Raw genomic sequence first — 72,089 nt, forward strand, 5'->3', positions numbered from 1 at the left:
CCCAAATTAATATGTAAATCGGTCGCAAGGCCCAATAAACATGTCATGGAAGATATTGGGCTCAATATACACTTGAATGGGCCCTTAAGGCCCATTGGCCACGTAAGATGAATATTAGGCCCAATAAAAATTGTTAACAGTGTATTCCGACCATTCGTACTGTTTCGTTGTTTATTTTAGCTCGTGATCTACCAAATTTATTGTAAAAAGTCACCTTTTTCGTAAGACAACATGTTTGGTTAAGTCTCAAATTTTCATTTAAGGCCAAAGTTTTGTAAAAATGACACTTTAGTCCATAATTTGTAAAAATTTGCAATTTTGTCCCAAATGTCTAGAAATTCATGGTTTTAGTCAAAAAATATACATTTTGACATTTAAGTCCTAGTTTTACATAAAATTGAATTTTTAGCCCTTTGTTTGTAAAATCTTACACTTTCAGCCCAATTTTGGTAAAAGTTACATTTTTAGTCCAAATTAGAAATAAATGTTATTTTCACTCCAAAATTTGGTTTATTTACATTTATGACTCAAATTTTGCTTAAATAACATTTTTTAATCCCCAAAAATTCATTTTTTCGCAAATTTTGGTCCAAAACCATGAGGCCGAAAAGTTTGGCCCATTAAGCTCAAATTTGTATTTTTTTTGCCCTTTTTAAAGTATGTTTAACATAAAAATCCCTTTTATACTTGTAGGACCTGTTTGGTCCCCATAAAAACATAAATGTCACTTTTTGCCCTTATCTTTTGTTTTCATGAAAATTTTGACCCTTAACAAAGTTTTTGCCTTAAACTTTTGTATCTTAAACATCTAACACTTTTAACTTGATAGTTTGATGTCTCATTCCATGGATCTTAACTCAATGTTTCTTAAGAAGTTGTGATTTGCCAAGATCTAGCATATTTTTACAACATAAACTAATAACTCACACAAGACATGCATATAACACATAGATCTACACATTTTACTTGTATTCTCCCCCAAAAATCATGTAAAAATCAAAAACAAGGGGTTATGAACTCACATTTGCTTGATGTTTCGGTTTTTGAAGAAAGAATGGAAAGAGATGAAGTGATTTTCGGCCCTAGCAAACTCCCTTGAGTGGATCTTGAACTTAAGAAGATCTCTAGGAGTATGAGCACCAAAAACTTGCTTAAAGGAGTGATCTAACATGAGAATGGAGTAATATAACTTGGATGTGTAAATACTTACCAAGAAATGATGATTATCTTGGGAAACCCCTCTTGAAACACAAGCAAATTTCGAGATTCTTGATGGAAAGAGGAGAATGATTCTTGAGAGTGTTTGAGAGAATTTGATGTAGTGTGTGTATATGTGTGTGGATTGTTGGGTCATTTTGAAAAGAAAGTTATAAACCAAGGGGGAGATTATTGGGTCAAAAATATGACTTATACTTTACTTTTCTATGAAAATGTATTTTTGTGTCTTGGACCGTAAACACCTTGGTGTTTACGGTCGTATACGTGTTTACGATTGTGTTTACGGTTGTGTTTACGGCCGTAAACCCATTCATGGCCCATGTTCACCAAGCCCATATTCCCCAACTATATATAAGTGTTAGGTGGTTGAGGAGGGAGTGATGAACAGAAGAGAATAGAGGAGCTTAAGTGTGTGCATTTGAAGGTGTTCTAGAGAGAAAAGAGAGTGTGTGTTAGTGTGTGTGAATCTTGTATCCGAATCTTCATTCATATCAAGACATACAATATTCATCATCTTCTTCTTCTCTTTCTCTTCTATTTGATCTGACATCATCCGTTTGATTGGGATTCCGCACCATCAAACGGATTTGATTGCTACACAAGTAGATTTGGGGACTTACAGTTATCTTCGGTCGTGAGTAGAAGAAGTGAGGGGAGAGAAGGATGAGGTGACTTTCATGGAAATATGAGATATCTTGCCTTTTTATATGGTGAGTAATATGGAGGTGGCACCTCCAAAGTCAACTCCCCCCCCCCCCTTCTATTTCATTTTTCATTTTTTTAATGGTGTTGGGCCGAGGGTTTTTGGGCTAGGAGAAAGGGTGGAGTAGTTTGGGCCTTGACTTACCTTTACTCAAAATCATGAGGCCTAATGATTACTTTTCGGCCCAATAGGCTCATTAGATAGCTCACGACCCATTTTGAAGGAAAAAAGAAAAAAGGAGTTTACGGCCCATTAGGGCAAATTAATTCGTTAATGGCCCAATAAGGCCCATTAGGGTAAACTAATCTATTTTGGACCCAAAATGGCCCAAAATCTGAGTTTTATGGAAGTGGGTCCAATTAGAATCCAAATAGGGTTCCCAAACCCAAAATAGTTGAATTGAATGCTTATTGGTCCATTAGGCCCAATAAGAAATCCTAGTCCAATATGGACTTAACCCGGGATTCTTAGAGTTTTCAGACTCTTTGTTGAACATGAAAGATGAATCTGAATGAACATTGAGTGAGATTTACTTAGAGTATATGCTTAACAATAGTTGAATGGTTACAGAGGAATAGAATTTCCTAGCTAAAATGCTAGTTGTGACAGCAACCATTCGTGCCTTATATGTGTGTACTTTCTTATCCATGTCGGTCTTCTTCTTGAAGATCCATTTGCACCCGATTGTCTTTCCACCCGGTACATTGTCAACCAAGTTCCATACTTGATTGTCATACATGGACTGAATCTCGTTGTCCATGGCCTCTTTCCATTTCGTAGATTCGGGGCCTACCATGGCTTCCTTGTAGTTGTTACGTTCATCCAGATTTATCAATGTACTATCACTGATAAATGTCTCATCCTCAGATGTTATATGAAAACAATATAACACAGGTGGAACACTAACTCTACTAGAACGTCTCAGAGGTACGGATTGGTCAATCGGTTCAACAGGAGTTTCATCCTCGGGTTGATCGCTAGTGTTTGAGGTTCCTTCATCACTTAGCTCTTGAAGCTCTTCAAGCTCAATTTGCCTCCCACTGTCCTCTTGGCATATGAGTTCTCTCTCTAGAAAGAACCTTTTCCTCGCAATGAAGACAACATTGTCACTCGGTCTATAGAAGAGCTATCAAAAGGATTTATGTGGGTAGCCGATGAAAATACATCGCTCACTACGAGGTTCGAGCTTGTTGTGAGTCTCACGTCTCATGAAAGCCTCGCAACCCCAAACCTTGATGTGATCCAACGAGGGAACCTTCCCTATCAACATCTCGTGAGGTGTTTTAGCAACCTTCTTAGTAGGTACTAGATTAAGGATATGGTGGGCAGTCCTTATGGCATACCCCCAGAATGAGATAAGTAACAAAGCTCGACTCATCATGGAATGAATCATGTCCATCAAGGTTCGATTGTGCCTCTCAGCCACACCATTCAAATGAGGTGTGCTAGGCGGCGTCAACTGTGAAACAATTCCACATTCCTTAAGATATTCTAGGAACTCGATACTAAGATACTCTCCTCTTCGATCGGATCGCAATATCTTTATCTTCCTGCCCAATTGATTCTCCACTTCTTGCTTAAACTCTTCGAACTTTTCAAAGGTTTCTGACTTATGCTTGATTAAGTAGATATAGCTATATCTGCTGTAATCATCAGTAAAAGTCACATAGAAGTGGTTAGCATCCCTTGTGGCGGTTCTGAAGGGTCCACACACATCAGTGTGTATGAGATCCAACAAACCCTCACCCCTAGCATAAGTACCAATGAAGGGTGACTTGTTCATCTTTCCAAGCAAACAAGATTCGCAAGTGTCATCCGACTTCAAGTCGAATGACTCCAAAACTCAAGCCTTTTGGAGTTGTGTGACAACCCGATATTTCGAGACAATATGATGGATCACAAGTCAAATTTAGGTCAAAATTTAACTTTTCTAAAATCTTATTTAGGTTAAATAAAGTAGTAGGAATCCTATCAAGGTTTTCGTACAAATAAAGAACCCTAGAATCTGAGTTATAACGAAGAAGTTATGACCAACTGAAGATTCCCGGCAAAACCAGCAACACTGATAGTCGTGAAACGCGAAGTTTCAATACAATAATTTTTAGCTTTAGGTATCTAAATGAAAGTTTTAGATATCATTAAACTATAAACATACATGAAAAGAATGCCCAAATCTGACCTCATATATGGAAGTTATGATTTTTCGAAGTTTCAGACATAGCAGTAGACAACTAAAAACTCGAAATCCAGATTCGAACGGCTTTTTGCCAACATAACCTAAATGAGAATCGAAGATCTCATCAATGGTATTACAACGGTAAAAAGTCTGGCGAAACCAGACTTCGGATGAAGGAGTTATGGAATTTTAGCGGACTTTTCCTGCCCCGGCCTATTAAAAATATAACATTAAAAATAAATTCAAAATCAGCTGACGGAGTCTAAACGGAAGTTATAGATCGTAGTCTCACCTACGCGTGGATATAAAGAACGTCGAAAACGGAGTTCGTATGAGGAAGATATTACTTTTTGAAGTTTACTAAATAATTAAAATATAAATTTAATTCAAAATCCGGTATTATCCGAAGGAGGAGTCATCGGACCAAACCAAGTTACGCCCAGCGTACTCGGATGCTAGGCTACGGCTCATCCACGTCGCTCCTATGCTTCGACCGAGGATGCGGCCATGCATGACGCATGAGTACGCCCAGCGTACTGAGGCGGTTCCCAACCCCTATAAAAGGGATGCGAGGGTTCCGGGGAAAATGCTCATTTCCTCTCATCTTTCTTGGGTTTTTGCCTCGTTTTCCGTGCAAGTGATATCTCGATGTCCCAGTTTTCATATCCAAGTTGGGAAGGAAGTTTTACGCTCCCGAGATTCCCGAGAATCCCGAGAAATCCGCTTGCTTGAGTAGAAGTTCTGCTCGGTTTTCGTCTCGCTTTCTTCAATCTATCAAGTGAGTTCATACCCCTATAATCCACACTTTTAAATGTTTTATAAATGCTTTTATATGCTTTTAAAGGGGGGGGGGGGATACAAGTAAAACACACGATTATTATCGTGTGTTATATAAATTTTCATTATACACTTTTTATCAATGGAATCATATGTGATTTATAACTATTATAGGGAAACTTTCATATGGAAAATATATCACGATAACATCATATCTTTTGAAATGAAAAATATTGTTATATATGTATAAATCAAACACTCTGCTTATATTGTATGTATATGTGTCCATCTTAGGCACTACAAAAATTATACTTTTCATAACAAGTGAGCATTTCACTAGGGATTACTATACAAACGAGACACACTTTTAGAAAACTATAATAGGTATAGTTTTACGAGAACATCACGAACTTTTACATACTAGAAATACTATTTCAAGGAGATACATTCATATAAAAGAAAAAACGAACATTTTCATATGTACTTCAAATAGTTTTCACATGTTAAAACACTTTTAGAAACTGTCTTACAAACTGTAGGTTTCCTTTTTGAATCTGTTATAGTTGTGCTTCAAACAAAGGTTTTCTCACACTTAAACTGTCTTGTCAAACGGTTTTCGAATCGATTTATAAACTGACATCAAGTCATAAATTCTTATTTATTAAACTTTTCAAAGGTTTTACAAAACTTCTTTTATACTTTTATATTGTTAAATGCTTGCCTATATTTGTATAGTTAAATAAGAAAGGTTTAAAAGACTTAGAACAGTTAGCTCGCCTTATTTCTTTTTCTATTCTCATTGGGATGTGGCCTTAGGGTATCAGTTATTCGTCCGAATGTCGTCTAAATATTAGTTATATATATCATGTATACCTATATAGACATAAATGTTCCATCAGTTAATTCAGTTCCGACGCTCTTGGGTAGCAAGGGTGTATAAACCTACTTGGACACTCATCAATTACATTCTAATAAACTATTATAGGAATAGTTTAGGGGATATAAAACATTATCCCTATTACAAGAAATTACACCAGAGTCAGTTCATTCATGAGTCTAAACTACATGCTATATGAAGGGATACTCTTACAGAGATTCCTCTTATGTGGATACACTTATATGGATACTCTTACAGAGATTCCTCTTACATGGATACACTTATAGGGATACTTTTACATAGATACTATATGATAAGATACTATAAGGGACTAACCATTCCTACACCCGGCTGTTAGCAACAGAGGTAAATGCACATCTACGGATGTCTGTGGTTGATACCATTACAGGTATACTTACGGGACTAACTATTCCTACACCCGGCTGTTAGCAACAGAGGTAAATGCACATCTACGGATGTCTACGGTTGATCCATTTACGGTGAGTTTCCACGCCGTGTGTATCTTAGTACCAAAGGATACAACATAAGTTATTATATTATTACTTTTATAGTTTTATAATAATAGTTAAACAGGGAAAAACCGTCACATTTTCAAGTGATGCGTACTTTCAAAACAGTCAGGTCTTGGTTAAAGACTACTTTCAAAACATTCGGGTCTTGGTAGAAGCCTACTTTTTATACTAGTAGGAAATATGGGATTTTCTAGGGTTTTCATACTTATACTAAATGTTTCAGAAAACATTCACCAGTCTTTCATAACAACTTTTCAAAGCAATAACATCAAAATACTTATGAATTCACCAGCTTTATTGCTGATACTTGCTTTCAAAATAGCTTGTATTCTCAGGTTACAAATAGACAAGTACCGATGCAAGGTTTAGAGAAGACGGAGCAGTCAAGACTTGTCTTTTAATTTGGGTATTCATTATGTTGTTTTATACTATGAAAGAACACACTTGTAAGCATAATTATTCTATTAATGAAATGGATGATGTTGTTGCTTGTTTACTACTTTACATTGTTGTGATACATACATGACGTCCTCCACCCAAGAACGTTTCCACCATTCTCGGTTTTGGGGTGTGACAAGTTGGCATATGCGCTTCTTCTTGACATGTCCGAGGCAACAATGCCACAAGCATGCCTTGTCCAAAACATTGGACGAATCAATATTCAACACATTATTTCCTAGATTATCTACAACCATCACAGTTTCATATATACCATTACAAGGCAATGCTTCAAAATAAAAGGTACCATTATAATAAGTATTAATACTACCAACTTCATTATTAAACAAAAAGGTAAAACCTTGTTTATAGAAACTATGAAAGGAAATAATATTTCTTGCCATTTCTGATGAGTAACAACATTTATTCAATTCTAAATTTAACCCACTACTAAGCAATAATGAATAAACTCCAATCTTGGTGACATGTGACATTTTCTTATTTCCCATGATTAAGTTTATCTTCCCGTGCTCCACATCCCTACTTCTTTTTAGTCCCTGCACATCAGAACAAATCTGAAATCCACAACATGAGGACCCAAGAATTAGCATGTGATGAGTTATTAGAAAGAATAGTGTAAATACCTGCAAAGGAGAGCTTCATCTTCCCATCCTTAATATCCTGTAAGTATTTGGGGAAACTTCTTTTCCAGTGCCCTTTTTCATGACAATAGAAGCACTTTGCATCCTTTGGATTGGTAAAGGCATTAGCAGAACCATCTTTGGCCCCACTGGAAGAGGATCCATCAAGAGACTTTCCCTTGCAGCTCTTAGAAGGAGCCTTCATCTTCTTCCCATTCCCACGTCCAATTTCCAGAACAGGGGCAGGAGTAGTAGTAGGAGTAGGTACAACCGACTTACCATTCAAGTTGCTTTCTGCAGTTCTTAGAAGGCCTTGAAGCTTGCTAATTGTGACCTCCTCGTTGTTCATATGATAGGTCATATGGAACTGATCATAACAAGAAGGTAATGAATGTAGGATGATGTCAATGGCCAACTCTTCATCGAAGTTCACATTTAACCTCAGCAAGCGGTCCACATATCTCTACATCTTTTGCAAGTGGGCGGTGATGGACTCTATATCCTTCATTTTGGTTGTGATCATGGAGGCAATGATCTCATACCTCTCATACCGAGCACTTTGATGGTAGCTTTCCATCAAATATTGGTGTATTTCGAAGGGCCAGAAGTCCTCATAGGACTTTTGAAGCTCATCAGTCGTGGTAGCAATCATAATACACAACACCTTTGTTGCTTCCCTCTCACGAACCCTATATTCCTCGATTTGTTCGGGAGTAGCAGTTTGTTCATCAATCTCCTTCAGCTCTTTATCCATGACATATTATATGTCCTCGTAGCGAAGGGCTATACAAATGTTTCTTATCAAATTGTTAAAGTTTGACCCATAGAAGATAGTTTTCCGAACCAAATTCATGAGGGAGAATGAGCTAGAAAGGTTGGAGCCTGAAGCATTATTTGGGATAGACATCTAAAAATAAAGAAGAACAAAGTTTAGATTAGATGAGAATCCTTAATATAACACCCAGATGAAATATTAAGGCTAGGACCCAACACAATATTTTACAATTTGGAAGAGGGATTCCGTATTCCAATTGCAAAATATTTGAAGGTAGGTAAATGACGATTTATCAATTTCCACCATGAAAAATGAAATTAATTATTAAGTTTTAATTGGATTGAAATTCCTATATTCTTTGAGATTCATTGAACTTTCAATGGCATGTTTAAATCTCGATTATGCCCTTCAAGTTTGTGACTGGGATGTCGAGGATCACAAACAAGGTGTGAATAACCATGCAAATTAATGTGCTTGGTACTCTTAATGTTACAAATCACCTAACCAATGTGTCGGTTAACCACACACGCTCTATTGACCTTTGACTAACATCAAGCTACCCTTTTCCACCCTTGTTAGTCCCAGATTAGTGAGACTTTACAAATTCCAAAACATGAGGGAAAGTTTTGTAACTTTCAAAACATTTGGTTTCCATAACGTATGAAAACTTATGAGTTTTTAATGTTCATGAATGAGACTCTTCATATAACTTGAGGACACATTACAAAACTCACTTCAAAAACAACTTAGATCAATTTTGACTAACAACATTATCATATAATTTCACGATTGATCTAATCTAACTCATAGCAAGGCAATTCATATCAAATAATACAAATAATACCTTATTATCTTAAAATTTGACAATTGTCCTTTAATTGGATGAGGATCATCATTACCAAATCAGAAAATACATTTTTAGTGATACAAAACATTTTGTGGCAATGATCCTAAACCAATTCTGGCCAAAAACTCGAAATTTTGCAACCAGAAGCATCTACTCAAGAAGCTCATGAACTGGACTCGTCGAGTTTCCCTTTTACTAAGTGGACTCGTCGATTCTGGCATTGGACTCGTCGAGTTCATCAGTCAGAGGCCAAAAGATCGATTTGTTCAGCTTTGAAAATTAACAAGCATCAAATATAACAGAAAACAAACCTAGGCTCTAATACCACTGTTGGGTTTTAAGCACTATAACATTCCTTTGGTGCACATGCAACCCTAGATGATTTGTATCTATGTTTTCTCAAATTATACATGCATTAGCATACATCGTAACTAGCATACAATAGAGGATATACAATACAAAACTCATAGTCTGATGAATACCTCTTATGTAGTTTGAAGTTCTTAGCCTTTGAAAACATTAGCACCTCAAGTGTGATGCCTCTAATGTGTCAGAAACACCAAATGCAAGAGGAGACTTGAGAGAATAGGCTAGTTAGCACAAAATCGATTATCACTCTCTTAGAATGAATGGGCAACAAATTTTGGCTCTAGGGGTGTGCTTTTGTAGTGTTACAAAGTCGATGGTTTAATCCATGCAAACCCTAATGCACCATGACCCTTCATATTACTTAGGCTCCATGGGTTAAACCTCCATGGACTATCCATGGACTATTATATTGGTTTAGCCCATCCTAATTAACCATGGATTATTGGCCCACACTATAAGAATCATTTATGTACTTAATTAGTCCCCATATATTTAATCAGTCTCCTTTGATCACTAAATTAATTCCAAATTAATTCTTGATCAATACTAATTAAATAATATGATTTCTCAATTAATATATTATGCTTATAATTATTAATAAATCATAAATAACCTTATTCTCAAAAATCCATCCTATCAAATTGCACTGGTGAAGGTAACCCAAAAGGACCATGCTACTATCGGGTCAAATACATCCCAGTTATAGTTATGGGCTTAGACACCTAATCAAACAAATTTGATTTCTTCTTTATCCTTATCATTTAACATTTCTTTCAGCATATTTTTTTTGTTCTTTGGACTGAATGTATTCCTCAATTTTCTCAAGTTCAATCCTGTATGAATTAGAAACTTCTTCTGAGGAAACAATCGATTTGCATTTATAGCAATCCGTATCGATTTCATCCTATTTCAATTCAAGGAAGGGCAAAATCATTTTATGCAAACCTTTCCCTATTTCACAATCCAAATGCAACTAAGTAATATTGAAATATAAGCGTTTAACAATCAAACAAAAAATATTCCTCTATTTTAAAAGTGCAATACTATCTCTTCTAAGATAAATAATGTCATCTCGTGATCTAGCGATCCCTACTTCCAATGCCTCTATTTTTAGTCTTCTCTCTTCACTTTTAAATGTTACTTTGTTGATTTGATCATTCATATTAGAATTACTAAGGCGAGTCATTTTTAAACTATGATTAAAATTAGAACTAGTATATCTTATATCGTCTAATTCAGAATCATAATGGGTAATAGGAATGTTTAGAGATTTCAGAATAGAATGTACCTTATCACACTCTTTCACATGCTCTGAGACTATCTTCGTAGCAAAGCATCTCTCCGAAGCCTTTCCACCATCAACTGTGTACCCAATCACTTGCCTTCATATCTTTGTTTCTCTGAATTCACCACAAAGCACCCGCCCTGGGTGGGTTTCCTAACTTCGTCATCCTCTGAGTCTGTAGACCACAACTCAACTCACCCATCATCACTTTCTTCCTGCACAATCAATGCTAGTTTCGCATTTGATATGTTCTTCTTTCTGAGTTCCTCTATCTTCTGAACATAATATGCTACGTCTTTTTCTTTTTCTTTCTTCACATTCTACCTCCTCAACAAGCATTCCTTCGCAAAGTGATTCTTGCCATGACAATAATTACAGTCATAACCCGAATCACCTAGTAGCTTCTTTTCCTTTTTCTCTTCGTCATTCATAGTGTTCTTGAAACTTTCCTCTTTTCATTTTTCCGAACTAGAATTACCTTAACTGTATTTGTTCTTCAATCGAGTGAAATTCTTCTTAAAAATCTTCTTAGGATTAGATACCATAAGAGCCTTGTCTTCTTTTGAAAGTTCATTATCTGAAAAATCAGATTCATAATCACTTTCTAGTGACTTCTTTCCCTTCGTAACCAATGCTAAGGATCACATACTGGAAACAAGTTTCACTTCCTTTGTAACTTCCTCTTTGTGAGATCTCAGAATGCCCACAAGTTTGGCCAACGTATAGCTTTTGAATTGTTCATGTGCCTTCACAGTGGACACAATAGCCTTCCATTCGGATCTGAGTCCATTCATGAACGTGAATTTTGGTTTAATTACGCATTGCTTAAGATTATATTTGAGCATTCTGCTTAACATGTGGTTGAAGCGATTGAACATCTGATCTAACATCTCATCAGGTTTTTATACAAAAGAACCAAACTCAGATAAGAGAGTCGTTCACAAATAGTGTTCTAGATCAGCATCTCCTGATTACATCTCCTTCAACCTATCCCAAATACGTTTTGCAGTATCACATGCACTAACAAGACGAAAAGTGTTTGGAAGAAGAGAAAACCGTATAATTCTCATTTCTTTTATACTGCTCATAAGCTTATTCTTCTTATCCTATGGGATGTCGGTATGTTCAACAATAAGTGCATTGTAATCCACCTGCGTCTTGATCTCTTTTTTGGTAGTCGTATGCATGTACATATCTTGCATCATTGCATGCCATATCGTGGAACCATGTTCTTCAATACCAAGAACAAAATCTTCAAAGTGCAGTGCCCATACTTCATAATCTTCTGGAAAGAGGATTGGAATCCTTGTTGTGGATCCGATACTGCTTGAGAGATTAAATGAAAGAAAGTGAGGATCTTCATTCTGCATATTATCAAGAATTCACTAAAACAAATATAGAACCAAATGTGTAAAACGTGAATTGAGTCCAAGAGAAAAACTAGAGATCTAGAGATTTCCGCAGAAGATTAACAACATTCTATGCGATCTTACTGGTGGGTAATGCGCCAAACAAGTATTAACCTGTAATACTATAACTTATTAATCTCCATAAGGTTCTGGTAATGAAAGTTAGATCTTTCACTAAACCTAATGGATACCGAGAGTTTTATCAAATAAGGATCAGCTAGGCCGAACAGTTGGGAGGAAGAACAATTCCGATGTTAGCCTTTCTAAAATCCAACAACCAAGACAACATGACCATTCTAGACACTTCTCCCATAGTAGATCAATCGGTATCATAACATGGAATTACTAATGAATCTAGCATTTATAGGTTCCTAATAATGATTATATTAGTGAAAAATAAGTTATCCTAAAAGTTTAGTAAGCGTAGCTACACCTACAAAGGCTTCTTTCGAACACCTAAAATTTTGCAAGCAGGACTTCTACCTGAGAGCTTCTATTTCCCGATCCCTCTAGTGCTATAAAGGTTTAATTGAGTAAAAACCTCCAAAACTCATGAAAAGTACCCAAAAGTTAGAGTAGAGAGCGAGGGAGAGGGGGAGAGAGAGAGAGAGAGAGAGAGAGAAGTTGTGCAGACAAATGAAAGGTAGAGCATCTATTTATAGTAGCCAGGAACATCACACCTTGCCTACCTACCAGTCCTCCGTGGGTTGGAAGGACCATGGTCTGCCAAGTGTTCCCTCTTAGATGGTGATGTATCACTCCTTAACTGGTAAAATCGCAGATCTTGGAAAAATCGTATCTCCCTCGTAAGAGATCCGTTTTCGACATCTTTATATCCACGTATATCTATTGAGGATTACAACTTTAATTTAGACTTCAACGACTCATTCTAAGCCAATCTTCAATTTAACAATCTATGAAGATTATACTCTTAACAACCGAGTAAAATTCGTAACTACTTCATACGTACTCCGTTCTCAATTGTCTTTTTATCAACGGATTCCTATAAATGAGATGTTCAATTCTCTCTTAGAATGTTTCTAATAAAGAAATGATTTGAATATCGATTTTCGTGCCCGCAATGTTGTGCTAAAACATTGAAAAATCATAGGTTCCTCATATGAAGTCAGATTTGGAGGTTCTCTATATGTACACTCTCGACTTTTTTATTACTTCAACTTTGTTTAGATCATAAAGCCTAATAAGTAATCTATCTCTTATTCGTATTTTACTACGCGTATAGTTGTGTCGGTTAAATTGTGAAACTTGGAAGAAGCATAACTTATTCATACGAAGTCGGATTTAAGGGTTCTATATATCTATAGAAATTGTATTGATGTTTCCTATACAATTATGAGGGTTACTTTGTCTAAGAAGTAATATATCTTTACTATGAATTTTATAAATGATGGTTTATATTGAATTCTATTGGAATGCAAAAAATTGGGTGTTACAATATTTATTATACCTTATAAAGTATATTTGGTCAAATGTTGAATTTTAAGTCGTACAAATCTTATTGCGATATGTACAATGAATTTATGCATTAGAATCTTATTTGATAAAATCAAAAAGTAAAAACTTTTCTGATGCATGTTTTTCACCAAGCTTCTTAAATATCTTATATTAAGTTGTAGAATTATGATCTGTAAATTGAATTGGCCAACCAGGTATTCCCGATTCCATATGTCGTCTAGCAACCTCCTACTATATCGTCGTTTCTTCCATCTTATAATGTTATACCTATGTTAATATTTTTTCCATTCTTATAACCCATCACATCAAATGTCACACCCCCTTTGACAGCCACAAAAAAACCATGAAAATTCATCATACACCTTTCCTTATCGGCCAACTCCTTTGCTCTGCTATTCCAGCCGCCGATCACTTCCCACCTGCCCGGCACCTCTATCGCCACCTTCCACCGAACGCTTCCTATTTTATGATTATGTTCTTCCTATGATAAAATATGTCCTCGTTAGGTTTGTTTAAATGAAAATGGCGTAAAGCAAAATACACTCGGTAATGGTTGAAGCCTCACCCCAACACACTCTATATCTCTCATTGGATTATGAGTCGAATATCTTCTTTGCATGTTTCTAGGATTCTAACAAAAGACTTCAGGATATAACTTTTCATCCTTAAAGATAATATTTTGAAAGACCCATGTTTGATCCTGGCAAATTGGCGGTGATAACTACTTTCTTTTCATCTTTATTATTTTTATTTGTTTTATGGTGATCATACATGTAACTATCAATCTATCTTCCACTTTGAATATTGATACCCTTATGTAATTGTGCCAATATGGAAACCGAATATAATGTTTTTGTGAAAACGCTTGAGAGATAAAAAAACAAGAAATGAGTATGAACACTTTTTTTACCGACCATCGAACATCGTTTTATTCTTGCAGGTTTGTAAAAAAATATAAGAAAGGGCTATCTACATATAAATATATTTCAGATTTGCAAGTGTATATGTTTTGGTCTTATTTTTTGTTTTTTATACTCTTTAAACAATTTAGACTGATACTGCTTTTTTTCCAAGTTGAGTGGTTTAAGAGTAGTTTGTAGGAAATGTGATCTATGAAATCCCAAGTTATGGTAATGTGTTTTCTGTAGTTTATTCTCGATTTTTCCTTTTTATTGCTTCAATTTAGTGTTTCTTTCCCTTGATTTATCATCATTTTCCTCCCCTTTTGATGATTCTACTTTTCTATTATACATTTGTAGTTTTCTATTTGGGAATCAGTCTATTTAGATTATCAACAATCAATCCATATGAAGAAGGTAAGCGTACATTCTAATTTATTTATTTTTATCTAAGGTTTTTATTTATTCTTGTGTTTTTAAGATTCCAACTTGAGGAAATGTTGAGTGAATCTCTATTTGGATTTTTGTAGTCTCTAAACAAGCTCAAGGGTCACAACATGCATGTATGAGCTCCTAAACAAACTATTTTCAAAAGTTTTTTTTTCCTTCCTTTGCATTATAGAGTCCATGAATTTTAATTTAATGTGCTTTTTAGTATAACATACTCTTACAACAATTAACCACCTGATGAAAGACTATTTGATATAAATTTAGCATATTCAAGCAGTAAATTTGATGGATTGAGTGAGTGACTTGACAAGTTGTGTGCCCGACTCGTCGAATAGGGTTGGTTTGGTCGCGTGGGTTTAATGACCAACTCAACGAGTCAAAGAGCCGACTTGCCGAGTTGGCGTTGTGTGAGGAAACCCTAAATTCGCAGGTTTGTGTCCAATTTAAAGGGCCTTAAGCCCTCATTTCCACCTCACCAACCACCCTACACCCTTGAGAGAAACCCTAATTGTCCACTTGAGCTAGAGAGTGAGAGAGAAGCTAATCTTGTGATTATTAGTGCACTTTTGAAGGAGATGTGGAGAGCATCAATGCTTGGATCAAGAGGAGGCTTTGGATCTTGAGGTTCATCAGGGTTTTGCTTTAGTTGGAGGTAAAAAGATGCTAACTTGATCATTTCCTTATGAGATCTTGGTTAAGGGAGTTTCTAGGGTTTTCTCCTATCCTTTTTGTGTCATTGAGTCCCTTGAGCATGATTTGAGGTTGAAACCTCATATCAGGATTGTAGGAGGTCTTATGAGTCCAAAGACCCAAACATTATTGAGCTAGAGACAAGATCTTGTGCATTTAACCCGTGTTGGAGCTTGTATTGGCACTATGGAGCAATTATGCCATGCATGGACGTAAAGATCGAAGCTTTACGTGGCATTCGAGCCTTAGGAGACTAGATCTAGAGTTTAGAGTGGTGGATCGACCTTAAAACGTCTGAATGAGAATACAGACTGAATGGAATCGCCGAGTCAATGAGTGGACTCGACGAGTCCGCTAGGGTTTCCTCCGATGAGTCTAGACAAGGGTTACTCGGCGAGTTGATGCGACAACTTGAAGAGTTAAGTTGGGTTTTCACGGTGTTCTGAGGAACAATTGGGACTCGGCGAGTCACATAGGTGCACTCAGCGAGTCAGGTCAACATGAACAGTTGACTCGAGTGCTGACTTTTGTTGACTTTAGGGTTTGGTCAAGGCAGGGATTATGAGGACCATGAAGGGGTAAAATGGTGTTTTACCCATCATAGGAGTTAAATACGTACTATCATGAGTTTATTTAAAGTTGTGATCTTTAAGTGTTAATTATAGATGTCATTACATGTAGGCGGGGGTTAGACTGTTCGAGCAGTATTTAGTTTCCTCGCTTGCTTACAAGGTGAGTCTTCTCACTATACTTACCTAGAGTGGTAACCTTTGTGCGACCGAAGGTTCTTATGTTCTTACTTGAGTAGTTTTTTATCTTGCATTATATCTTTGTGATTTATGTTGAGTATTATTTTGAGCTTATTGAGTTAGGACCGTAAGGTCCACCCAAGTTGTGGGACTAGAGGGTCTCCACTGAGACACATTGACCAGAGGGTCTTATTGAGTTATAGCCTCAGGTGGATATTGTGATATGTGTGGTATTTTGGGCAACTCACTAAGCTTTGTGCTTACCATGTTATGTGTTATGTGTTTCAGGTACTTCTCAGGATCACGGGAAGGCGCCAGCTTGATTATACACATCGATTCGAGACTATGTGGATGATTATGGGACAGTGGTATTTTATGTGGATTGTGTTGATACTTGAGACAATTTTGTTTTTGAGAAAGATACTATGTGTTTTAAAAATGAAAATTTGGTTTGAAAATTTATGTGGTTACAACTAACTGGTTCGAAACATATAAATCATTTAAAAGATCATGATGTGTGATTGACATTTCATAAGAAATCATTGATACAATGTTAATCAATAGGATTCATGTTTATTTTTCATCATTTGTTGAGCTGCAACAAATGGTAGTGATAAGGTGGTGAGCTGTAACCAAAGGTAGTGAGAAAAGGCATTCCTCTAAGCAAGCACCTACAAAAGCCATTAGATGCTCATGGCCTTGAGTCCGCCTCATGTGCCACCTCGACAACTTTGTAGATAACATGCATAAACTTTGAGTGACATTAATTTGAAATCTCATCAGATTGAAATGAAGAATTTTTAAGTTCCTTTAATTATCTTAAAATTTGTAAATGAAAGTAAAACAAGGATTTAATGATTTTTTTAAGCTTGCAACTGACAAGGAGTTTCATTCATCACCACTGTTTGCTCCAATCGTGGTCTTACAATCTATGCTCATATTAAAAAGTGGCATCCATAACTCTTTCTTCTCACTTCTATCCTCACTCTCTGCCTCTCACTACGACAAACCGTATATGCGACCCACCACATCTCTTATCACCAACGCCACCTTCTATTTTAATCTAATAAGCCTTTACTTAAGCTTTTTGTCACCTTATTCTCTCATATATATATATATATATATATATATATATATATATATATATATATATATATATATATATATATATATATATTGAAAGTTCAACTTTCATTTTTTTGTTAAATCTCCTGTTTGCTTCCAGTTATAGGTTAAAAGAAAAAACAATCACTTAATCTATTTTTTTTACCCTTGTAGACCAAAGGCATGCTAAAATCTTAACTAGGAAAACCAAAATAAACTCATTTTATGCCAATTAATACCATTGACTTCACATTATTAAAGTGTTCAAAAGATATCAAATTGGTGTAGTTTCTTTCCTTTCATTTAATCTTGCAGAATTCTTAATTATCATGATCATAAGCAGTTACATGAAATATTTCTTTAGTAGCTGAAAAAGTAGCCAACAAGCCTAGACATAATTTAAGTATATCTTCTCTGTATTGTTTATTTTTTCCCTACTTTTGCATCTATTCCAATCTAATGATTTAGTTTTGGTAATCAAATAATTTTCCCCAATATTGTTCATGTGTTTTTTACACTACAAGAAAAAAGGCCTTTTACGACGCTCATTGCGCGTCGTAAATGGCTCAGACGACGCGCAAATGCGTGTCAAGGAAGGCCATGTCATAAAGATAGACGACGCGCATTTGCGCGTCGTCTAGAGACGACGCGCATTTACGACGCGCATTTACGACACGCATTTACGACGCGCGGTTACGACACGCAATGCGTATCAAGGAAGGCCCTGTCATAAAGGAAGACGACACGCATTCGCGTGTCGTAACCTTACGACGCGCGTGTTAATGACACGCAATGCGTATCAAGAAAGCCCCTGTCAAGAAAGGCCATGTCATAAATGAAGATGACACACATTTTTGCGTATCGTAATTTTAAATTAAAAAAAAATTATTTATGGATTTACTTATTTTCATATTAAATTTGCATTTTATGTCACATAATGGAAAATAAAATACCATATACAAATAATACAATGCATTGCACAAAAGTTAATGTTATACAAATAATAGAAATAAATTACCATATACAAAAAATAGAATCCATTGCATAAAATTTAATGTCATACAATTCTATTTCATTACAATATATAAATTTGTATTCATCTAATCTACTATGTGTTTCATAGTAACAATTAAAATGAAGAATGCAACACTTGCATTTGCAGCATTTTATCTCTTTTAGCTTGAGCTTTCTTTTCCTCTTCTAACTCCAGAGCTATTCTCTTTCATCAATCCTGTAAAATTAATTCTTATTAAGACACTCTACTTTTAAACCTACCAAGTTCACAGGTAAGATTGCAATTCCAATTGGATTAACACTTGAATGCAACCTTGGGATCCCTTAAGTGAATGCAACATTCATTTTATTTATTTGTTTGTGTTTATTATTTAATCAGGCTGTGGTATATTCTAGAAAATGTGTTCAGGCAAAAGTTTTATCCACTTGCAATTCCACTTGGATCAACACCAAAAATACCAAACAAAACTGCAGAAATGGTACCTGTTCTACCCTTCGCCACTACACTCATTATATGTTTGAGCCTTCAAAACTTCACCACCAAAATCACCTGAAACACCATACACCTCTCAGTCCTATTGCAAATGAAAACCAAATATGATAAATTTACTTACCTGCTCCGTTACACTCTCCACGAACCCATCACAACCGAATATTTCCAGCCTCCATCAAGTCACCCTTACCTGCTCACTATCGAAACCAACATCACCAACATCATTAATTGAGCCAGAAAATAGAAAAGCAGGAGAAAAAGAAATAAGAGTGACCCAAGAGGCCAAGACCTTCCTGCTACCAATCGAAACAAGAATAAGGAGAAAAAGAAATAAGAGTTTTTTTTGTTGTTCCTGTGATTTTCGTTTGAAGCAAAATACCAAAAAAAGTTTTTTGTGTGTTTTTCTCATGAATCAAAAGAACAAAAAAAATCAAAAAACTAGAGGCCACCACATATGCTAAGGACTTATGCACAAGTATTAATCAGCTATGAAAAATGGTTTTATTATTGGACCTATTTAACACATGCATGGACTTATTAAGTTTATTCATGAAAAAGAATAAAATAGAAAAGCACCTTTAGCAAATCTACCCAGTTTTAGCAAATGTATTAAAAATACAAGAGCTGTTGTACCTCAACTGCTCTTGCTTCAAAAAAGTGATCAGGTCTGGGCGCATGACCACCATCATGCTGAAGGATTCTAAGTTTGCCTTCCTACAACCAAAAATAAATAATAAAAATAAAAATATAGACTAAAGTTTTTTTTATTAGATAAAGTACCGACCTTGGTTGCATAAACAAGACCACTTCCAGCAAGAGGATGAAAGCAAGCTACATTGACCTCATCTTCTGCACTCGGAAGCACACTCACAAGTTCCGTATTTGAAACTCTATACAAGTATTATTAAATTTTGAGGGGTAATATTGACCTTTTGGCACAGTTAAGTCTACAAAACTACAGCTTTCTGAAGGATGAGGGCAAAATGGGGATTGAATTATTGCTTGAACTGATCACCCAAACCTTGGGGCATTCCTAAGCTCTGTGCAAGATCGCCCATTCGTGCTTTCATGGCCTAAAAAGGGGTAAAACGGTCAAATTCAAAATATATTACTCCAAGGGTAAAATTGTACTTTTATATTATCATACAAACCTGGACACTCTTTTGATGGGCATCTCTATATGCTTCTGTAATCAGAAGTGACAGTTTCTGCAAAAAAAATCAATGATACAATATATCATTCTTTTACTAATTTATCTGATTTATGAAACAATGTTTTAACATTTAATTCAAAAAAAAAAAAGAGTAAGATACAAAAATATAAAATGAAATAATATAATAAAATTACTCACTTCTGAACCCTTTCCATTGCAGCCTCTGTAATTTCTGTGCGTACAGGTTGCTGATTCCCAGAGAGAGTGACCTAAAGTTGCAGCTCTCAATCCAACAACTTCATGTGCTACATCTTTGTCAACAGCGGGACCCACTATGGATTCCCATTTTATATGCTTTCTCTTACCTCCAACATTTTCCTAAAAATGTATAAATAAAGTATTTGTAAAATTATAATTATAATTACATGACATGAAAATGGAATTAGTTACCTCATCTGAAGACTCCAATTCTGATTCACCACTTGAGAGATGTGCAACACTGGAGTTTGTATCTACAGGAGAGGGTGGGGTGGGGGTGGGTGGGTAGGTAGGGGGTAGGGGTGGGGTGGGTAGTTCTGCACGAAATGGGGCTGAAAATTGTGAAACAAAGTTTTTGTGAAACAATAGTCTCTTGATGAGATGAACTAGCAGATTTGTGAAACAAAGCTTTTGAATCTTTGTTTCTCAAGTGATCATCATAGTCCCTTTTCTTTATAGAATCAGAAAGAATCTGAAAATTGGTGTGATAAAATCACAAGGGCAATGGATTTGGAGAGGGCGATGCTAAGCAGGAAACTACTGTACTCAGCAAAGGAAAGGGAAGGCCTTTTTCTACCAGACCACCTGCAGAAAGAAGCATTCCAACACATAAATAAATAAATAAATAAATAAATAAATAAATAAACTTACTTTAACTAACTCCAAATCATTAGTCATAGCAGCAGTATGTAGAGTTGTACCTCTATGTTGCGTGTCTTGAGCAGTAGCTTCAGCTCTAACAACAAGAAGAATCTGTACAAGTTCTCTACCATCTACAACATAATTAAATAATTATATATATTTAGGGTAATAAAAACATAATTATATATATATATATATATATATATATATATATATATATAGCAGCAATATGGATAATTATATATATATATATATATATACATACATACATATATATATATATATATATATATATATATATATATATATATATTGGGTAATAAACAACATAATTAAATAAATATATATAAAAAATACCTTGTCTTGGCTGAACATGTTTATATCTTCGACAATGAAGATGAGGTAAAATCTTGAAAGAATTGTAGTATGTAAGTCAATGTTATCTTGTGCAGTTTTGAGATCATCAGAACGACCTGATGGAGGGTTTGTTGCAGCTAATACAGAAGTCCTGGAATTCAGAATTGTTGTTATTCCTGCTTTGGTTATGGATATTGTTTGTTGTTCCATGGCTTCATGTATGGCAGCCCTTATATGGAAGGGTGTTGTAGAATATTTGTATAAAAAAAGTAAAAAGATAAGAAAGTTACAGTGTTGTTATCACAAATGACAGAAGCAGTAAGCCCAGCTGCAGATGAGCCTTTCCTGGAAGTGTATACAACTATAGGAGCAGTACATACCTAACCTTGTCAAAAACAAAAATGTAATTTACTCAAATCCATATTTTTTTTAACTAACATTGTCTTGTAACCATTGCATTCAAAGAGAACTAAGTTTATCATCAAAAAAGGCTACACCTAATTGACTGGTCAATAGTGGAATGTATTCTATATGTGCAACACCATTCATAATATGAAATAATAATTATAAAAAGTTTCGTGGTGTACGAAGGTGTAATTAAGCATTACATATACAAAAAGTAAAAACCAAACCTGCAGAGCAACAAGCAATACCTTGTGTTTTTTTCTTTGTTTATTTCCACTTCTTCACAAAAACACCATTCATTCAAATCAAAACTTAACCAAGAAAAACCAAAACCAAAATAAATCAAATCTCCACACTCACATCACAGTCCACTCTCGTTCGATTCCTACAATAAAAATGATCAGGATGATGATGATTGAGGACATTTACGTCTTTTTTGCACATACAAGAGAGAGAGAGAGAGAGAGAGAGAGAGAGATTACAAGGTAAATTGGAGTAGGGTGTGGGTGTTAACGAGGTAACCTCTTATGGCTGAGAATCTCCTTGAGGTGATGATGGAACCTGCTGAGGCGGGCTTGGAGGCTCACAAGATTTGTTGCTTTGCTTGACAACATACAACTTAACTGAGTCACGTAGTTGTTGATAAGGCTTCCTGGTTTATTAGCTTTTGCCAGCAGTTTCATTTCCCGATTTCCAGCAAGGCTATTATGAATTGAACCCTAACATAAAACTCTTACCAAACAAGTTCAGGATGCCAGCGACGGGAAGGAAGAAAAGGATGTTCGCAAGGAGAAAGAAGGTCTGACGCCGGCGAGGGTGGAAGAAGCAGTGGCAACGGCGGCGAGGAGAAGGAAGACCGACCGCAGCGACGGGAGGGGAGCCGGTGATGTCTTTGACTAGAGTATCTGAAGAGCTTGTATCTTCACGGCAAATAAAGCGATTGACAGGCAAAATTCCAAGAAACATGTGAAGATCGAGCAAGAACAAAATCAACAATCAAGTAAAAACAAAAGAACTCACTAATTGGGAAAGAGATAAATCTTGAAGCTCTTACCATATGAAGATATAGAAAAGATGATTGAAGAGGTTGATTGGGCAGATTTATAAGATCGCTTGTGGTAGGGAGGCAATGAATGGATGAAACAAGCCCTAACAAATCCAAGTGCAAATCCAGGCGCAAATTCAGGCGAGAGGGATGAGATGGAAATACGAGAGTGTGATAGAAAAAATTAGGGTCGGATTTAGGAACCCTAAATCATCGGCTCAAATTGATAACTGGGAGGTAAGAACCCTAAATCCTCAGCTCATTAGGGTCGAATTAAGAGTGTACGAGTTTGTTGGAACCAAGAATTAGGTTTTTGGTGGAGGTTATGGATCGAGGAATTGAGGAAGTTGTGGATGAAGATGAAGGCCCTAATTCGAAGAGGCGGGCAATTTTTGGGATGAATAGGCGGGGTTAATTTTTTGGATTTCATTTTTTCCCCCTAAAAACGCGTGTTTCCTAAAAAAATATAAAGCGACACAGTTACACGACGCACAGTTTTTGATAGGTGCCCTCCGTATTTTTTTTCTAACACAAATTTAAGGGCACGCCAAAAATGGGTGTCTTCTATCCTTCAAATTTTGGAAAACTGACATTAATTTTTAGGGCACGCACAAATGCGCGCCCTTTATCCGTGTGTGTCATTAATTGCGCGTCGTAAAAGGCTATTTTTCTAGTAGTGTTACATGATATAATAGTCGCTAATTTTATGTTCAACTTGATTTTCCAATGGTGTGGATTGAATAGAAAATTAATTCATTTTCAAGTCATGAATATCTTTGTGGTCAACCAATGAAACACATGTAAATTGCTTAGTTTTCTTGAAGTTGGCTATCTTACTGGTGTTTTTTGATCAATAGATGAAAATTTTATCTTGAGTTGTCTTTTCATACTCTATCATAACGAGTTAGTAAAGTGCACTAATTTGTGATAACATTGCCATATGATTATGATAGACAGAAATTACAAGGTTCTCAATAAAAAACATAAAGGCTACAAAGAATAAAGCGGATAATAAATATTAGCTAGACAAAACCCTATTGGGCTAAAGAATAAAGGGCCCATAAGCATGTGGGCTAATAATACATTGGCTAACATCCCCCCTCAAACTCACAATACCACAGTAATAAGCATTGAGAGTTTGTCACACAAGAACCGAAATTTAGAAGTCGATAAAGCCTTAGTAAAAATATCCGCAAGCTGCAAGGTTGATGAAACGAAGCGAAGCGATATGGTATCGAGCTGTAAGTGATGACGAGTAAAGTGACAATCAATCTCAATATGCTTCGTCCACTCATGGAAAACATAATTCTTCACAATTTGTATCACACTTCATTTATCAAAATGCAGATGGTAGCATGTTTCCAACAGATTCTGTGTCAACTAGTGGTGTAGCAGCAACAATAAACTGTGGAGGGCGAGGTGTCTATGGAGGAGTACTAGAGGAACGTGGCTGAAACTTCTGTTTACAAGACCTATTTTGTTGTCCCGACTAAGGCTGCCTAGATTTACCCTTGTTGATTAACAATGGACATTGAACTTTCCAATGATTTTTTTGTTTGTAGAATCCACACTCATCATAAGAAACCCTTGAAGTTTGTCGAGACTGATTAGAGGAAACAACAAGCACAGCAGGAGTGGAAGTAGGAATGGAGGTTTCTTTAAACCCTTTATCCACATGAGACTTGATACGAGTCTCTTCAGCAATCAACTCGTGAACAACAGAATCCACTGAGGGAAGGGGGAGCGATGAGGAATCATTCCACGTAGGCCTTCAAAATCAGAATGCAAGGCAATCAAGAACTAGACCAAACATTGTTCTTCCCTCCTAGCAATGTAAGGCTCAAAATCTTTTAACTCTTTAGATTCAGTAAGAGCCAATTAATGCCACAAATCAGACATAGCAGCATAGAAATCTTGAATATTCTATTCATTTTGTTGAAGGGCACGAATATCATATTCTTACTGACACCGTTTAGCAAAGTTGGATTGAGTATACAGTCTCTCCAAGTGATCCCACAAATCAGACATAGCTACATAGAAATCTTGAATATTCTAGTCATTTTGTTGAAGGGCACAAATATAATATTCTTACTGATACTGTTTAGCAAAATTAGATTGGGTATACAGTCTCTCCAAGTGATTCCAAACTTTCTTTATTGTGTCATATTTAGACAACTCCATACTAATAGACTGAGTAACAGAATTGTTAATTCAATTAATGAACATGGAGTTGTCAGTCTCACAAGCATCAACCAACACATCGAAATTCTCACCTTCAGGCACTGAGGGTTTTGCTTTAGTCCTAGTGACATAGCCCCACATATTCTGCCCATGAAGGAAGTTCTTCATAACATAACTCCAATACGTATAATTTTTTCCATCTAGACGGGTGTTGATTGACTGAAGGTAATCATCCTTTCTGGTCATGTTGGAAATGAATAAATAACCACTACAATAGATAAGTAATCTGAGAATAAGAGGAGTAAGAAACCAGCAGAAGCAATCAATCGATCAACAACATAGAACAGCGGAAGAAATCAATCAAACAACAAGAGATCGATCAGCAACAACGAACTAGAAAACAACAAACAAATGAATATCAGCAAAGAAGAACCATCAAACGGATTGAATGAAACTTCTACAGCAAGAGATCGATCCACAACACAGATGACTGCTCCAAAGTCTTCTAAAAACGTATCAAACCTCTGCTCTGATTCCATGATAACATTTCCATATGATTATAATAGAGAGAAATTACAAGGTTCTCAATTAAAATCATAAAGGCTACACAAAATAAAGTGGGGAATAAATACTAGCTAGACAAAACCCTAATAGGCTAAAGACTAAAGAGCCCATAAAGATGTGGGCTAATAATATATAGGCTACCAATTTGTCCAATTGTAAGCAAAAAAATCAATGCATAGGTTTTTGATGGAATATATACACAAATGCTGAATTTTACTTTAGAAAAAACATGTAGAAATACATACTTGAGGATCCCTTATTTCGTGGATGCTTAAGATAATAAGAAAAAGTAAATAAGTACTTAATGATTGTATAATAGTATTAATCTTATATATGGTTTTGTTATTTTGCTTCTACTGATTTTCCACTAAACATTAAACAAAAGATGCAATAAATTTCGTTTAATGTTTCAATTTTTACATTGTTTGCATCAGTTTTAAGTGGAAGCGTGTTGTTATAAAAAAATGAAATATATATGAGATTAATAGAGACTGTAATTTCTAGATTTCTACTTAATCAATGTGGTTTATATCTCTTTAATGTTTAGTAGTATTTAGAATAATGATCTCAACATTTGTAGTACAATCATTTCTTACATGCAACAATTTCTTTTTTTCAACCATAGGAATTTAGTATATATCTCGAATTCAATTAATTTTATCATTAAGTCAAACCTTCCTTCATAAAAATAATACCATCATAACAAATAATATAATAAAAGTTGTTTGATTTCATTAAATCTATTTACTAACTTTTTACAATTCTTAAAATAAACGAGCTAAAGTACATTTACATTTTAAAAGCTATGATTTTTCAGGACTTTAACTGATCATAAGAAAACAAATTGGTTACATACTGTGATGAATATATATGTTCGATATGATTTAATTTTGGTTTAAAACCAACCCATATTGGTATGTGAAAGTACAATATATTGAAACGGTGAATGATATTTTTAATGTATATTTTGATTTTTTGGAATAAGAAATGTTATCCTGAAATATAAATGATTTATTTTTTACATAATGGATCAAACATACAAAAACACATACTCAATATACACAAAAGTGACGAGATACTTGCCAATACATTGTGTCGTATTTTTAATATGACATGTTTTCTACATGTCTAAAGCAAACTAATATTTGAATTGAAACTAATCATTGTTCGCATGAAGATTATATGTTCTCATTCAAACTGAAGATAAAACAATTTCCAATTTGATATGTTCAGTGATGACAAATAAATAAACTTAGGGACAAACATTTAAAATGTATGTATATATCTTATAAAATCGGTTTTCTCGAAAGACAAGCTTTATGTGCCATTATCCAAATAGGTATCACGTGGAAATGCAAAAATATTATTAAATCCTAAAGAACAATTCAACAACAATAAAGTCTATACATCAAATATAGTGTATAATGAAGTATTGTTCAATTAATAATAGACAATCAATCATATGTTTACGTATATTTGTAAAGAATCTTAACTTTTTATTTTTAGTTTTTATTGATTTCGTTTCTGTTAACGTTACTCTTATTTATAATTGTTAATATATAGTAAACTATTTGTACAAAAGAACTAAAAACATGTAAAAACTGATTTCTAAAAAACTATTCGCATTCGTCGCTTAGTGGGGGTAAACGACTAATATATATATATATATATATATATATATATATATATATATATATATATATATATATATATATATATATATATATATATATATATATATATCAAGGTTGTAGAAATCGTTCGACGGTAGCTCGGCGGTGGACTGGGGTCAATGGATTAATCGGCTAGGCAGGGATTAATCGGGGACCATTAATTATTAAGAAAAATGTTCAAATATTAATAAATCTAACTTTAATCCAAATAATATAAGTAAATTCATAGCCACTGATGTAAATTCACAAGTGTTACAACATATCAACCAAACCCAAATTCACCTATGTCCTGTAATATCATTCACTATAGTATAAACAAGATAATTTAACAACTCTTTTATTGAAAAATTCTACAAATCATCCTATAGTGAACAGAAAGCATGTGATTTCCGATATGTATAAGCTTCTTTTGAGATCAAATCTTTTCTGAACAAAGGTGAGGTGAAGACAGAGTATGTAAAAGAGATTTGATGCAATGCACAGAACATGAAAATGGCTGAAGGTCCAAAAAAACCCCTGTTCTTAAGCCAAGAACAACATCGAAATCTTTGAGGATTTTCATCAAACAGCTTATGTGCGTCAATCTGAACTCTACTTGTCTTTGTGTTTGTGTTTCTGCTTTATCTTTCCCATCTTTACCCTTCTCCTTTCCCATTGTCTTATCATCAATGGATGTAGAAGATCGATCATCCTAAAGTCGAATAACAATTTTAGTAATAGCATAACAAAACAAAAACAATTTACATGGACAAAGACGAACCTGAATTCTATTACATCTGCCATTTAGATCCGATGTCAAAACAAATTTCCTGGAACTCAAGGCATTAAATCGACCCAAACACGGTGAATACGATGAATAATGGCTAACAACAAGTTACGATGGGAGAAGTCGAAGACGATGGCTAACGGCGGTTGCAGGGGAGGAGTCGGAGTCGTCTTCGCTAAAGGAGTTGGCGTCGGGCAGCGTATAAATCAGATATACGCTGAAGAATAGTTGAAGTTAGAAGAAGAGTTAGAAGTAAAAACAAACCTGGATAACTCAATTAGTGTCGACAAGAGGAGCTGAAGTCGGAAGAATAGTTGATTTTGGAACCGATAAACTTCAAGAACTGCAATCTTTAAACTTCATGAGCCCAGAAACTTCGTGACGGGAGGAGATGAAGTCGTGAACTGAAGCTTGGAAGGAGACTGCACGTCGTTGCTTGAAGGAGATGACGAAACGGGGGCCGGAGCTAAAAACGGGCATGAGACTGTCGAAGGTGAATTGAAGAAGAAGATGCGATTGATGTCCCTTGTTCGTTCTCTTTTGTGGTTCAGAGAGGTAGATAGAATGCGATTTTTTTTGACTTCATCGAATGAGAAAGCGGATGCAACCCTAGAAGCATTTCTTACATTTTGACAATTTTGCCCTCAAATTCTTTTTAAAATTTCGCTGACTTTCGTTGACCGATTTGGGCGCCCAAACCCGCCTAGACCCGTTTTTGACCGACTTTGACCATGTCCAATTATATAGCCCGATTAGCTATAAACGTCGACAGTCGAGGACTGCCAAGCGCCTAGGCGCCGATTAATCGGCCGCCTAGGCCGATATTTGCAACACTGATATATATATATATATATATATATATATATATATATATATATATATATATATATATATATATATATATATATATATATATAACGAATTAAATTGTTTCCTACTTTTTATGTCTACAAATGTTCATGTCCAATAAAATTATGATAAGTGTCACAATTCCATATTTTTTAAAATTACATATTAAGACTATATTAGAAATATATCAAATAAAATTAAATTGAATGATGAAAGGATGCCACTTGTCATAACTTTAGTGGGTAGGAATAACTGTAGGCATAAAAAGTAGGGGGTAGTTTAATATACATATATATATATACATATATATATATATATATATACATATATATATATATATATATATATATATATATATATATATGTATATTAAACTACCTCCTACTTTTTATGCCTACAGTTATTCCTACCCAAGTAAATTGCTTTCTACTTTTTATGTCTACAGATGTTCTTATCCAATAAAATTATGACAAGTGTTATCATTCCATATTTTTTAAACATACTCGTTAAGGCTATATTAGAAATATCTTACATACTTATAAAGCTTGCATTTTTCCTTGATTGTCATGCATTTGATACCATCCACATTAATTTGCAATAACCTCATGCATTTGAAACCCCCAAACCTTTTCACCTTCTTAATAATTAATCACACATAATCAATGTTAATTCATATGAGATAATAATTTGCTAAAATCTCATGCATTTGTGTGGTACTAAAACATGTTTGAGTTTTTGGGTTTTAGACTTTAGTAAATGGGTAATCCGTTTGATACGTTGGATTTGAAGCTATCTTATTCGAATTACCCAAAACAAGAGATAAATTAATAATATATGTTCATGCATGTTTTGTATAAGCCCCAATCAAAATACAATATATCATGATCATACAATTAAGTGTCTTTTATTCCATTTTTGGCTTTATAACAAAAGTTTGTTTACGTGGCGAAGAAAGAAAACTTGAAGATGAATATTTAGGTTGGATGTTTATATAAGATTTGTTTTAAATATATAATTTAGATATAAATACACAAATGTGTGTCAAATACAGTCCATAACAAATTTAATGTTATAAACTACAATATAACTCAAAGTGGTTTTCCAAATATAATGTTTATACTATAATATAATATATTAGAATAATACCATATAGTAGACGAATCGCACATGTTGTGCAGAAATTTAGTTGCATAGATAATATATTATAATTATATTTCATTTAAAATATGTTAGGTTCATTTAGTTATTACATTGTTGTATTAGGCACTATAGTCTCATATATTTTGAATGACTCATACAAAAATAATGTTTGTGATTTGAATATAACGTAATATCTTATGATGTTTATTGAATGATATTATCTTTGATTGAGCACTTTTAATTGGAATCAACTTTATTATAGTTAAAAATTTTGGTTCCGTTTTTTCTTTTCATTAGTTCTAGAATATGATTTTTTATATTAACTTAAAATACGTCACTATCTTAAAATAGATCGAGAATGAGATTTTTTATATTTACTTAAAATACAACACCATTTTCTATTCAATAGTAAAACGAACAAAAGTCGTTAAATATGTATTTTTATGAGGTTCAAAATAAATAGACGACCACATATGAGAATTCATATCTAATCAATCATCAACTAATTACATTAGATACTAATGTGTACATAAAAATTACATTTAAAATTTTAAACTAATAGTAAAAAAAAATCATTATTTATTATGATAAAAAATCTGTAAATCAAAAAATATACATACTATTTAATCGCATACAAGTTTTATGTATGTCTTATTCACAATACATTAAACCATATATAATCATATTAAACTACATAATTATCCCACTGCACAACGCACGGACATTCGCCTAGTATCAAATAAAATTAAATTGAATAATAAAAGGATGCCACTTGTCATAACTTTAGTGGGTAAGAATAATTATAGGCATACAAAGTAGGAGGTAGTTTAATATATATATATATATATATATATATATATATATATATATATATATATATATATATATATATATATATATATATATCTTTACTATCTTATAAAAGAAATCTCACTATTTCTAAAAATATATTGAATATAATAATATTATTTTTTTTAAGATGTTCAAATCATTAAGCTAATAGTACAAGTAGTCATCAATAAAATAATATTAAATTTTAACCTGTGTTTTGAATCCTTATATTTCTCAACAAATTCTATCTCCTTCCCTGAATTTCGGATAATTCAAAATTTGAAACCATCAGAAAATACATGTTTATTCAAATATCCCTCCTGCATATGGCTCTTTCTTAATAGGTTTTTACTTTAATCCTTACTTGTAATTGATTTCATCATTTTTAACTTTTTGTATTTTTATCTTATAAATATATTGGTTGAAGGCTTTATTATATCAGGTTTGTTCCTAAAAAGGTTTTTACTATGTTTCTTTAATGTGTTGGCTTTGCAGGTTCAAAGAACTCAACCAAGAGGGCCAGTTAGAGCATTGTATTATCATTAGTTTGTATATTTTTGCATCTTATATTTGCAATAAAGAACGGTTAAACACAAGATTTGACATGATTAAGGTAGTTTGTATATTTTTCATCTTGTTTAGTCTAAAAATGAAACCTTTTTCATCATTGATCATTATAATATCAAGTTTAATCACATGGACTTCCTGATTACGGTGATTATTGTCCTTATTATAAGGTTCTATATAGATTTTGTTCAATATTTTAAGGTTTCGAGAACCTAAATCAATATGAATCCTTGAATTACATACCATCGCTGAAAATGTTTTAATTTGTGACAAAACTTGGTTTAAAATCACAATGAACAAGTTGACACCTGAGTATTTTGGCCTTCTCAAAGGCCTATTTATCGACTTTTGAATCACAACACCTGATATTCTAAAGGTTTATTTTTATAAACTATTATTTATATATTTTAGCATTTTACTTAGTAGGACATTAAATTAATAAAGGAATTAAGGAAAACAAAAAAAAAAAGATGACGATAAACAGTACAAGTGGTTTGGGTATGTATAAATAGAAGTAATAACCATTAAGGGGGTGTTTGGCAAAAAAACTTATTGCTTATTAGTTTATTAGCTTATAAGTTAATAAGTAAGTGTAGAGTAACTTATGAAAAAATGACGTATTAGAGGTTCCCCACCTTAATAAGTTATTTTAATCCAAACACTTTTTTAACTTATAGTGATGTGGAACCTAATAAGTTGTTTTAAAAAAGCTTAGCCAAACACCTCCTTAATATGGTATGATAATGCTCTTGAAAATAGATGTCATTTAATATTCATTTCTCAAAGCGAACGCAAAATGGTTTTAATTCTAAAAAGATCAAATTATTCGCCGTCCGCCGCTTTGCGCGGGTAGACGGCTAGTATATATATATATATATATATATATATATATATATATATATATATATATATATATATATATATATATATATATATATATATATATATATATATATATATAAACTAATTATGATGATTTTTTCATTAAGTTAGATTCATCATAGGTTATAACTTGTGGGAACCACACTTACAAATATAAACCAATATAGATAGTTAAAATTATAATAATTAATTAATTAATTTTAAAATTTTATTATTTTACAGAGTTATGTGATTTTGATGTAACTCTCAAGATTGATTAAAATTATTTTAAACATTTTTTTAAGATACATATGATACTCTTTTTTAATAATATATAATTTTTTTAATTTGTATGTAAAAGTATTTTATTGTTCTTATTAGTTATCATTTATATTCAACGCATTGGTAGTGATTTAACTTTTTTATATTTTCATTTTCATAAACTGATGAATAAATTAAAATATAAAATATATAATTATTAATGTAAAGGGGAGCAAAATATAGACTCAAGCTACAACAAGGACAATATATAAACAACCATAATGATATAAAAAAAAAATTCAAAACCAACATTGTTTTATACGCCTTACTAATTTTTGCTAGTTTGATTAGCTCTCCTTTCCACCCATTAAAAAATTGGCTCTCTTATATACCATAAATAACATGTTATTAAATAAATAGGTAAAATGAGTTGCATTAGATACAAAAATAAAAAGCTTTAGAAGGCACTTCAACAATTAGCTCACTTATGCACCATATTCTTGTATAAACATGGGTTTAGCATAAGCTTCAGAACTCCACTATGCGCATCATTATAATCTATTAATATGCTTGCTATTAAAAAAAATGAAATCACAAGAGAAGTAAAGTCAAGTAGATACTTGCATGAGAACAAAAGAAGAAAAGAAAAATAGAATAATTGTGGAAAGGCTAACAAAATCTAAATCAAGTATAAGAAATAAATTAACTTGAAGTTACAAAAGAATTTATATAAACACCAGTAGAAATGATAATAAGAGCAAAATGAACAATGTGTAGAATAAACAACTTACCAAATTGCTTAACCTATTATCTTTGAGAACATTTATAGGCAATAAAAAAGATGTCCAGTTATTTATTTATTTATTTATTTGTTTGTTTTTTTTGCAATAAGTCTTGAATTTCATTACCATTTATTTAAAAGCTGGATAAACTCCTCAATAACAATTCTTTAATAAAAAAATCATAATAAAATGTTGTAATTTAAAGAAATAAAAGTAGGATGATATAGAATGCAAGTAAAAGAAAGTATGTTGCTAGTTCTTACAGTTAAACCAAATATTTATAATGAATCAAACATGCAGTTTGTTTAGTTAATAATCGTAATCCTCCATTGGAAAACCAGAAACTTAATTAAGTAGAATACTTACATACCCAACCATCTGCATTTAGCTCTTGTTTCATAAAAATTGGATCTGTTCTCGTTACAAGCTATAAGAACTCATCATAATTACGTCCAAACCTACAAAACACAGTACAACTTCATAATTTATATCACTTACCTTGGAATCCACATGAGCATATAATCATTCACTGATAGCAAGTTCCATCCGTTTTCTAAAATTGAAAAAACGACTTAGTTGTTCGTTTCCATTACAATAATGCTAGATATTTCATCTTTTACATCAAGAGAAGAGAAGATTAGCAGCTTTATAGAGACTATACTATAGCTTCTACAACCATACCTAAATATTATAAAGTGTAAACTAAACATATTTTAGCCAAAGTTTCATCAAAGGGTTTTAGATCTTCCAACATAATTACCATGATAAAACATATGCTACACCTTGTATTCATTTTCAATATAAAATATAAGAACCAATATTAATTTTATATGCTATAAAAGTTGTGTTTAACCACAAAAGCAAAAAAGCATTTGTAACTTCGAAACCAAATTATATAATAGAGTTATACACCTTTGGACTTTAACTTCACTTATAAGATGCATAGAGTATGCGATTGTCAACAAAGTTAAAGAAATTTTGACAAAACCATAAATAAAATCCATTGTTGAGTGAAACATAAAACTTTCAGGCACATACATTTAGAGACAACATTATTTGTACAAACATCCTGATTTTCTCTCCAATTACTCTTATAGATGATTAAATAACTAATAGGACTAGGATGCCAAAGGGCAGGGGAATGCGCAAAGAGAAGATTCGAATGCAAAGAAAATTCAGGGAAATGGATTTAGTTATCGATGGACGACTCTTAATCTTTGTTAACATGTTCATCGGTTAATATGCATCGTTTAGTCATATTAGAACATCATATAAACTATAATATTAACATTCTTAGATAAAAAAAACTGTCGGGTGTTACCTTCCCGACTTTATTATCCTTGAATCATTGTTGAGGGAATCCCAAATCTTTCAAACTTTTAAGGTATTTCCAATACACATATCGAAAATAGTATCAAAATCTTGCATTTCGTTTGCTTCTTCCTCAAAAGTCGACCAAACATATCCGCATAGGACTCTAGGTTTTCGTTTGTAAGTTCCAAAGTTTCCAGATCCGATCTTCGTTCCTCCGTTTTCAAGTCAGACGTGTCACCTTAAACGATGAGAGCGAGCGCGATAGAGATAAATCTGGAGAAAATTGTGTGGATTCAACAGATTTGTTTGGGGATAAATACGCTTTTTTTGTTATGTTTGAATTTATGGTAGACTAAGTTCATGGTTAATTTATAGGGATTGCTGAGTCAATTTCAAATTCAAAAAGCATGCAAAGAATTATATGGAGAAGAAAAGGTATAACAAGTCTAAATGAGCGACAAGTGGCAAACATTAAATATGGAGGTGTAATATAACGGCATGTGGACAAACAAAACTATTATTATATTAGTTAGAAAGTTAGAATACATTAGAGTAGAAGTAGATTTAATTACATTGACTGTCAAGATCTATTGTTTCGTCGTAAAAGCGTAAGTTTGCGTCATTAAATTCATCATGTTACGGATGTGTGCTAATGAAATAGTTCTGTTTGATTTCGTTGTTAATATTTATTCAAATTGAAATGCAAAATCTGGTGTACATCTACCATTTCTTTGAGTTGCAAATACATATATATGGTGTGGGCTTTTGTTGATTTATCATCGATGATCAGGAAGCGTTATCGTTTTATTTGAAATGATGATTTCTCCGATTATTTTAAATGTTGAATCATCGATCAGTGAAAAAAGTGTTTGTCTCTGCAGGAGCTTTCAAAGATGTCGTTTATCTTGCAGTTTGCAGAGAACTTAATCCTGAGGTCGATGGAGGACCCAGTAGAAAGAGATCGCAAATTTAGAGATCATATGTATGGCCTAAAGGAAAGTTGTGATAAAACAAAAAAAATGTGGAGCTATCCAATTCGGCCTTATGGATTTTGGACATTTGATCGCCACAATGCTCAGATCTTCTGGGACGCTCAGATTAGCCATGTCCGAGGTCGTAGGGATCCCTATGATGACATCCTTCAAGACTACTTCAAATAGATTGTGAGTTCCTATTTACAAGTTTACTATTAGGGATTTGTTTATCTGCCTTCATATTACATTATCTAAACAATATAAGAACATAAAGGTTGTGTTAACGAGGGGTTGTTACTTAATCCTATTACTATCCCATCTTCTTTAGTGCAACAGATCATGCTTCTCAATGAATATCATTACATAGCGTTTTGCCTTTTTCAGGTTCTGAAAACTGTTTGTGATGAAAGATGAATATGAATCACTCTCGAAACTGATTCATTACTGCTCGTTTTCATTTTACACAGGAAACACGCTTAATGTGTATGATATGTTGCTGATCTTCACAAATAAAGTCCTTATGAGATCTTCATCATAGTGTTCAATAGAAGTTTGGATTTTCGAACGCATGTGATTCCTTTTTTCCTACCATGAGTATTACATTTTGTAATAAAATTGAAAGTGATAATTTTGACCACTCTCTTATTGATTTAGATATGTTTTAGCCTTGATGTTAACCATATTATATATATATATATATATATATATATATATATATATATATATATATATATATATATATATATATATATATATATACACACACATACTACCCGTTTACCCACACCAAGCGAAGGGTATTAATCGTTTTTCTAGAAATTCGTTTGTAGAGGCGATTCGACAAATAGTTTTATTTCGTGGATACTTTCTTTTTTTCAATTAATTTTCTTTCAAAAGCTTAAGATCTTTCTTTCGAAACCATATTATTATGTTGTTTGAACGGTTCGATGAACACCCCTAGTTTTGCCCCTATTGTTAATTTTTTTATTAATTTCGTTTAAGGATAACATGCTCATATTTACAAATATAACATCTTAATAGATAGATTTATCAATCGAATGACCAACCATGCATAAAAGTAAAACCACAAGCACCATCCATTTCATGATATTTAAATTTTTTGTTGAAACCATTGGGACCATTTTTGATACTTACTCATGTATTAATTATTTGAAGTTATGAACACCTTAATTACATCATATTATAATATGATTCATCATACTTAAAAGGTTAAAATTACCTCGTAAGTTTGGCCGTTTGGGAGTCGATGATCAGCCTTTTAAAAATAACTAAGAGGGTGTTTGAGGAAAACTTTTTAAATGACTTTTGTCTTTTAACTTTTCTAAAAAGATATAAAGATGTTTGGATGATGCAAAAGTTCTTTTCAAAATAACTTATTGTAAAGAAGAAAATGGTGAGTTTTCAAAACTCAAGAAAGTGTGATTTTTTGTAACTTTTGGACTTTTAAAGCTAAATCACACTCAAAAGTCAAAAAAACCACCCAAACACTTTTTAAAACCCACTTTTGGCTTTTGTTTCCTCAAAAGAACTTTTATAAAAAGAACTTTTACAAAAAGATGTTTTAGGTTTAAAAAGTTTTCCCAAACACCCCCTAAGATTTACCGAGTCATTTTTTAAGTCTTGTTGGAAAAAATTGTCATTTACAAATTAACCAAGCCTCCTCGGGATTGGTCTTAATAAAAAAGAGTCAATTTAATAACTTTGACAAAATTTAACTGCAACCATCTACAAACATCCATACATACAACTCACAGTGACACACCATTTCATATACACAGACTCACTTGCACACAACAGTCAAATACAGATTCAAACACACACACACAACTATATACACAGTCACATAAACATACACAATGATACACACATCCATACACAAATAATCTAGATTGGCGGACTATTTTGTGTCAGGTGGTTTATTTCAACGGATAGTATCTATCTAGGTGTATACCCGAGCAATACGGCAGACAGATAAGTAAAAATACTTCTAAATTACAATGTTTATTCTAAAAAATAGAATTAATCAAATTTTACAAAAACATGTTATTTATTTTGTCATATATCATTCTTATACCTTGTTTAAAAAAATGTTTCCAAAAATCAAAAGCTAAATAATTTTTTTTTTCAAATATTAGATGATCACTTTCTTTTTTATACCTATATCATTTTTAAAAAAATTAATGTCAATATTTCTAATTACCATCAACCAATAACAATAAATACTAAGAACAAATAGTTTAAGCACGTAAAAGATACCAATGATTTTGAGTATTTTTTTGTTTGAAAAAGAAAATATGTTATTTATCCATTTGATAGTTTTTTTTGTTATTATTTTGATTTTAGATTATATATATAATTTTTTTTTTTTTTTTTACATTTTTAAATACTTTATCTTTTGATTATCAAGAAGATCAAGAAGAAGAAAAATTAAATTCAAGGGCTGCTAGCTATCAATGAGGAAAGAATACAAGTTGGATTTATTTAAGAAAACATAGAGCCATTTTTTTTAACTGAAAGAGAAAGTACATAGACACTACAGTTAATGTAAAATACATGTGAAAATAAAGAAACTGTAAATGACAGGGTGGGAACTAACAAATGGACTTTTTAACAGCTACCAAGGGACTAATTTAAAGTTAATCTTTCCTTTTGGAGTTTGAGTATTCACGGCTAGAAACCAACTTGACTACTTGAGTCTAAATAACAATCGATTCATGGAGATCCATATTGAGATGTCCAAACAAGGGAAGCGATGTATATTGGTATTTTGGTCAAATAGGCCCTATATGCAGCAAAATATTGATGTTATAAGTGATACCACATCATCCATTGACAAGGGTATTTTGGTCCAATTTTCCATCAACTACAAGACTCAGATTCCAAACCTCAGATTGTTTCTACTTCCAATAAGCCAACTGTGTATTTTATAAACTTGGCTAAAGATGTTAAACATGCCAAAAGTATCTGAAATATTTATTGAAATGCTTACAAGTTATTAAAGGCATTTCCCTTTTCATACATAAAGGGTCTGTTGTAAAAAAATGCCCTTGTTTAGTAAAATGCATAAATGAACTTTGTTTAAAAAATTAACTGAAATGGTCTGTGTTTAAAAAAAGGAACTCGTATAATGGCTTGTTACATAAAATAATTAAGCTTTTGAAACCATCTCTAATTTGTGAATATTTTTCTAAGAAAAAAAGGAAACTACCACAAGAGACCTAACAAGTCATTTGTCTATAAAAGTAATGAAAAAAACAAAACAACACTTTTGAATCTATCTTTAATAAAAAAAAACTTTCATGTAATAGAACTGAAATATACTCCATTAGTTACCAATAACACCAGCAGATGGATTTCGTTCATCGACACTTTTTCTTCCATGTTCTTCCATTTTTCACACCAAACTGCTCATCAAGAAAAAAAGAAGCTTTGTGGTGTTAGTATATAGAAGAACATGACAACAAAACTTAAAATGAAGATGTTATCATAGCAATCTTCATCAGATATCATCAACAACATAGTGCCCATCCAGATTGAACATTATCCATACAATGTTTTTTTAACACAGCAACACACAGTGTTTGGTGCTGTGTGGTTGTGTGTGTGTTTTCGATAACCAATTGTAAGCAATCCATGTTCATGTCACTCCTCATTCCTGAGCATGAACCTCCTACCTTCATACCGACGGATATTAAATTTTGGCCAATAAAATACCCCATCAACCAAAAAAATATGCCATGAGTTCGTAGTCTAATAAAAAAAATTCAACCATAAATCAACCACATACCCTTACTAATAACACCTTGATATTCTTCCTAAAGAATAATAGTTATTAAAGATATCAACCAAAAAGGCAACATATATTCGAGTTGAAGAACCCTATACCTGAAACTGTCGAGGAAGAAAAAATTCTGAAGAAACAAATCCCTTCTCAATCCTCTGTTAAAACTCAGACAAATAATGGAAAATTTTTGTCAATGAGAAGTATAAAAGGAAGAAAATCTATAAAACTAGACCTTTACAAACAAACTCATTGCCACCTTCTAGAAACAACTTTTTGGCCAATTAAACCTTTACTCAATCAAAAAATTACCTCAGCACTCACTAACTTTAGTTCTTGGAACATAATGAAAAGCTTCACAACTCCTGGTCTTACTATCAACACTTAATTAGGAAGTATCTGTTCAAAAAGGATCTGTCAACAATTCCTGATTTCCCACATTATCTAACAATAACAACACTCCATATGTTCTGTATATTTGAAAATCATTTTAAAACCTCCAAAAAATGAAAAAAAAAAACAAAAACAAAAGCGGAAGAGAAATATATATACAGAGTGAGAAGGGGGACCAGGAAAACCGAGTTAAGAGCTCTCCTCTGATAATCTTTTTGATTCACTAGACTTGCACAGTACAATGAAAACCAAGTTCAGAGAAAATCCGGGATTTATAACCAGAATGAGAAAGAGGAATACAATAATAACAAAGAAGTTCGGTGGTGGAGACGATGGTCGCTGATGAAGTGACGATGTCTAGGGTTTTCACAAAAGATGGTTTCTTTGTTTTTCACCTGCAAGTTTTCGTATCAAACATGACAATAATAAGGGAGATTGTTATTACATGGTTAATGATCATGAAAATGGAACCTGTAGGCGTTAGAGATACACATATTTTGATGTTCATGTGAACCAAGTACCGTTTAGGATTTCTATTAGAGAGAAAGAGGGGGACTGTTGTGATGGTGTAATTGTGAGCATAGACTTTTGTAGCAGTCACTGTCGAATGGTGTTTAAGTGATGGTGCAATTCTATTTACCTGTTATCAAGGAAGATTGCAAGCAATTCAAATGAGAAGGCCAGATGAAGAGAAACGGGTCTTGAAAATGTTTGGTAGCTGCTCCTTCGCTGGAGGTAGATTTCATTCATCTGCAACAAAAAACTCAAATTAATATTAATAAACATCAAAATTCAAAAACAATGAAATCGAGAAAAGTGGAAACGAGGGCGGGTTATATAAACGGGCGAAGAAGAGTAACAAACGTATCGGAAGAAAGGGAATCATAGTTGAAGAGGTTGTTAAATGGGATATGGAACAAGGAATGGGTCAATGAATCCCACCTTCTTATCTTGACCTTTTCAAGTTGTTGACCAATATTCACATTTTCTTCATGCATGAAGTTGTTGTACAAGATGTTTTAAAGGTAGTACCTCTTAAAATTTAGCAAAACATGGTAAATGCTTATTAAGGTATATATATATATATATATATATATATATATATATATATATATATATATATATATATATATATATAGGTTCCGTTAAGATTAGAAATAAAATAGAGATCTTGAGATTCAACTTTAGCCATGTATTTCACATCTGCCGCTCTAACGCTCCGGCGTACCGACACGGTAGGATTGGTATAATCATAAATGATTATATAGTGTTGCTCGTTCCTTTCTCCTCCGCCACCATCCCCACCAATATAACCACCACCTCTAACACCAGTCAACCCCTATGCTACCGCCACCTCTGTCACCACCACCACCTTTGCTACCAACTGTCACAATTATTTATGATTACTTAATCTGTGTCAAACATATATGTATAATTATTTATGATTAGACATATAGGTATAAATATGTATAATCCTATATGATTATACCTCTTTTCGATATAATCATTTTTTATTAGGCATACGCTGTTGCTGCCGGTACGCCGAACCATTAGAGCGACAAATGAGAAATATGTGGCTGAGGCTGAATCTCATGATCGCTACTGTTTTTAATCTCAAGTGAACCCTCCCTATACATATATATATATATATATATATATATATATATATATATATATATATATATATATGTGTGTGTGTGTGTGTGTGTGTGTGTGTGTGTGTGTACTAGGTTATAACATGTGGGATCCACAGTTACAAAATTAAACGAATTTTGATAGTTAAAAATCAAACTTATTAATCAATTATTTTCAAAAAAAAATTATTAACTAAGAGAGTTATGTGATTTTTATGTAACGAATGATTTAAATAAATATGTAAAATTATTTTTCTTAAGATACATGAAGCATTTTTTATGCTTGAATTATTAAAAAATTATGATATTATATAATGAGATAAATTGATTATAAAATAAGACAACCACAATCAAATAAATAAAAATTTGTATATGACAAATTAAAAAGTTAAGTTACATAAACATACATGAAAATATAACAAACTACTTCGAAAAATTAAGAATAAAATTTATTTAACTAATAATAATAAAAGAATTATAATATCTCTAAATATTATTAAAAGAGAACCTTTAATTCACCAATGAAGCAATTAGGACCCTTGATTGGATTTAAATCTTATGTTTTCCACCATTAGATTAGATTGCTGACATCATCTTTTTCAAATAAAACTCAAACACAATTACATTTAATTATAGAATCTTTAAATTCAATAATTACATTATCAATTACAGCATATCATTTTATTTATATACGAGATATTAGTTTCTCTAATTAATATTGTTCCTAATTTAACTTCCTTATTTATAGCTTGTGGCTTCAAAATTTAAACCCGTTTAGTTTTTATTTAATTCTATTTTTTAAAAACTCATTAAATATGCATCTCGATAATTTGGTCATTAACCTATAAAAACTAATATAATCCTATTAAATTAGCAAAATATTTAAGAGTAAAAAATAAAGTCAATATTATTTATAATTTATTTCCCGATAAATCACATATAAAATATATCAATTTGAGATAATGGTTTTGAATTTAAAACTCATTAATTAAGCAAAACAATTAATTTGAAATTTTGATTCAATATAAATGATATCATTTTTTTTCCAGATGAATAATCGAAAATCTCCAAGATAATATTTTAGGATCCCATTTTTTTGGAAGATAATGATTTCCTTATTGAAAAACAACCTATATATATATATATATATATATATATATATATATATATATATATATATATATATATATACGCTTACATTGAAGTTGTTATTCTTACGATTTTGGATTGAGTCGTATGATTTACAATGTTCTTCTTCAACGGTCTTATTCTATAATTCTTTTTTCTAGGTTCTTTCTTTACCCTGTTCTTCTTCTTCTTCTACAATTTCTGTATTATTACTTTGTTCTTATTACTTGTTATTACTGTATTCCTGTTGAGAGATGATGAAAAAATTAATCAATCTACTTTAAGTATATTAGTTTCTTTCATTTAGTTATAGAAACAAAATTATATCATTTATATTAAATTTTTTAATATGCTGACCTATTTTTGTCAAGAGAAAGTCATAAAAGTCGTTTTAACGTATGATGACAAAACTCGTGGAATGGACCAAAAGCAAGATGAAGAAGTTTTTTATTGTTACACTTCAACTTGCATGAACAAATACATATATCTTGTTCTAAGCTTTTTCAAAAATTCTTTTATACATATTATTATACTCTTTAGTTAAATTTTCTAATTTTATATTACTGTATTTGTTTATATCAATGGCTTTAGTTTCAAAATCAACATTCAAGTACAAGACTTTACCGGTGTGGTGTCACTTACGTTATTTGATCGTGACACGAAGAAACTTTTGGAAAAAACCGCACAAGAGTTGTTTCAAAAGTTTAATGAGGTATTCGATATTAACTTCATTTATATAAAACTAATTTTTTACCTTTTTTCTATCTATTTTTATAACCAGTCTTTTTTTTTTTTAATTTTTAGTAAGATAATATGAAGATTTATCCATCTACTTTCAATGTACTTTTCGATAAAAAATTTGTGTTCAAATTCAAATTTCACATTATAATTTGAAGAACAAAGTTGATGGTTATGCAATCTCAAACTTCACTGTTGATAATACAATCATTGTTGAATTGGAAAAAAAAAATTAATATCGAACAGAAAACATTCTTTTACGAAGAATACTACAAACATCTCTAAAAATTATTAAAAGAAAACCCTTAATTCACTAATGAAGCAATCAGAACCTTTGATTGCATTTCAATCCTATGTTTTCCACCATTAAATTAGATTGTTGGCATCTTTTTTTTCAAATAAAATTCAAACACAATTACATTTAATTATAGAATCTCTAAATCCAATAATTACATTATCAATTACAGCATATCATTCTATTTATATACGAGATATTAGTTTCTCTAATTAATATTGTTTCTAATTTAACTCCCTTGTTTATAGCTTCTGGCTTCAAAATTCAAACCCATTTAGTTTTTATTTAATTCTTTTTTTTAAAACTCATTAAATAAGCATATCAACAATTTGATCATTAACCTATAAAATCTAATTTAATCCTATTAAATTAGTAAAATATTTAAGAGTTAAAAATAAAGTCAATATTATTTATAATTTATCTCCTGGTATATCCCACGTAAAATAAATCAATTTGAGATAATGGTTTTGAATTTAAAACTCATAAATTAAGCAAATCAATTAATTTGAAATTTTGATTCAATATAAATGATATCATTTTTTTTCCAGATGAATAACCGAAAATCTCCAAGATAATATTTTAGGATCCCATTTTTTTGGAAGATAATGATTTCCTTATTGACAAACAACTTATATATACGATTACATTGAAGTTGTTCTTTTTACGATTTTGGATTGAGTCGTATGATTTACAGTGTTCTTCTTCAACGGTCTAATTCTATAATTCTTTTTTTAAGTTCTTTCTTTACCCTGTTCTCCTTCTTCTTCTACAATTTCTTGTATATTACCTTGTTCTTATTCTTGTTCTCCTTCTTCTTCAACCTATTAATGTAATATTTATTTAATTTATGTTCCCCGCGTTTAACGCGGGTCATAAACTAGTTTAATTATAAAAATAGAAAAAATAGTAAAATTTAACTTTCTAATAATCCTTCCACCCGATTATCACTCCACCCACCTATCCATTGATTAAGCATACAAACCACTTTCTTGCCCTAACCCTATCGGTGCTCTAATTTTCCAGCACCATCGCCGACCTTATTCGTCTACATTTTTCACTACAACACACATAAACGCCTCCATCGATCAAATATCAAAAGTAGAGATATGTACCGATTACATTTCAAATTCTTTCAATTAAACCCCTTTTGCAGACGATTGTCGTCGATTACACATCGGAAGGACTAACCTTTAAAATTTAATGTAATATTGGTTCACCGGTGTGATGAAATCAGTACGTGTTGAAAGAAGAAAATTCTTGAACCAACCGAAGTACGCCATATGACAAATGTAAGATTCAATCTGGAAGGGTTGTCAAACGGGTAAAATTTTTGGGTTTCGGGTAGAACGAGTAATTCCTTAAGAACATAATACCTGATACCCGACCTATATTGTAATTCGGGTTTGGGGTCGGGTCGGGTAATTATCGGGTATACCCAAAAATTTCTTAAATGACACTTATTGATAAATTTTTTTTTATTTTTTTTTATTTTTACATGTTGGTTGGTTTAATAAAGAATCGGGTAGGAAAATACTTCATACAATTAACAAGTACATATATAATAACAATACAAATCATTATAATATGTTATGTACTTTTTTAATTCTATTCCGTGCGATAATGAGAAACTGAGAATTGTGATGATGGTTCAGGACTTCAGCTTCAGCATCGTATTCTCTTTGCAAGTTTGCGTCGACTGTCGAGCCGTCGTTCATAAGAAGGAAACGAAGAGTTTTGTTTTATTTGAAGTATGCGTACGTGACTGCATTGTATATTTGGTATTATTTAAAAAACGAATTCGGGTATTCGAGTATACCTGAAAATAAATATTCATGCCTAAAACCCGACTTATATTATTATCGAGTTAACCTATTACCCAAATGTTCATACTAGTTACCCGTTCTACCCGACCGATACTACCCGAATTCGGAACGGGTCGGGTGGGTAGAACGGGTTTCGAGTTTTTTCGATAGGCCTAATCTGCAGCACTTGCTTTTGTTCCTCCTTCTTCAATATTTTAACAAAAGACAACTGTTTCGTAATAGAAACTTACCTATTTAATTTTTAGGAAATTTCAATTGAAAGATGATAGCATGAAAACGTCGAAAGCAAATGACTGCAAATCCTGAGACTGAAAGAAATAATCGGGTACTTGTCAAAATTATCAGTGACTAAAATTGAAATTTCGAAATTTGAAAATGCTAAATATTAGGCATTTTTTGTTCTAAATATTCATCGTATTAATATATAGGAAGATAAGAAATTGATTTTATCGATTTACCTTCCATATTAGGTGAATAATTGTTTGACAAAAAAAAGTAATATTAAATATTTTTGTAGATGTATATTCCGAATGATCAGTCTGTTAGTTCAAATAATTATCTCCAATATAATTGTACTTTTCTTATCAGGATCATTTTATACTAACGTTTACATATCAGGGACCAATCATGTGGTTTATAATTTTCTAATATAGATTGGTATTTAAGTAACTTCGAGAAATATAGCATCTTACTTTCACCTTCATTAGTGATATATTTGAATTTACTTAAGACAAAGATTACTTTTAGGATTATGGCTGTATAAATACCCTAATTGGATGGTATAAGCTTGAAGTTTTTTGTCTGGTTTATGGTATAAATCTCTCAAAAATACTTGGTGACAAATTGCTAATGCTGAAATAGTTCAAAAAATGGAGTCAATTGCTTTCATTTTTATGTCCTTAACAACGTTTTACTTTAAGTTATTTTTCAATTAGAGCATTCAACTTTGAAGTTAATGTTCATTTTATGTCAAGTATAGAGTTCTACTACATGACGGATCTGAGTTTACTTACAGTAAGTACATGTTATGATATTAATACCGCTAACTTGTGTATGCTACTGGAAAAGCAATCCCTTTGGCTATTGGAATTGTGGGTCAGCAGCAACAAGAGAGGCGGGTGGCCTTGTAGCTGATATGATCCGACTAAAAAGGATAGTTGGAAGGGCCTTTATGTTTGTTGGGCCACATGGAACTGGTAAAATTAGCATTGCCCTTGTATTTCCCAAGAAATTGGCATTAAGGTGTGTCATTCACACATCTACACTATATATTGAAAATTATTCTTCATATACCGGAATATGCTCATCTTATTGAGAAAATCGTTATATTTTTTCATCATTGTAACATCCCAATGATGAAGCACTTCTAATTTGTACCCTATAATTGAATTATATTGCATTTTGGTCCTTAAGTAAAAGAAAGAGTGCAAAAGGGGCCTTAGTGGCACTTTGGTAAATTCGGACTTTAGGGAGTACGCTGAGCGTACATGTGTACGCTAAGCGTACTGGGGCGCGCCTTATTATGTTGGGCGTACACCTCGTATGCAGGGCGTACGTGAAGATCATGCAAACCCTAATTTTTTGGGTTTTGACTCTATATAAACGTCATTATAACCTCAGGTCCCTTTCCTTCTTTAGCCACCCTCTGTGAGAACGACCCACAAGCAACCCCTAAGTGAAAGAGTGCCTTTTTGCAGCCCAGTGGAGTGTTTAAAGGAGTTATTGAAGGTGAAGAGTGAAGTGTGAAGAGCTTGGAGTTGGGAAGCACCTTGGATCTATGATTTCTACCTTGATTGCAACCTCCAGGAGGTATAAAGCTTGCAACTTTATCACTCCGTCTTGTAGATCTAGATTTTTGTTCTTTTAAGACACTTTTTGGACCCAAAATGGTGATTCTTGAGCATGGCATGTTCTTGACCATTAAGTTGTTCTTTCAGACCTTAGGAAGGGTTTTGAGTCATAAAAATGGGGTCTTAATGGTTAGTTTTCCTCCATGTATTCTTTAGAAGGTCTTAATGTGTTAAAATGTCGAGTTAAGTACTTAATCAACATGTGAAGTCATAAAGCTGGAAACTTTATGACTCTTGAGAATGATTTGGCTTTGGATCTGAAAATTGGATGTAAGAGCTTAAGGCATTAAGCTCTTAATGAAGTTTAGAGAAGTCTATGTGTAAGCCCTGCGTAACCTGAGTACGCAGCGCGTACGTGGTTAGCTCTCTCGTCTGTGGTCAGGATTTAGGTACGCCCTACGTACTCATTTTGTGTCGGCTCGGCTGAGTTAACTCGGGTGGGTAGACTCGGCTAGGTTGACTCAGTTGACTTGTTTATTTTGACAAGTTTGACTTTGACTTTGACCAAGCTTGACTAAGGGGTATTTTGAGTATTTTTTATGGTGTTTGAGAATTAGTCATTTGGATGAATAGGTGACGGCTAGAGCTGAGATTCGGAGTCGGGACCTTATCAGCTATTATTCAGAGTGTGAGGTGAGTTTTCCTCACTGTACTTACCGGTCGAAGGCACCAAGGTCAGACCATTGGATTAGTATCCTACTATACATTGATATGTTGAGTATGGGATAGATCTGTATGATTATATGCTAGTTATTGATATGTATAGAAATGTAGATCTGTAGGACTACCTGTGATTCCTGACTGCATGATTATCTGTCTGTTGATTTTGTTTGCTATCTGTTATATGTCGATATATTGTGTTGGGTTGAGGTTTTATTGCTTTGTGATGTAACCAACAAATCTGGGAGCATTCCAAATATGAGCTGAGGGCCGATTGCCATGCCAGACTCATACTAAGGGCTTAGGAGCATTCCAGATACAAGCTAAGGGCCGCTTGGCATGCCAGACTCGTACTGAGGGCCTAAAGGTATTCCAGTCTGATGACTTAGTGTAACCATTGTATATTGACATTCTAACCTAGGGTATTCCATCCCGAGGATGACTAGACCTAGAGGTTGATTGGGGCTAGCGTATTCCAACCCGATGGTTGATTAGAGATGACATATTGTTGTATATGTTATATGTTTGTGTGTTGGTACTTTAGGAGTACTTACTCAAAAGAACTTTTATAAAAAGAACTTTTACAAAAAGATGTTTTAGGCTTAAAAAGTTTTCCCAAACACCCCCTAAGATTTACCGAGTCATTTTTTAAGTCTTGTTGGAAAAAATTGTCATTTACAAATTAACCAAGTCTCCTCGGGATTGGTCTTAATAAAAAAGAGTCAATTTAATAACTTTGACAAAATTTAACTGCAACCATCTACAAACATCCATACATACAACTCACAGTGACACACCATTTCATATACACAGACTCACTTGCACACAACAGTCAAATACAGATTCAAACACACACACACAACTATATACACAGTCACATAAACATACACAATGATACACACATCCATACACAAATAATCTAGATTGGCGGACTATTTTGTGTCAGGTGGTTTATTTCAACGGATAGTATCTATCTAGGTGTATACCCGAGCAATACGGCAGACAGATAAGTAAAAATACTTCTAAATTACAATGTTTATTCTAAAAAATAGAATTAATCAAATTTTACAAAAACATGTTATTTATTTTGTCATATATCATTCTTATACCTTGTTTAAAAAAATGTTTCCAAAAATCAAAAGCTAAATAATTTTTTTTTTCAAATATTAGATGATCACTTTCTTTTTTATACCTATATCATTTTTAAAAAAATTAATGTCAATATTTCTAATTACCATCAACCAATAACAATAAATACTAAGAACAAATAGTTTAAGCACGTAAAAGATACCAATGATTTTGAGTATTTTTTTGTTTGAAAAAGAAAATATGTTATTTATCCATTTGATAGTTTTTTTTGTTATTATTTTGATTTTAGATTATATATATAATTTTTTTTTTTTTTCATTTTTAAATACTTTATCTTTTGATTATCAAGAAGATCAAGAAGAAGAAAAATTAAATTCAAGGGCTGCTAGCTATCAATGAGGAAAGAATACAAGTTGGATTTATTTAAGAAAACATAGAGCCATTTTTTTTAACTGAAAGAGAAAGTACATAGACACTACAGTTAATGTAAAATACATGTGAAAATAAAGAAACTGTAAATGACAGGGTGGGAACTAACAAATGGACTTTTTAACAGCTACCAAGGGACTAATTTAAAGTTAATCTTTCCTTTTGGAGTTTGAGTATTCACGGCTAGAAGCCAACTTGACTACTTGAGTCTAAATAACAATCGATTCATGGAGATCCATATTGAGATGTCCAAACAAGGGAAGCGATGTATATTGGTATTTTGGTCAAATAGGCCCTATATGCAGCAAAATATTGATGTTATAAGTGATACCACATCATCCATTGACAAGGGTATTTTGGTCCAATTTTCCATCAACTACAAGACTCAGATTCCAAACCTCAGATTGTTTCTACTTCCAATAAGCCAACTATGTATTTTATAAACTTGGCTAAAGATGTTAAACATGCCAAAAGTATCTGAAATATTTATTGAAATGCTTACAAGTTATTAAAGGCATTTCCCTTTTCATACATAAAGGGTCTGTTGTAAAAAAATGCCCTTGTTTAGTAAAATGCATAAATGAACTTTGTTTAAAAAATTAACTGAAATGGTCTGTGTTTAAAAAAAGGAACTCGTATAATGGCTTGTTACATAAAATAATTAAGCTTTTGAAACCATCTCTAATTTGTGAATATTTTTCTAAGAAAAAAGGAAACTACCACAAGAGACCTAACAATTCATTTGTCTATAAAAGTAATGAAAAAAACAAAACAACACTTTTGAATCTATCTTTAATAAAAAAAAACTTTCATGTAATAGAACTGAAATATACTCCATTAGTTACCAATAACACCAGCAGATGGATTTCGTTCATCGACACTTTTTCTTCCATGTTCTTCCATTTTTCACACCAAACTGCTCATCAAGAAAAAAAGAAGCTTTGTGGTGTTAGTATATAGAAGAACATGACAACAAAACTTAAAATGAAGATGTTATCATAGCAATCTTCATCAGATATCATCAACAACATAGTGCCCATCCAGATTGAACATTATCCATACAATGTTTTTTTAACACAGCAACACACAGTGTTTGGTGCTGTGTGGTTGTGTGTGTGTTTTCGATAACCAATTGTAAGCAATCCATGTTCATGTCACTCCTCATTCCTGAGCATGAACCTCCTACCTTCATACCGACGGATATTAAATTTTGGCCAATAAAATGCCCCATCAACCAAAAAAATATGCCATGAGTTCGTAGTCTAATAAAAAAAAATTCAACCATAAATCAACCACATACCCTTACTAATAACACCTTGATATTCTTCCTAAAGAATAATAGTTATTAAAGATATCAACAAAAAAGGCAACATATATTCGAGTTGAAGAACCCTATACCTGAAACTGTCGAGGAAGAAAAAATTCTGAAGAAACAAATCCCTTCTCAATCCTCTGTTAAAACTCAGACAAATAATGGAAAATTTTTGTTAATGAGAAGTATAAAAGGAAGAAAATCTATAAAACTAGACCTTTACAAACAAACTCATTGCCACCTTCTGGAAACAACTTTTTGGCCAATTAAACCTTTACTCAATCAAAAAATTACCTCAGCACTCACTAACTTTAGTTCTTGGAACATAATGAAAAGCTTCACAACTCCTGGTCTTACTATCAACACTTAATTAGGAAGTATCTGTTCAAAAAGGATCTGTCAACAATTCCTGATTTCCCACATTATCTAACAATAACAACACTCCATATGTTCTGTATATTTGAAAATCATTTTAAAACCTCCAAAAAATGAAAAAAAAAACAAAAACAAAAGCGGAAGAGAAATATATATACAGAGTGAGAAGGGGGACCAGGAAAACCGAGTTAAGAGCTCTCCTCTGATAATCTTTTTGATTCACTAGACTTGCACAGTACAATGAAAACCAAGTTCAGAGAAAATCCGGGATTTATAACCAGAATGAGAAAGAGGAATACAATAATAACAAAGAAGTTCGGTGGTGGAGACGATGGTCGCTGATGAAGTGACGATGTCTAGGGTTTTCACAAAAGATGGTTTCTTTGTTTTTCACCTGCAAGTTTTCGTATCAAACATGACAATAATAAGGGAGATTGTTATTACATGGTTAATGATCATGAAAATGGAACCTGTAGGCGTTAGAGATACACATATTTTGATGTTCATGTGAACCAAGTACCGTTTAGGATTTCTATTAGAGAGAAAGAGGGGGACTGTTGTGATGGTGTAATTGTGAGCATAGACTTTTGTAGCAGTCACTGTCGAATGGTGTTTAAGTGATGGTGCAATTCTATTTACCTGTTATCAAGGAAGATTGCAAGCAATTCAAATGAGAAGGCCAGATGAAGAGAAACGGGTCTTGAAAATGTTTGGTAGCTGCTCCTTCGCTGGAGGTAGATTTCATTCATCTGCAACAAAAAACTCAAATTAATATTAATAAACATCAAAATTCAAAAACAATGAAATCGAGAAAAGTGGAAACGAGGGCGGGTTATATAAACGGGCGAAGAAGAGTAACAAACGTATCGGAAGAAAGGGAATCATAGTTGAAGAGGTTGTTAAATGGGATATGGAACAAGGAATGGTTCAATGAATCCCACCTTCTTATCTTGACCTTTTCAAGTTGTTGACCAATATTCACATTTTCTTCATGCATGAAGTTGTTGTACAAGATGTTTTAAAGGTAGTACCTCTTAAAATTTAGCAAAACATGGTAAATGCTTATTAAGGTATATATATATATATATATATATATATATATATATATATATATATATATAGGTTCCGTTAAGATTAGAAATAAAATAGAGATCTTGAGATTCAACTTTAGCCATGTATTTCACATCTGCCGCTCTAACGCTCCGGCGTACCGACACGGTAGGATTGGTATAATCATAAATGATTATATAGTGTTGCTCGTTCCTTTCTCCTCCGCCACCATCCCCACCAATATAACCACCACCTCTAACACCAGTCAACCCCTATGCTACCGCCACCTCTGTCACCACCACCACCTTTGCTACCAACTGTCACAATTATTTATGATTACTTAATCTGTGTCAAACATATATGTAAAATTATTTATGATTAGACATATAGGTATAAATATGTATAATCCTATATGATTATACCTCTTTTCGATATAATCATTTTTTATTAGGCATACGCTGTTGCTGCCGGTACGCCGAACCATTAGAGCGACAAATGAGAAATATGTGGCTGAGGCTGAATCTCATGATCGCTACTGTTTTTAATCTCAAGTGAACCCTCCCTATACATACATATATATATATATATATATATATATATATATATATATATATATATATGTGTGTGTGTGTGTGTGTGTGTGTGTGTGTGTACTAGGTTATAACATGTGGGATCCACAGTTACAAAATTAAACGAATTTTGATAGTTAAAAATCAAACTTATTAATCAATTATTTTCAAAAAAAAATTATTAACTAAGAGAGTTATGTGATTTTTATGTAACGAATGATTTAAATAAATATGTAAAATTATTTTTCTTAAGATACATGAAGCATTTTTTATGCTTGAATTATTAAAAAATTATGATATTATATAATGAGATAAATTGATTATAAAATAAGACAACCACAATCAAATAAATAAAAATTTGTATATGACAAATTAAAAAGTTAAGTTACATAAACATACATGAAAATATAACAAACTACTTCGAAAAATTAAGAATAAAATTTATTTAACTAATAATAATAAAAGAATTATAATATCTCTAAATATTATTAAAAGAGAACTTTTAATTCACCAATGAAGCAATTAGGACCCTTGATTGGATTTAAATCTTATGTTTTCCACCATTAGATTAGATTGCTGACATCATCTTTTTCAAATAAAACTCAAACACAATTACATTTAATTATAGAATCTTTAAATTCAATAATTACATTATCAATTACAGCATATCATTTTATTTATATACGAGATATTAGTTTCTCTAATTAATATTGTTCCTAATTTAACTTCCTTATTTATAGCTTGTGGCTTCAAAATTTAAACCCGTTTAGTTTTTATTTAATTCTATTTTTTAAAAACTCATTAAATATGCATCTCGATAATTTGGTCATTAACCTATAAAAACTAATATAATCCTATTAAATTAGCAAAATATTTAAGAGTAAAAAATAAAGTCAATATTATTTATAATTTATTTCCCGATAAATCACATATAAAATATATCAATTTGAGATAATGGTTTTGAATTTAAAACTCATTAATTAAGCAAAACAATTAATTTGAAATTTTGATTCAATATAAATGATATCATTTTTTTTCCAGATGAATAACCGAAAATCTCCAAGATAATATTTTAGGATCCTATTTTTTTGGAAGATAATGATTTCCTTATTGAAAATCAACCTATATATATATATATATATATATATATATATATATATATATATATATATATATATATATACGCTTACATTGAAGTTGTTATTCTTACGATTTTGGATTGAGTCGTATGATTTACAATGTTCTTCTTCAACGGTCTTATTCTATAATTCTTTTTTCTAGGTTCTTTCTTTACCCTGTTCTTCTTCTTCTTCTACAATTTCTGTATTATTACTTTGTTCTTATTACTTGTTATTACTGTATTCCTGTTGAGAGATGATGAAAAAATTAATCAATCTACTTTAAGTATATTAGTTTCTTTCATTTAGTTATAGAAACAAAATTATATCATTTATATTAAATTTTTTAATATGCTGACCTATTTTTGTCAAGAGAAAGTCATAAAAGTCGTTTTAACGTATGATGACAAAACTCGTGGAATGGACCAAAAGCAAGATGAAGAAGTTTTTTATTGTTACACTTCAACTTGCATGAACAAATACATATATCTTGTTCTAAGCTTTTTCAAAAATTCTTTTATACATATTATTATACTCTTTAGTTAAATTTTCTAATTTTATATTACTGTATTTGTTTATATCAATGGCTTTAGTTTCAAAATCAACATTCAAGTACAAGACTTTACCGGTGTGGTGTCACTTACGTTATTTGATCGTGACACGAAGAAACTTTTGGAAAAACCGCACAAGAGTTGTTTCAAAAGTTTAATGAGGTATTCGATATTAACTTCATTTATATAAAACTAATTTTTTACCTTTTTTCTATCTATTTTTATAACCAGTCTTTTTTTTTTTTTAATTTTTAGTAAGATAATATGAAGATTTATCCATCTACTTTCAATGTACTTTTCGATAAAAAATTTGTGTTCAAATTCAAATTTCACATTATAATTTGAAGAACAAAGTTGATGGTTATGCAATCTCAAACTTCACTGTTGATAATACAATCATTGTTGAATTGGAAAAAAAAATTAATATCGAACAGAAAACATTCTTTTACGAAGAATACTACAAACATCTCTAAAAATTATTAAAAGAAAACCCTTAATTCACTAATGAAGCAATCAGAACCTTTGATTGCATTTCAATCCTATGTTTTCCACCATTAAATTAGATTGTTGGCATCATCTTTTTCAAATAAAATTCAAACACAATTACATTTAATTATAGAATCTCTAAATCCAATAATTACATTATCAATTACAGCATATCATTCTATTTATATACGAGATATTAGTTTCTCTAATTAATATTGTTTCTAATTTAACTCCCTTGTTTATAGCTTCTGGCTTCAAAATTCAAACCCATTTAGTTTTTATTTAATTCTTTTTTTTAAAACTCATTAAATAAGCATATCAACAATTTGATCATTAACCTATAAAATCTAATTTAATCCTATTAAATTAGTAAAATATTTAAGAGTTAAAAATAAAGTCAATATTATTTATAATTTATCTCCTGGTATATCCCACGTAAAATAAATCAATTTGAGATAATGGTTTTGAATTTAAAACTCATAAATTAAGCAAATCAATTAATTTGAAATTTTGATTCAATATAAATGATATCATTTTTTTTCCAGATGAATAACCGAAAATCTCCAAGATAATATTTTAGGATCCCATTTTTTTGGAAGATAATGATTTCCTTATTGACAAACAACTTATATATACGATTACATTGAAGTTGTTCTTTTTACGATTTTGGATTGAGTCGTATGATTTACAGTGTTCTTCTTCAACGGTCTAATTCTATAATTCTTTTTTTAAGTTCTTTCTTTACCCTGTTCTCCTTCTTCTTCTACAATTTCTTGTATATTACCTTGTTCTTATTCTTGTTCTCCTTCTTCTTCAACCTATTAATGTAATATTTATTTAATTTATGTTCCCCGCGTTTAACGCGGGTCATAAACTAGTTTAATTATAAAAATAGAAAAAATAGTAAAATTTAACTTTCTAATAATCCTTCCACCCGATTATCACTCCACCCACCTATCCATTGATTAAGCATACAAACCACTTTCTTGCCCTAACCCTATCGGTGCTCTAATTTTCCAGCACCATCGCCGACCTTATTCGTCTACATTTTTCACTACAACACACATAAACGCCTCCATCGATCAAATATCAAAAGTAGAGATATGTACCGATTACATTTCAAATTCTTTCAATTAAACCCCTTTTGCAGACGATTGTCGTCGATTACACATCGGAAGGACTAACCTTTAAAATTTAATGTAATATTGGTTCACCGGTGTGATGAAATCAGTACGTGTTGAAAGAAGAAAATTCTTGAACCAACCGAAGTACGCCATATGACAAATGTAAGATTCAATCTGGAAGGGTTGTCAAACGGGTAAAATTTTTGGGTTTCGGGTAGAACGAGTAATTCCTTAAGAACATAATACCTGATACCCGACCTATATTGTAATTCGGGTTTGGGGTCGGGTCGGGTAATTATCGGGTATACCCAAAAATTTCTTAAATGACACTTATTGATAAATTTTTTTTTTTTTATTTTATTTTTACATGTTGGTTGGTTTAATAAAGAATCGGGTAGGAAAATACTTCATACAATTAACAAGTACATATATAATAACAATACAAATCATTATAATATGTTATGTACTTTTTTAATTCTATTCCGTGCGATAATGAGAAACTGAGAATTGTGATGATGGTTCAGGACTTCAGCTTCAGCATCGTATTCTCTTTGCAAGTTTGCGTCGACTGTCGAGCCGTCGTTCATAAGAAGGAAACGAAGAGTTTTGTTTTATTTGAAGTATGCGTACGTGACTGCATTGTATATTTGGTATTATTTAAAAAACGAATTCGGGTATTCGAGTATACCTGAAAATAAATATTCATGCCTAAAACCCGACTTATATTATTATCGAGTTAACCTATTACCCAAATGTTCATACTAGTTACCCGTTCTACCCGACCGATACTACCCGAATTCGGAACGGGTCGGGTGGGTAGAACGGGTTTCGAGTTTTTTCGACAGGCCTAATCTGCAGCACTTGCTTTTGTTCCTCCTTCTTCAATATTTTAACAAAAGACAACTGTTTCGTAATAGAAACTTACCTATTTAATTTTTAGGAAATTTCAATTGAAAGATGATAGCATGAAAACGTCGAAAGCAAATGACTGCAAATCCTGAGACTGAAAGAAATAATCGGGTACTTGTCAAAATTATCAGTGACTAAAATTGAAATTTCGAAATTTGAAAATGCTAAATATTAGGCATTTTTTGTTCTAAATATTCATCGTATTAATATATAGGAAGATAAGAAATTGATTTTATCGATTTACCTTCCATATTAGGTGAATAATTGTTTGACAAAAAAAAGTAATATTAAATATTTTTGTAGATGTATATTCCGAATGATCAGTCTGTTAGTTCAAATAATTATCTCCAATATAATTGTACTTTTCTTATCAGGATCATTTTATACTAACGTTTACATATCAGGGACCAATCATGTGGTTTATAATTTTCTAATATAGATTGGTATTTAAGTAACTTCGAGAAATATAGCATCTTACTTTCACCTTCATTAGTGATATATTTGAATTTACTTAAGACAAAGATTACTTTTAGGATTATGGTTGTATAAATACCCTAATTGGATGGTATAAGCTTGAAGTTTTTTGTCTGGTTTATGGTATAAATCTCTCAAAAATACTTGGTGACAAATTGCTAATGCTGAAATAGTTCAAAAAATGGAGTCAATTGCTTTCATTTTTATGTCCTTAACAACGTTTTACTTTAAGTTATTTTTCAATTAGAGCATTCAACTTTGAAGTTAATGTTCATTTTATGTCAAGTATAGAGTTCTACTACATGACGGATCTGAGTTTACTTACAGTAAGTACATGTTATGATATTAATACCGCTAACTTGTGTATGCTACTGGAAAAGCAATCCCTTTGGCTATTGGAATTGTGGGTCAGCAGCAACAAGAGAGGCGGGTGGCCTTGTAGCTGATATGATCCGACTAAAAAGGATAGTTGGAAGGGCCTTTATGTTTGTTGGGCCACATGGAACTGGTAAAATTAGCATTGCCCTTGTATTTCCCAAGAAATTGGCATTAAGGTGTGTCATTCACACATCTACACTATATATTGAAAATTATTCTTCATATACCGGAATATGCTCATCTTATTGAGAAAATCGTTATATTTTTTCATCATTGTAACATCCCAATGATGAAGCACTTCTAATTTGTACCCTATAATTGAATTATATTGCATTTTGGTCCTTAAGTAAAAGAAAGAGTGCAAAAGGGGCCTTAGTGGCACTTTGGTAAATTCGGACTTTAGGGAGTACGCTGAGCGTACATGTGTACGCTAAGCGTACTGGGGCGCGCCTTATTATGTTGGGCGTACACCTCGTATGCAGGGCGTACGTGAAGATCATGCAAACCCTAATTTTTTGGGTTTTGACTCTATATAAACGTCATTATAACCTCAGGTCCCTTTCCTTCTTTAGCCACCCTCTGTGAGAACGACCCACAAGCAACCCCTAAGTGAAAGAGTGCCTTTTTGCAGCCCAGTGGAGTGTTTAAAGGAGTTATTGAAGGTGAAGAGTGAAGTGTGAAGAGCTTGGAGTTGGGAAGCACCTTGGATCTATGATTTCTACCTTGATTGCAACCTCCAGGAGGTATAAAGCTTGCAACTTTATCACTCCGTCTTGTAGATCTAGATTTTTGTTCTTTTAAGACACTTTTTGGACCCAAAATGGTGATTCTTGAGCATGGCATGTTCTTGACCATTAAGTTGTTCTTTCAGACCTTAGGAAGGGTTTTGAGTCATAAAAATGGGGTCTTAATGGTTAGTTTTCCTCCATGTATTCTTTAGAAGGTCTTAATGTGTTAAAATGTCGAGTTAAGCACTTAATCAACATGTGAAGTCATAAAGCTGGAAACTTTATGACTCTTGAGAATGATTTGGCTTTGGATCTGAAAATTGGATGTAAGAGCTTAAGGCATTAAGCTCTTAATGAAGTTTAGAGAAGTCTATGTGTAAGCCCTGCGTAACCTGAGTACGCAGCGCGTACATGGTTAGCTCTCTCGTCTGTGGTCAGGATTTAGGTACGCCCTACGTACTCATTTTGTGTCGGCTCGGCTGAGTTAACTCGGGTGGGTAGACTCGGCTAGGTTGACTCAGTTGACTTGTTTATTTTGACAAGTTTGACTTTGACTTTGACCAAGCTTGACTAAGGGGTATTTTGAGTATTTTTTATGGTGTTTGAGAATTAGTCATTTGGATGAATAGGTGACGGCTAGAGCTGAGATTCGGAGTCGGGACCTTATCAGCTATTATTCAGAGTGTGAGGTGAGTTTTCCTCACTGTACTTACCGGTCGAAGGCACCAAGGTCAGACCATTGGATTAGTATCCTACTATACATTGATATGTTGAGTATGGGATAGATCTGTATGATTATATGCTAGTTATTGATATGTATAGAAATGTAGATCTGTAGGACTACCTGTGATTCCTGACTGCATGATTATCTGTCTGTTGATTTTGTTTGTTATCTGTTATATGTCGATATATTGTGTTGGGTTGAGGTTTTATTGCTTTGTGATGTAACCAACAAATCTGGGAGCATTCCAAATATGAGCTGAGGGCCGATTGGCATGCCAGACTCATACTAAGGGCTTAGGAGCATTCCAGATACAAGCTAAGGGCCGCTTGGCATGCCAGACTCGTACTGAGGGCCTAAAGGTATTCCAGTCTGATGACTTAGTGTAACCATTGTATATTGGCATTCTAACCTAGGGTATTCCATCCCGAGGATGACTAGACCTAGAGGTTGATTGGGGCTAGCGTATTCCAACCCGATGGTTGATTAGAGATGACATATTGTTGTATATGTTATATGTTTGTGTGTTGGTACTTTAGGAGTACTTACTAAGCTTTGGATTACGATTTTTAGTTGTTGTTTCAGGTACTTCTGATGATAACGGGAAGGCGAAGGCGTGACAGTACACATCCTCTGTTTATGGCTTTATGATTTTGGATACTCTGATATGGATAAGCAATTTGGAAACGATGATTTTGTAAAAATTTTATGAGTATGGGTTGTTTTTAAAAGTTTTAATTTTTTATGATTTTATGGATGTTACAAGTTGGTATCAGAGCCTAGGTTTGAGTGAATTGGAGGAACAACATTGTGAATCCAGTCTCAAACTAAGGAAATGAAAAGGTTTTAAAAATGATTTTCAAAATTGTTTTCAAAATAATCAAGAGAGGATATGATGTGTACGATCAGCCGGAGCCAGTAAATAGACCCCAAATTACTACACTGCTATTTCATATTGTGATATGTTAGAACATCATGCTAGTGAGAGGGTAGGGATCTTCAGGAATCACATGATAGAAATGTCTGATTATATGATGCTTGATAGCCTAGGGTTTTCCTTATATGAAAATGACATCATTACTGTAGTTGCTTAGTGTATGCATCAAAATTATATATAACTAAGACTTTATAGCTTGACAATGTTTGATTTAGCCTTCTTTTTTGCTCCTTGTTTGGTTGTGGGCTTAGGGTGGAATCAAGTATTCGACTGTCTATTGGATCCAGTGTTATGTATGATTAGCATACACAGGTGCTGCAGGGTTGGTGGAATTTTCATGGATGAGTTATGTGGGGTCAGCCAACCAGTTGAGGGATGTTTATCCTTTTTCTAGGAAGTGAGAATATGGTGTATGTGTATTCTAGTGAGTATTATTAGGTTTGTTATGATGTTCTTTTGAGACAAATACGGGTAGGTGGGGAAGGTAGTATGGGCCCGTACTACCGGAAACACAAGACCTGTACATGTAGCAAGGAAGTCACAAACCCTAGGCTTTTGTTAAGAATTAGTCCCTATGGTATTATGTGCATTTATCTGATATCTCCCTTGTTTATTTTTAGTATGGTGGTTACGAGGCGATTTAAGGCAGGATCTAGATCAGGATGAGGAGCAAGTGGCCAGGATAGGCCAGGATTGACTGAGGACCGGGTTGGGGAGATGTGTAAGAGGATATTCGTTGATTCTCTACTTTTGGGTTTGATCAGGAAGGCTCGGGCGGAGGGAGCTTGGAAGGAGAAGTGAAAAAGGAAAGGATCAGGGGCGAGATTGATAGGTTGTCACTGATAGTCGGGGTTGTTGACCCAATGCGGTTGGTTTTGGGTTCCAGTTTCTGGTAGGATCAAGCAAATAGTATTGGAGGAGACTCATAAGTCTCGTTTTTCTCTACACCTGGGAGCCACCAAGATGTATCGGGATCTAAGATTGAGTTACTGGTGGCCGTGTATGAAGAGGGAGATAACCAGGTACGTCGAGAGGTGCTTGACCTGTAGGATGGTCAAGGTCGAGCATTAGAGGTCGCATGGGAATCTGCAACCATTAGAGGTTCCCATGTAGAAGTGGGAGCAAATCACTATGAATTTTATCACTAAGTTGCCGAAGACGGTCAATGGTTTAGATGTTATATAGGTCATCGTGGATCGATTGACCAAGAGTGCCCACTTTTTGGCCATCCGGGAGACCTCTTCGGCCAAAAAGTTGGTCGATGTGTATGTTCGGGAGATTGTTGCTCGTCATGGGGTCTCGGTCTCCATTGTTTCAAACCGAGATGTTCGGTTCACTTCCGATTCTGGCAGAAGTTCCACAAGGAAATGGGCACGAGACTACATTTCAGCATGACTTATTACCTGCAGACCGACGGTCAGAGTGAGCAGACAATACAGACCCTTGAGGATATGTTGCAGGCCTAATTCATTGATTTATTACGAGTTGGGGTTCCTATCTACCTCTTTCGGAGTTATCCTACAACAATAGTTATCACTCCAACATTTGTGCCCCACCTTTTGAGGTCCTGTATGGTCAGAGATGTCATACCCATGTATGTTGGGGAGAGTTGGTCATAGGGTCATAGAAAGAGCCATGCTGATCGGCGCCAATCAGCGTTGGAGTTTCAGGTCAGGGATATGGTGCTCCTGAAGGTCTCTCCCAGGAAGGGTATGATACGCTTCAGGAAGAGGGGGAAACTGGTTACCCGGTATATTGGACATTTCCATGTGATCGCCAGGGTAGGCAGGGTGTCTTACCATTTGGATTTGTCGAGTGAGCTTAGTGAGATCTAGAACACTTTCCATGTCTCTTAGTTATGGATGTGTGTGTTGCACAGCGAGACAGTGGTTCCTTTGGATGATATTCAGATCGATGAGCTTCTAAATTATATCGAGAGACTGGTGGCTATTTTGAAAGAAAGATGAAGGTACTAAGTAACAAGGATATACCTTTGGTAAAGTTTCAGTGGCAATATCGTAGATGCTTCGAGTAGACCTAGGAGTCGGAGGCTGAGATGCAGGAGCATTATCCTGGGTTGTTCGCCGTAGCTAACTGCGAGGAAGAAGTCTAATTCAAGTGGGGGAGAATTGTAACATCCCAACGATGATGTACTACTAAGTTTGACCCTATAATTGAATTATATTGCATTTAGTCCCTAAGTAAAAGACAGAGTGCAAAAGGGGCCCATAGTGGCACTTTGGTAAATTCAGACTTTGGGGAGTATGTTGAGTGAACGTGTGTACGCTAAGCGTACTTGGGTGCGCCATAGTACGATGGGCGTACACCTCGTACGCAGGGTGTATGATCATGCAAACCCTAATTTTTAAGGTTTTGGCCCGATATAAATGTCATTATAACCTCATGTCCCCTTCCTTATACAGCCACCCTCTGTGAGAATGGCCCCCAAGTAAACCCTAAGTGAAAGAGTGCCTTTTTGGAGCCTATTGGAGTACTTAGAGGAGTTCTTGAAGGTGAAGAGTGATGTGTGAAGAGCTTGGATTTGGAAAGCACCTTGGATCTATGATTTCTACCTTGATTGCAACCTCCTTGTCACACCCCAAAACCGGAACGGCGGAAACGTTCTGGGGTGGATGACGTCATGTCAAGTATCACAACACATGCATTATAGTAATCAAAGTACAACAAAACATTGAATTAATAGTAATAGTTTTACATGGTTACATTACAAAACACCAAAGTAATACAAGTAATACAGAAAAATATATGTAAGTACAGCGAGGCACTAAGCCATCTTCATCAACTGCTCCAGGGATGTACCAGTCTAATGCTAACTTGAGAATACAAGTTATTTGAAAAGCGAGTATCAGCATTTTTACAATGCTGGTGCGTTCATAAGTATTTAGTGTCATTTTGTCAAATAACTTTCTGAAGTAGTAGTTAAGTGATTACTGTGTATTAGAGTTCTTTCCAGAAAATCCTATATTTTCTTTAAATAAAGCAACCTTCTACCAAGACTGATCAGTGTTATGTGGTAAAAAGTAGTTTTCCCTAAATTTCTATCATTATCAAAATATTGAATTTGATTATTAAAGAAAGCAACGAAATCAGGGAATAACATACGCCTCAGCAGTGAGGACTGCTGACTAAGGCAAGGAATCATAGACTCCAAGAGGGTATCGAACGAACGACACGCCTGGTTCAGTCTAACAAAAGAAGACACAAACCGCAGACAGTATCAAATGAAAGATACATCTTGCAAGGTCAAAATAGAGAATACAGACCGCAGACAGTATCAAATGAAAGCTACATCTTGTAAGGTCAAAACAAAGTATAAAGACCGTAGACAGTATCAAATGAAAGATACATCTTACAAGGTCAAAACAGAGAATACAGACCGCAGACAGTATCAAATGAAAGATACATCTTGCAAGGTCAAAACAGAGAATACAGACCGCAGACAGTATCAAATAAAAGATACATCTTGCAAGGTCAAAACAGAGAATACAGACCGCAGACAGTATCAAATAAAAGATACATCTTGCAAGGTCAAAACAGAGAATACAGACCGCAGACAGTATCAAATGAAAGATACATCTTACAAGGTCAAAACAGTGTGACTCTGAAAATGAGTTACCAACATACAGTGTAAATTGCCGGTGAATATTGTTACCTTAAGGCCATGAATTATAAGGTAACCCGGGATACTCGTAACCATACTAACCGACACTAGAGTACTAGACGCCCTACAAGCGTCTATATAATGTGACATTTGTCACCCCTTGGCTTGGTGAGCCGTGGACTGTAGCTAGCAGTCAGCGTGCGGGGTGTCAATCCCGTATAGATCTATACACACAATGTCCGCTCTCCCTACAGGAGACTCTGGTTACCAACTAGACGACGGAGAAGGCCGTGTCCCAAAGATGCATCCCAAATAGTGGTTAATGACTTCCAAACAGTGAGTAGTGGGTTTCTAATGTAAGTGCTGACCTAGAGGTAGAGACTCTTAACTGAATTGACTGAAGAAAACCCGTATGTCTATGCTTGTGTACATAATATATAACTAATGAATCAAACGACCTTCGGATGGACATCCGATCCCACCAGACCACATCTCAACGAAGAAAAGGAAATAGGGCGGACAAGCCTTCCTAAGTCCTTCAATCATTATTTATATGCATCTATACAAGCACAAACATACATCTAACTATGCTTGAGTGTGTATCAAGTGGAATCATATCGTGAAGTACAAGTGTACAGTGTGGAGTAACCGACTTGTGAAGTATAAGTGTACAGTGGAACATCCGAGTCGTGAAGTATAAGCATACAGTGGAACATCCGAGTCGTGAAGTATAAGCGTACAGTGGAACATCCGAGTCGTGAAGTATAAGCGTACAGTGGAACATCCGAGTCGTGAAGAATAAGCGTACAGAGTGGGATAATCGAATCGTGAAGTATAAGCGTACTAAATGTAAGTGTATCATGAAGTGGAAACGATGATGATAAGTGAAGTAAGTAGGAGTATAAAATCAGTATAAGCGAAGCAGCAGTAACTAACAAGTACAAGTATACATCGTGAAAGGGAGACTTTGATGAAAAACCTTTATACTCGGAGAAAAACACAATTTGTATTCTTTTGTAAAATATGTTTGAAAACCTTTGAAAATCTTTCATAAACCAGTTTAGAATAAATTTAAGTAAAACAGTATAAGTAAGAGTTTTAAAACAATTGAAAACCATTATAGTGTCCTAGTCGGTAAAACAGTGTACAATGGTAAAATCTTGTGCATGCGGGTTATCAATCACATGTGATTGATATGATAACTGGCATGTTTAACTTGTATTCCCCCCCTATAAAACATGTAAAAATATTTAAAAGGTTCATTCAGGGGTATGAACTCACCTGGTGTAAGTAGGTCCGACGAAGGTGCCGTTTGGGCGTTCGGTGCCACGCAAGGACTCGAACACACACACTGACCTATTTAACATATGATAACATATGTTCACATACAATTAGTATATTTAATACTAATTAAACAAATATACGTGCTCAAAGGAGCGGAAAAAACTTTGGATAAGTGTTTGGGTGTCCCGGGTAGCGTCTAAAGGTGTGTGTGGCTAAGGAATGGAGTTTACTCTCCAAGAGTAAACCCCTAACACCATGTTTACAGCCTAGGGACTACTCACCATGAGTTTACGGCCGTAAAATCATGGTGATGGGTTCTAGGGTGTTTTAAGGCTTCTACTTGCTCATGGAATTATTCTAAGTCCAAAACCATAAGGTGTGAATGACCTTTGAGGAGTTTACGGCCATAAGCAAGGGAGCTTACGGCCGTAAGCTCCTATACCCTCTTTCTTTTGGTGTTTTAAGGGCTTAAGTGGTAGTGGGTAATTTCCTAAGCATTTTTCCAAGTCAAATGGAGAGTTTAGGGCACCAAATAACCCCTTTGTGGGAGTTTACGGCCCAGGCACCCTTCCATGAGGGTTTTACAGCCGTAAACTCCTTATGGAGTTGTTTTAATTGCATTTAAGGTCCCTAGCTTGTTATTGGTCGTTTCTAGAATTTAATCCAAGGCCATTGGTGTGTTTAAGGGCATTTTTAACACACAAAAATGAGTTTACTCCCCATGAAGAGGAGTTTACGGCCCAAGCATGTTCTTGGGCAGTAAACTCTTGTTTACTCTTCCAAATGCTAGTTCAAGGTGTTCTAAACCCGATTCCATAAGCCTACAAGTCATATCTAAGCCTTAGGGACAATTTGGAGGGGTTTTGGGGCTTAAAAACCCCATTAATTGGTGTTCACGGCCCAAGAGTGTTCTTGGGCTGTAAAATCATGGTTATGTCCATATCTTATGTTTTAAACTCGAATTTGTACGCTAGATAAGTTATACAACGAGTTAGGATAGTTTACCTACTCGTTTGGGGCTCGAAACGGACGATTTTTGGATCGAATTTAAGTTGTAGAGAGAGAGAGAGGGGAGAGTGTAAAAAGTCTCTAATGGACTCCACTCACCCTTATATAGGGGTTGGAGTTGGGGCTTAGTGGGATTCTACCCGATACTGTCGTTATACGGGGCTTTTGGTCGCACCCGATTTAGTGGTCGTAATAATAAGAACTAACTTTTTCTAAATTACTTTGGAAATGTAATTTAAGTGTTTTCATTTACCTTATTACGACTATAACGACATATAAAGATAAATAAATAAAACATTTATTTATTTAACGACCTCTTATTAACGGAACCTTTATACAGTGGAATATTCCGTTAACAGTAACGGGGTAATGTAACGGAATAAACTTTGGGTTATCACATCATCCCCCCGTTAGAGGGAATTTCGTCCCGAAATTCAGGTCTAGACAAGGAAGTAGGTATGAATGTCCAAGTAGAGGTAAGAGATTACTTCCTATACGGTTGTCCTCGCATTCCCAAGCGAACTCTAGTCTATGTTTGTCATTTCGACAGACCTTCACATACGGGATGCGGATTCCGTCTCGTGTAGCTAGTGGGTTCCAACTGGTGTATCTACAGGGTTAGAGTTCTCAATGGATTCTATCAATATGAGTGAGGCACGAAGAGTGTTGTCGGGAAATCACATATCAAGTCTAAGAAGTGGATCGACCGGGTGTGAATCTTGTGGTATATCCGAAGGTAGTAGCGGCCTGAATAGGGTTGGACGAAATCTCCATGAGAATTCTCATATGGTCCTAAGCTCTCGGAATGGTAGAGCTTTTCAGTACTCAGAACATAGTGTACTTCTATGGCAAGATCATCACTAGCGTGATCACCATTCCGAAGTTCCCAACGTTCTCACTCGTACTGTGCGTGTAGTCCTTCAGGTTGGTTCTTAGGAATCTCGAGTGGTCTTTGGTTTCGTGTTTTCTATCAACTGGCTGATAGAGACTTTCTAGATCGTCGAGTGGGTTGCGTGACTATGGTTACCGGTTTGTTGTAGAGTGTCTATCTCAAGCTTGTGCAAAATGGACCTGCACTAACGAAGCTTGAGATGCGGAAACCCTGGAGGTCGGGAATATAAGGTTTCACCAGACGAGTGTTGGACTATCTCGGGAGGTGGTTCTACTATCTCTGCGTGAGATAGTATTCGTGGAACACCTAATAGTCCAATTAATCTCTAAGATTGTGGTTTATTCTAGCGTGGAAAGTGTATGCTCCTGTATAACCCTTCGACTAACACCAGGACTGGTGTCAAGTCTATAACCTCTTCGGGATCAGGGTCATGAGGCTTAACGCAACTACTTTTGCTCTTTGATCAAGTATTCTTGGCCACGAAGGTTATCCTATGGTTCTCGGTATTCTAGTGTTTACTTCGGAAAGTGTGATTCTTCGTCTACCGGGCGATGACGATTTCCTCCTTGCGAGAGGGTTGAGGATGATAAGCACCACTTGTCTATAATTGGGTGGAGGAGGTGCGTGAGTAGTGCGAACATCTACTGCAACTACTCTTCCGAAGGTTCTGAGTTTTCTCGGTCTAGGTCAAATCTAGTGGGTATAGGGTCTCATCACTCAGAACTTTACTAGCTCAACCCGCAGTGATTCTCTTGATTCCGGCTCCTATGTTATGGAATAGGGTGAAGGGATTTTCTAAAAGGTTCGTGGTAGAGCTCATGCTTATCCTAACTACAAATACCGGGTGTATGCAAGCAGTATATAATTGAGGTCGGCAGGATGTTCAGCTGTGCGACTCCACCCCAAACCCACAACCCAACGAGGAATAGGGAATAGGGAGGAAACACACACCTTAAATCTTTTTGATCTCAATTATATGCCACCTTTACGCATATACCTAGTTATAGTGGTCAGTCTCATGAGTTCTAATCTCTATGCTTACGAACCTGACGTGCGAGGTGCGAAGGGTCTTTTTGGGGAAACTATGAAGTACGCTTCGGATGGTTGTTGTCTTCTGGAGTATCTGCAATGTCGTTCACTTCGGTGTTCATCTGACTACAAGGGGTCGGTCGACGGCGCGTGGTACCCTCTCTTGGTTACTTCGGAAGGTTTGAGATAAGAGGGACGATTGACAGATCGCATTAGGTTAGATTATTTGTGTTAGGTTTTAGGTTCGGGAGAACCTATATTTGCCGACATGGCTATGGAGAAAGTTCTTTTTTACACAACACTAAGGATGAACACATGGTTGCACGAAGTCAAACCATGATCAATAGAGTCGTCGAAGTTGGCACACTCCGACATGATATAAAGTGAAGATCGATAGAGTCATGTGCCGAACAGGCACACCAGTTCTAGGCGTCTTGGGTTTCGTCCTATGTATCACTACCGCGGATACTTGGACCGATAGAGTCGACGTGGAACTATAGAGAGTCCTAAGTGTTTCCGAATAGAGTACCTTTTCATGAGTGGATTCTCAGAAGGCATTTCTATAATCGCCTCACATATACTAGTCATGTATAGTTAAGGTGGGGAGGACTGTTGACTGAGCGACCCCACCCTAAATCCACAACCAAACGAGGAACATGAAATGAGGCGGCATTCGCTCACTCTAGGTCTGTCCATCTTAAATATACATGGCCGTAACGTATATGTTTAGCCATTATCGTTTTACCTAATGAATTTTAAATTTTATAACAGTGCTGCGACTTTCGCCTTACTGGGAAGAATTTACCTTTGAATTAGTCTTTTATTGTTCTTATTTTAGTTATCCGAGATCGAGAGACGTACCAAAATCTAACAAGTTCCTTGTCGCTTCTCCCTAAGCAGTAGTGTCAGGCTCCTTCTGTGTCTTTGTCTTTCCCTTCGGTTGGGCAGTCCTTCTTGAAGTGTCCCATTTCACCACATATGTGGCAAACTGTGCGGGTCGCCACATTGGTGGTTGATATAATGAACTCAATCGGGGTTCTGCAGACGCGAGCGGTATGCCCCAGCATGTGGCACCTAGCACAATAGAGTTCCCAGCAGGCACCATGATGATGGTAGCTGCACTTGCTGCAGTGGGGAAGGTCTCCTAGGTACGGTCTTCTTGGAGTCGGGAGGGAAGGATTGACAGGGGTATAGACTGCCTCAGCTCGTTGCCCATCGGAAGGTCCTTGAGCCGAGGTACTTCCCTCCTCTATCTTGAGTTTTCTCTTTAGTGGGTTCAGTGGAGGTTCTTGGGTGGCTGAGTATGGAAGTGTTGGTTGCTGCTGTCCATTGCCAGGATTGGAAATCCCGATAGGGCCCTTGCTAACATTGGCGGTGTTAGCATTCAGGTGAGCCATGACAGTTGCTACGGCTGCTGAGACTGCAGCTTGGAATGTAGCTTCATCGAATAAAAGAGTAGGTTTCTTGCTTGTGGATTGGTTACGCTTCTTCGGTGGCATGTTTTTCCTACACGGAAAGGAATACAAGGTAATGAGAGACGATGGTTAACCCTGGACATTTTTGTCCTGAACGTATTAGGCATAAATTTTTCCCGTGCCTCGGGTACTGGTTGTCTGAGTGTTGACCTACCTCCCTATGATGTAGACCTGGTAATCGAGGTAAGAGTATGAGTATCGGAAGAGGCCATGAGATGCGAGTTGTTCCTACTAAGTTACCTTTATACTGGGAAAGTTTTCACTCTCCGGCCTGGAGAGATTTGAGAACAGTCCGGAACGAAACTGCGGAGAGAGAGGCTCACAAAGGCAGATGGCTAAAATTCTCTCAATAGAGATGCGGGGATCCGCCCTAATCGTGTATCTGGCAATGGGAAACGACGATTTACCTAACACATAGCGTGAGTAGTGTAACCACTAACTCACTAAATTTGTATTCTTTTAAGGGTGTATTAGCGTGACGAACACGAGGAAAAGACACTTCTCGGGTTCAATGTACTGGCTCCCGCTGTCTGCCTCGTATCATTGACTAGAATCGGCGTTGGTTTCCTTCGGGTGGCTTCCTAGGGTTCTCTTCTCGTATGGACATATTGAATTTCCACTCCGCCTTCCTTCTGATTTCCGACTCTGGGTGTCACCACTTCATGATGGATGACTGGGAATCTCCGAAGTTTAGGCGAGTTTCTCACCGATGTCCCTAAAAGATATAGGCACTTGGTGAATTCAATAGTCTCAACCCATTTCATTTATTTCCGAACAGGAAATCTTCTTAATGAACCTCTTCTGGGTCTGCATCAACTCTCTTGTCAAGCACTGAAGTGGATAGGGTTGTCTACAGGGTTCGTGCGAGAATGGAAATGTCTAAAGAATCCTAAGAGATTATTAACATTTCACTAGATGATCCATATCGAGTCCTGCTACAATTACACAGGGTATACAAATCATATATAGCTTAGATCCGATAGGCCTTCGAATATGTGATACTACTCTAGAACCACATCCCAACGAGGAAAAGGAAATAGAGTGAAACCACACATTCTTAGCCTATGGGATCCTTATTATATATAACCTTGGGAGTACACCCTCTGTAGTTGTAGGTATATCCATAAGGATCTTTTTAGTTATTCACGCAAGGTTGGTTATGGATTCTAAAATACCCCTATGGTATTTTAATTCTTGTTTGATTCTTATCTTCTGAATATCATTCTCGGATTAGTGTGAATCTTTTAGTGTTCCAAAATACTCCTATAGTATTTTAACTTTATGTTTGGCTCTAGCAATCCTAGTTGGTAAGTTTCAGACCTGCTGCACACCACCCTCACTCCCGAGCACACGTTCATCGCATCTCGGATAAATGTAGTTGATCAGGTTACATTTATCCCAACTTACAATTACATAACTGCCCAGGTTTGACGGTAATGCTCAACATCCGAAGACTTTTATTCTTGTTCTTCTTGTGATACTTTTGTTCGAGTGTTTAGATTCTGGATGTTATTATACTTTGGTAAAATATGGTTATATTTTAAAGTATAATTCTTGGTCAGAGTGTTTTATCCCTTTTGTATTTATAGGCTGTATATCTTTTATGAATTGATATACTTAGCTCACTATAAACAATGCTCTGATACCAATCTGTCACACCCCAAAACCGGAACGGCGGAAACGTTCTGGGGTGGATGACGTCATGTCAAGTATCACAACACATGCATTATAGTAATCAAAGTACAGCAAAACATTGCATTAATAGTAATAGTTTTACATGGTTACATTACAAAACACCAAAGTAATACAAGTAATACAGACAGATATACGTAAGTACAGCGAGGCACTAAGCCATCTTCATCAACTGCTCCGGGGATGTACCTGTCTAATGCTAACCTGAGAATACAAGTTATTTGAAAAGCGAGTGTCAGCATTTTTACAATGCTGGTGAGTTCATAAGTATTTAGTGTCATTTTGTCAAATAACTTTATGAAGTATTAGTTAAGTGATTACTGTGTATTAGAGTTCTTTCCAGAAAATCCTATATTTTCTTTAAATAAAGCAGCCTTATACCAAGAATGGTCAGTGTTATGTGGTAAAAAGTAGTTTTCCCTAAATTTCTATCATTATCAAAATATTGAATTTGATTATTAAAGAAAGCAACGACATCAGGGAATAACATACGCCTCAGCAGTGAGGACTGCTGACTAAGGCAAGGAATCATAGACTCAAGGAGGGTATCGAACGAACGACACGCCTGGTTCAGTCTAACAAAAGAAGACACAGACCGCAGACAGTATCAAATGAAAGATACATCTTGCAAGGTCAAAACAGAGAATACAGACCGCAGACAGTATCAAATGAAAGATACATCTTGTAAGGTCAAAACAAAGTATAAAGACCGTAGACAGTATCAAATGAAAGATACATCTTACAAGGTCAAAACAGAGAATACAGACCGCAGACAGTATCAAATGAAAGATACATCTTGCAAGGTCAAAACAGAGAATACAGACCGCAGACAGTATCAAATAAAAGATACATCTTGCAAGGTCAAAACAGAGAATACAGACTGCAGACAGTATCAAATGAAAAATACATCTTACAAGGTCAAAACAGTGTGACTCTGAAAATGAGTTACCAGCATACAGTGTAAATTG

General features: G+C 34.1%; 2 long non-coding RNA genes across 2 annotated transcripts; both read right to left on the reverse strand.

Annotated features, from left to right (window-relative positions):
- Positions 1-19,478: 19,478 nt before the first annotated feature.
- On the reverse strand, positions 19,479-19,788 carry LOC128126986 (uncharacterized). The gene is made up of 2 exons (XR_008224951.1): positions 19,708-19,788; positions 19,479-19,637 (listed from the first exon to the last, which is right to left on the reverse strand). It is a non-coding gene; the product is annotated as an uncharacterized LOC128126986 (long non-coding RNA).
- Positions 19,789-27,615: 7,827 nt separating this feature from the next.
- Positions 27,616-28,538, reverse strand: LOC122195149 (uncharacterized). The gene is made up of 3 exons (XR_006185176.1): positions 28,232-28,538; positions 27,962-28,142; positions 27,616-27,892 (listed from the first exon to the last, which is right to left on the reverse strand). It is a non-coding gene; the product is annotated as an uncharacterized LOC122195149 (long non-coding RNA).
- Positions 28,539-72,089: the final 43,551 nt, after the last annotated feature.

The sequence above is a fragment of the Lactuca sativa genome, chromosome 7 (assembly GCF_002870075.4).
Source record: "Lactuca sativa cultivar Salinas chromosome 7, Lsat_Salinas_v11, whole genome shotgun sequence".
In the NCBI taxonomy this organism is placed as follows: Eukaryota; Viridiplantae; Streptophyta; class Magnoliopsida; order Asterales; family Asteraceae; genus Lactuca; species Lactuca sativa.